We start from the raw sequence: 61,672 nt of genomic DNA, 5'->3' as shown, positions 1-61,672 counted from the left end.
CTTGCTGTACATTTCAGAGGAGAGCAGTGGAGTAATCACAGTAACAGGTGCAGAGTTAGTATGTCATAAAGTACATTGTCTTTCACTTATATTAGCTATTACCTTTTCTTATACGAGAAAAACCTGGAATAACATTTTTTACATCACATGTTACTTGTTAGACGCTTTTGTCCAAAGCGACTTGCATACTGTGGACAATCCCCACTGGAGCAATGTTGGGGTGAAGTGTCTCAGGGACACAACGACATGCTGACTGCAGTGGGGTTTGAACCTGTGCTCCCCTGATCCGAACACCAACACACTTGTCCACTGCGCCACACGCCTCCATACTTCCCTCTAGCTCTGTCAGAAAGAACACAACCTGAAATATCACACTACTCATTTAATGAATCAAAATATGTTGTCACTCCAACTTCCTGTTTCTTTGTTTCCGCCCTCTGGTTTGTTGAGCGGATAAACGTTTCTGAATTTCTTTTTCTCTCTAGATATGCAGAAGCAGCAGAATAAATAAGCGCCCTCATTAATGGCTTGTCCTAGATCTCCAAGAGTCTCCAACAAGACTCCTGCAATGCAAATATGAGACTAAGTTATCAGAGGAATAGCCTCATGTTTTACATACAGCGAGGCTGATTTAAGCTTTTAGCTCATTTCCATCGAGAGCAGGGACACACACAAGAATTAACAATCACTTAAAACACATCACACAATTATACAGACATATTAAAGTACAGATCTATACAAATACCGGCATATGTATCAATACATCTACAATATTACAATTGAAAGTAACCTTTAACATACATTCTGCACCAAAGTTCAAACTATGGGATGCAGATGCTTAGATGTCGAGGACAATCACCTTGTGGGCATGACAGGAAAGAGTGACAGACTGAGAGGAAGCAATGAAGGGAGGGCTTGTTTTCCGTGGTGGGTGGAGAGGTGGAGGTGGGGGAGCCGGGCGGTGTTACAGACCTAAGCAGGTGTGACAGTTCTGAAAGCTTTCATGGCCTTGTGGCGATGCTAAACTGAGCGTGACCCTCCGACTGAACCCACCCATCGCTCTGCTGCATGGTTTCCTGCCGCTATCCGCCCACGAGCAGGAAACCCTCCTCTGACAGCGGGACACTAAAGGATTTAAGCTTACACATTCCTATTCTCCTTTTATTTATCTCCCCACCACTTTCATGTGATATGTTGTCTCTATGTTAACTATTGCCGACTTAAGAAATACGGTAGAGTACGGAGAAAATGCTGGTCTGATCTGATATCATCCATTTCGATGGTTTCCCTGTAATCACTGAGTCTATATATAAAGGCAGCATGTGGCGTGGTGGGTTGTGCGTAGGTGTTTGGATGTAGGTGCTTGGATCAGGGTTCAATCCCCACTGCAGTCAGCATGTCGTTGTGTCCGTGGGCAAGACACTTCAACCCAAATTGCTACAGACTTCAATATCTCTGAAACTATACTCAATACATGACCATGATTTTGTTCCAGTACAGATATGGTTCCTAGAGGATCCACACTGACTTGATCTGCGGGATGTTCCTCTACACTACAATTAGGTTCACTCTTTTTTAATGAAATGTCTCAAAACAATTGTGTTCCCCTCAAGATGAATTGTAACCACTTAAAGGTGGGGTAGGTAAGTTTGAGAAACCGGCTCGAGATCGCTAGAATTTGAAAATACACAACCGGAGAAAATCTGCCACTTCCTTACAGAGCCCCGCCTCCAACACACACGAACGCGCACATGACCAATGAGGGCACGAGATAAATGTGTGCCCCGATGGAAGGCTGACAGGCAGGTAGGCCAACATTTGTTATGGATTTTTTGTCAAAGCACTTCAGATATTCATTGCTATCGGGATGTTAAGAGCATTCCATGGAATATAACAAAAAGTGTATCTCAAGCCGGGCTGAAGTCGAATAGTCCATTTAGCTTAGGAACCTTCCTAAAGGAGTGAAATGACCCGGAAGTCCCTCAGTGGCAGCCATGATAAGTGCCGTTCGAATTCTCTAGAATGATGAGAATGATAGGAAAGGAGGTTTCAAACTTCCTTTATAACCTCCTTTAGCTTAGGAACCACTGGACCTCCCTAACTGACAGGAGAAGCGAAAATGCTGCCCCACAATGCATTGCAGCCGCAGCATTTGCCGTCACTCAACAGTCGACCGTTCACGAAAACAACCGATTATGACCGAGAAATTATATCATGAAAGTTACGGTGCTTATTAAGCTTTTTAAAACATAGGTGGTAAGTTGCCAAAGTGCTTTGTTTTGAACGTTCATCAGTATTATACTCAAAGAGAGAAATATGAACGTTAGTTTTTACTGAAATGATCAAATAAAGTCAACATTTCAGTCTTCACTGAGCTGTGTGGGGTTTGTTCAACTTTTAAAAGATGTTTGAATGGTGATATACACAGTGATAGATGTTAAGGACTAACGTTTATAATAAATACATCTGTATTGATTTTAAGATCTTTAGTTCATACAATCATACGTATTGGGATCATTGGTATTAATGTGGACCGGAGGGAGAGGGTGACGAGCATAAGTTTCACTTTCCTTTTTTATTTCAATTCCAACTTTGGTCATGAAGAATATGTTTCTCTGTTGTCCACGTTCATAAAGCAAAGCAGCAGCACCAGAGCACGGTGCAGAGTCTCTAGATGAGTTTACAGTAGTCCCTCGTTCTTATTGAACATCCATGTTGTAGTCCGCTGTATAGAAAACTGTGGTTTCCATAGTTTCCCCACAGCAGCAGACGCACACAATGACGTCCGCTGGCGCATCATAAACACGTCGGATAGTGAAAGTGCATTCGGATTCTCAAAGCACCGCAGTCTCTTCTCCTAAATCCTTTTGAGTTCTCCTATCCACTATCCCTTAACCCGTGACCTTTCACTCAGAGGTCAAGGAATAGACGATAGGGTTAGAATTTAGGAGCTGATTTTTAAACTATCCGACTGCAGCCCCGGTTTCTGAAATGTACCTACCCCACCTTTAAGTGCCATCATCTGGTCAGTGTTTTTATAATCCGATCCTTTGGTTTATACCAGAAAAAATTACGTAATTATTTTATATAACTAATTTTAAACCGATGCATTTCGATCTTGCTGCCCTGCATATATTCAAATGACTTTTAACCCGATTCCTTATAAATGTGCCTAATTACCATGATCACTTTATATATATATACATACAACTAAATAGTACTAACGTATATTCAGATTAGACTAAAGTATGTCTCTCATACTTGACATGCATCAAATAAATCATTGAGCTAGTTTTTAGCTGATTTCCGTGCGCACCAATACGTCCTGTAAAATGACCCCCTTCCAAACGAATTGCAACGAGTTTAGAAAGCCCCCCCCCCCAGCTAGGAATCAGCATGAATGCATTGTCATTGGGAGCAGGGCATCACGCTGACAGCACCACCGTGCTAACGTGCAGCATCACGGACCTGCAAACTGCACGCATCATTCTTTTGTGACGCTGCAGTTCATAAAAAAAAATGCAGCGACACCCGCCATATGGAGCTGCTAAGTATTCTTTTAGTTTGACTTTTAGGGTAGTTATATTCCCATGATGATGCTCCAATTGCCGTTTCACAGTGTCCCCTGCCAGAGCAAGGATACCACTCAAGGAGAGCTCTGAGTCCTCGCCATATTTCGGGATCTTTAGGGCATGACAAATGTTCAGATGCAAAGATGTGCTTGAAATACGCCTAACCCGGTGTTTACCCTCTTCCATCTGCCCGTGTTTACCCCAGACTGTGGCTCTGTGTGCCAGGGGAACAAGGGAAGTCCACACGAGCAGAAGGCAAGTGTGCAGCGTTATCGGGTTGGAACCCCTCCACCTGCCAAGAGAAGTTACTCTTCCTTTTATGAGCCAATTGAAATGCAGCTCACGCGCTCTCCATTCTGTCAATGACACGAGGAGTCAGGACAACCTTGCAACCCGCAACACTAACACCGCTGTAACGGTCAGGAATAGATCAAGCCGCGCGCGGATAGTCAGAGCGGGTCCTCGGCCTCCCTCAACTGTTTATTGCTCACCATTTTTGCCTTCATTTGTTTTGAGCATTCCTGCGCGCGATCGTAATGGGTTTTCCTCTGATGAATGACCTTTTGTTTGTTCACAGAGCGTCTGCCTGCACATACTGCACGCTACTGTTTACGCTTTAAGACCCAATACACACGTGCTTTGTCTGCATTAGGCCAGCTGACCTCTGCCCTTGTGTGCTGCTACGCTTCACAGCTAGTGGCCTGACAGGTTCATTAGCAGCGTCCGAATCAGTGGAATCAATCCTTTAGATTTCATTATAGACATTCTCCTCACTGCGCCGTTCACCTGCACATACGTGTTTTTTTCAATCAATAAAAGTGGAGAGGGAAATAGGGGATTAGAAAACGAGAACAGGCTGCAGGTGATGGAGTCGGTTTCATGAGACGCTCGCGCTGTTATGATCCGCGCCGCCACTGAGGGGCAGTAGAGAGCCTGGAATGAAGGAGCCTCATCTCCAGGAAACACCGTCCCAGCTGAGATTATATTAACAAATTAAACACTGAAGATGATCTGTCGTAATCCAATTCACGCCAATTAATACAATACACTTGATACGAAGCTGTATTATACTGCAGGACACTACCATCAACACATATTACATTTGGAATATGATCCTAGACTAATTCAGTTTTATACAGAGAAGTTCCATTGTTGTCAGGTTTATATGGATTGCACTTAACTAATAGTTCATTTATCCATCCGTCTATCTCTCTATCCATCTATCTCTCTCTCTATCCATCTATCTCTCTATCCATCTATCTCTCTATCTCTCTATCTCTCTATCCATCTATCTATCTCTCTTTCTCTATCTATGTATCTCTCTCTCTCTATCCATCCATCCATCCATCTATCTATCTATCTATCCATCCACCCCCCCTCTCTCTCTCTCTCTCTCTCTCTCTATCCATCCATCCATCTCTCTCCCTCTCTCTATCTATCTACTGTATCCATCTATATATCTATCTCTCTATCCATCCATCTATCTCTCTATCCATCTATCTATCGATCTCTCTCTCTCTCTCTATCCATCCATCCATCCATCTATCTATCCATCCACCCCCCCCCCTCTCTCTCTCTCTCTATCCATCCATCCATCCATCTCTCTCCCTCTCTCTATCTATCTACTGTATCCATCTATATATCTATCTCTCTATCCATCCATCTATCTCTCTATCCATCTATCTATCTATCTATCTCTCTATCTCTATCTATGTATCTCTCTCTCTCTATCCATCCATCCATCCATCCATCTATCTATCTATCTATCCATCCACCCCCCCCCTCTCTCTCTCTCTCTATCCATCCATCCATCCATCCATCTCTCCCTCTCTCTATCTATCTACTGTATCTATCTATATATCTATCTCTCTCCATCCATCTCTCTCTCTCCATCCATCCATTCATCTCCCTCTCTATCTATCTACTATCTATCTATCTATCTATCTATCTATCTATCTATCTATCTATCTATCTATCTATCTATCTATCTATCTATCTATCTATCTATCTCTCTCTCTCTCTCTCTCTCTCTCTCTCTCTCTCTCTCTCTCTCTCTCTCTATCTGTCCATTACAACCTTTATACATAATTTGTATATGGATGTGTTTGTTCTGAATAAAATGTGTGAAATTGTCAAAGGAATGTGCAAAGATTCACAGTAGAGATACAAAATAATATGCAACATACACATGTATGTGTTAAAGTAACAAATATAGACAGATGTGCTGCCAGGAGTGTCTAAATTATATAATGTCTTAGTTTACCATGGAAGATAATCCATTTTATACGTCCAGAAAAAACCTGCAGACATCACAAAAGCCTTATTGACAGAATGAACATATTGATTAGTGATTTAGCTACTGCACAGTAACTAGCAGGGAGTTGAAAGGTACACGTAGAAAGTAGCATAACATAGATATAGGCTACTCAAGTAAAGTACAAATACCTCAAGAGTGACATTAGCACAGTAAATGTAGGAAATACTATAGCATTACAACGAAATACTTAGTAAAGCACAAGTAACCACAAATGCATACTTGAGTACAAAACGTCAGTAAATGTAAAATGAAGCATAATATAGAAATACTTAAGTAAAGTACCCTGTGAGTACTTCAAATGTGTACTTGAGTACAGGACTAGTACATGTAGAATGTAGCATAACATAGAAATATTTTGGAAAGTACAAGTTATTCAGATGTGTCCTTTAGTAGGCTACAGTTCTTTGAATGCAGGAAAAATAATGAAATAGACATATCAGTAAAGTAAAAGTACCTAAAACGTGTACCTGAGTACAGTACTAGTACATGTAGGAAATAACATGACATAGATATACTCAGTAAGGCAGCCAACAAGTACAAACATGTGTATTCTAGTAGCCATACAGTACTCGTAAAGAATAGCATACATTACTTAGTTAGTTACTTCAACCACAGAAGTGTCCATATAGCTACCCAGGATCAGGGCTCCTAAACACCTGGAAGTAGACCCGACCTGTGTGATACCAGCACCATGCCACCCTAATAATCTGATTCTGGGATTATAATCATGTAGGCGACGTCAATCCGGAGCACTACGTCGATTTGAGCTCACTTCCGCCGGCTTCAGCAGGATCACTATCCTCCTTGTGTATGCGCGCATTGTTCCCTCATTCCCATCCAGAGAGAGCAGCTGAACACACCGAGAGGACCAGCCGGTGCGGGGAACAGACAGAGAGTACCGGACCCTCCGTCGCAGAAACTCCCGGGAGCCACATGCAAAGCTCGGTCTGCACACAGGATACGCGGCACTCCGTAGTTACATAACTGGACTACTTTTTTTTCTATAATTGTTGTGGGTTTTTCACGCTTTTTTTTGTGTTGCACCATCCCCAGCTAAAATGGAGAACGACGAGAAATATCTCCCCGAGCTGCTGGCGGAGAAGGACAGCCTGGACTCGTCTTTTACGCACGCTATGAAACTTTTAAACGCAGGTAAAGTCCTGACATGTGCTGCTAGTTTTTGATTTATTTTTTCCACTATGGGGGGTTTATGCTTTTTTCCCACCACTCACCCAAATAGACGCACACGCGCACGCTGACACTGGACGTGGGTTTAACCGGAACAGTGTAATGAATACGCGCGTGGTGCCTGTAGGAGTTAATTGCATGATAGCTAAAGACTGGACAGTGGAAACAGCCCAAACCACATCACATTTCCGCTTCCTTTTGTGCACCTGCGTGGCTCTGTATTGGTGCTTGTGAGCCCAAACTTAACGCGTGTTGTTGTCGAGGCTCTGTCGTTGCATTATCTGGCAGGTGTGTTGCGCAGCAGCTGATACATGTGCACCAGATACCCTGACAGGGGGTGCTTTGAATCCGGGAGGCGGCGGTGGTGGTGGCCCGATACCGGAGACAGAGACCTTCAGGTGCCGCTGATGAAGTGTCCTTGAGCAGGAGTCTGCAGCCTTGGCAGCTCCGGGGCTGGAGAGGGATGCCCCCTATTCATATATTCTGCATACATTTTTAAAGGGACAGCACCGTGCATAATGTGACTCCTTAAGTGCATTAACGAAGTCACATGGTATGATTGATAAATCCGAAATGTATCGAAATCGCGATATCGACAAAAAGCCTTTTTCAAATTGGGCTAAAAATGTGTTAAAACTGAATTTGTATCTAATCATATTTTAAAAATTGAACAAAACCAGTTTGTTTGGCAATCAATCCCTCCAATATTGAGACATATCGCAATATCAGTCAAAAATAATGGCAATAAGTATTTTCTCCAGAGTACCACGAATGCAAGAAATGCACATACGGTCATTATTTGCTATTGAGTGCTGTAGATACACGGTTGAAGCATTGCTTATGATGGGGTCTTTGTGTGAGCTCTCCTACAGATTGAGTGATATTTTCCCTGCACACTGGTTCCGATACGCTGCTCCAGTCATGTGTCTGAGCCCCCTCTCGGGCAGTGGTTAAGGTGTCTTTGTCTAACAGCAGGATGTGCACACTAGTGCTGCATCTCTGAAAGTGAAAGTGAGAGCGATGCAGGAAGAAGTGTTTCTGCTGTGGGTGCCCACACTGTGACATCTTCTGAGGCTGGGCACATCTGCAGCTGGTGCTCTGAGATGGAGCGGACATGTTTGAACATCGCCGCTCAGGAGATGTCGCGGCCAGGAGTGAGGAGGAGGAGGATGAGATGAAGAGCTGTGAGGGTGCTGGGCGCCACAGGGAAGAGATGGTGGTGTTGGCTTACAGAGTTCAGAATTGGTGCTATCATTTGATTTGTTGAATTGCACTGGCGAGTCTTTTCTCGTCTATTCTTGTTGTATAAGTAATGGGAAATGGTGATGATGATTATAGGGTTGCGCAATAGGAGGAAACATGCAATTATTTGGTTATTTGGGATGTTTTGAAGATATATAACCAATCGATGCGGTTTAGTTCTGCCTTTTCGGCTGCTTGTTGTATTGTTTAAAAGAAAGAAGGACTTTATTTCCCTACATCCTATTGTGGAAAAATACATTTAATTAAACACACAAGGCAAACATGTAACATTTCAAAAGGCTGTATTCTAGCAGTAACTCAAATGTGCAATATCAGTCTTTCTGGAACAGTCCGATGTGCAGATACCACACCATTATGGATGTCTTTGAAGACCTTAACACAAGTCGACAGATCCAAAGGTGTGTTGTGTTTCCGATCAGCAGCAAAACACCCAAGATATTATTTTTTTAATGTTAGACGGTTTGTAGTTTTGCTTGAGCTCAAATGATTGATTGTCAAAGTAGTTCATCTCCATTTAGGGTGTTGACAAGTTCAGAAAAACGTGCTGAATGAAAAACAAACACACTTGTGTTTTATGGAAAGCACCGGGCTTTCTTTAAACTCTGACTGTCGGTCAACATCTGTCCAGCTTTCTCTGTTAAAACCAGGCAGATTAAAAATGATCATTTTTTGGATGTGAATGATACTCAAAACTGAAGTTGAAACATCTATTAAAAGTAACTTGTGTGTCGCAACATCTTTCCAAGTTAGAGTCTAGACACCAAGATGTTGTTTGACCGGCAAACCTCTCAGTCAATACTTACCGAATAACGAAAGTGTGCTCATACATCCTCCTTGTGCTTTGATCCTGTTCTATTGCCTGAACACTTTGTCTGAAACGATGCCTCTCCCATCCTTTCTAGAAATTGATAGGCTCCAGAAAGACGAGACTAAAAAGGAGGCGGACGACTACATGGACCTTTTCACAACAAAGAACATCAAACTTAAGGAACGAGTGCTCATACCTGTCAAACAGTACCCGAAGGTGAGCCTGTCTTTCTTCTTCTTCGTCTCTTTTCACCGTGAACCTTTTGATTTAATTTATCCTGACGTCAGGTTTCAATTACACAAAGCCACGGGGTTACTGTGGAGTCTGAAAGTACTCCTCCGAACCTTGATCTCTAAGCTGCAGAGAATAATTACCGCCGATTCTGGCGTGTTTTAAAATATCATCAAAAGGATCAAAATGTTATTATCGCTATGGATAGCGATTGTCTTGCCTGCTGTGTGCAGGAGATTGGAACCCGTGGACATGTTTTAATTCAGTGTGAAATCTTACTTCACTTCACCCTCGTGAGGTGTATTGATTCATATATCATTTTATCTATATCTCTCACTTCTGACTATAATGATTTGTGCGCGATGGTTTATGTTGTTGTTGAAGTCCAGCTGCAACTGACCATTATTTTCAATGTATTTATTAATCTGCTGATCGTTTTCTCAATTGATTATTGGTCAATACATGTCATAAATCAAAAGGGATGTCTTAAGGCAGGGGTGTCAAACGTAAGGCCCGGGGGCCAAATCCCGCCCGTGACTTCATTTTCTGCGGCCCCACAAGAGCTCTGAAAGAATATAATATCGTTTATTATACGGTTACATGCCGATTTACAGAAGCACGTTGCCCTATAAACTACATGTCCCACAATGCATCTCAAATATGATTTTTTCTTCAGAATGTTCCTTTTTTTTCTTCAGAATTTCACTTTTTTTTACATTTTCATTTTTCCCCCCAGAATTTGGCTTAAAAAATAATAGTTTTGTGACATTCTCACTGAAGAGACTTCCAATGATTTCCCCTAGACTTCTGCTTTCAGACGTAGTTAATTATGAAGTTATTACCCGATCTGATAATGTTCCAATGCAGAGGCAATAATGTCATATCATACATACGTTTATATTAAATATTTACATATGTATATATATATACGCTTAAAGTTACAACCGGCCCTTTGAGTGCAACCAAAATGCTGATGTGTCCCGTGATGAAATTGAGTTTGACACCCCTGTCTTAAGGCATTCCAAAATATTCAGTTTAATGTAATACAAAGCAGAAAAATTGGAGTTTTTCATATTTGAGAGGCTGATAACCGCATTCTCTGCACGAAAAACGACTTTAATGATGAACTAATTATCAAAATAGTTGGCTATTAATTTTCTGTAGATTAATTTGTTTTGTTTAATTTGATTGCTAGTTGCTTGATGCTTCTTCTGCATGTTGTAGAATGTATTTGCATGATTTTAAGTGACCTATATGTCGATATTGTGGCTGTCTAAATCCTGTTGTATACTTTTGACTATTCGTCGTACTTTTTGAAGTACAAAAGTTGACATTTCTACCCGACGTGAAGCACAATAGGAGGCATAGACGCTGCTTCGTCTCCAGCCTCAGATCAATACGCTGTCGGTGTCTGGTCTGTGCGCTAAGACAGCCTTCTGATCTCCCGAAGCCCGGCTTAGTTTGACGGGCTTAGTCTGAGTCGGAACATCAGTCCAGTGTCAGGAGAGACAAAGCTCATGAGTGGTTTCAGATTACTTTCACAACTCCAGGAGGAATCGCTTCCTTAAAGGCAGCTCTTTTGCTAATTGTGGCTCACATGTGCACACGTTAAAGAGTTTCTTTAAAGATGAAACCGGCAGGGTTTCAGTTCTTGGATGAATGTAGTGAATAGCGAGGGACAGTGCTGCAGCCTTCAGGGATCCGGTGACTCTTCGACTTCAAGCTGCAGCGGGAGCAACACGCCGCCCTGACACTTCACTCAGGCGTTGAACTCACCACTGCTTCGACTGTCAGGCTCATCTCTCCCTGCTTTGTTTTGCCATTAGTTCAACTTCGTGGGGAAGATTCTGGGACCTCAGGGCAACACGATCAAACGTCTGCAGGAAGAGACCGGGGCCAAGATCTCGGTGCTGGGCAAAGGATCCATGAGAGACAAATCCAAGGTAGTGCACTTTCCTAAACACACACACACACACACATCTGGTGCTACACACTTGTACCTGGAGCCATAACACATCTGGCCTGTAGTTCAGAGCGATGGCAGGCAGATGGTTTCAACTGGCAGAGCCAACATGAACGTAAAGCCAAGGGCATTCACACTCTGCACATCTGGGGTCTTCAGGAACTCCAGTTAAAACACTTTTCTTCCGCTTTGATGCAATTATTAATCCACACAAAGGAAGGGAACGCCACCTGTGCTCGATGCCCTCTGACGCCGCCGATGAGATGGGACTACTCCTTGCATAATTCATTTGACTTGGCTGCTCTGACTCTGATGTGATGTTGTCTGGTTTCAGGAGGAGGGGCTGAGGAAAGCCGGCGAGCCCAAATACTCCCACCTGTCCTTGGAGCTGCACGTGTTCGTCGAGGTGTTCGCCCCCGTGCCCGAGGCCTACCTGCGCATGGCCCACGCCATGGAGGAGGTCAAGAAGTTCCTGTTTCCGGTGAGTGCCTCTCTGCTGTGGTGCTGTGCTCGTGTCTTGCTTTCTGGTGACGTTCTGGTAGCTGCTGCATCGAACACATATTCCTTTCAATTCATTACACTGCCTATAATGTATTTAATTCATCATGTAGACCAGGGGTGTCAAACTCAATTTCATCACGGGCCACATCAGCATTTTGGTTGCACTCAAAGGGCCGGTTGTAACTTTAAGAGTATATATATATACATATGTAAATATTTAATATAAACGTATGTATGATATGACATTATTGCCTCTGCATTGGAACATTATCAGATCGGGTAATAACTTCATAATTAACTACGTCTGAAAGCAGAAGTCTAGGGGAAATCATTGGAAGTCTCTTCAGTGAGAATGTCACAAAACTATTATTTTGTAAGCCAAATTCTGGGGGAAAATTGAAAATGTAAAAAAAAGGAACATTCTAAAAAAAAGAAAGTCAGATTCTGAAAAAAAAAATCATATTTGAGATGCATTGTGGGACATGTAGTTTATGGGCAACGTGCTTCTGTAAATCGGCATGTAACCGTATAATAAACGATATTATATTCTTTCAGAGCTCTTGTGGGGCCGCAGAAAATGAAGTCGCGTGCCGGATTTGGCCCCGGGCCTTGCGTTTGACACCCCTGATGTAGACTGTACAATGTCAACAATATTGACTCACTCCCAACACAAGTTAATAAACGCTAATGTGCTGAAATTAGTCCGACAAAGCTTTAATATTCTAAAGATATAAATCAAAGCGTATCTTTGCCTTTATGAAAAGTGTACTGGCAAAAATGGCTAAAGATGTGGTTAATTCAATGCCAAATTATTCAATCAAGTAATTAGTGGGTTTTCCATTTAGCCCTACGATTAAACTTATTATAAATGTAACCTGCAGTGCCGATAGATTCATGATGAACTATTTGGTTTATCAAATATTAAATATTAATTATAAATGGAAAAGAATGCCTGAAAAATTGCAATTTAAGGCGCCCTATTGTGCTTTTTGCTCTCTTGTAGTGTGTCATCAGTTTTTGTGCCTGAAACGCCTCCATTGGACTCCTTTGTTTACTTCTGGAACAGAGTGACATCACTATGTAACACTTATGCTGCTATTGGTTACCCCTCCAACACATTGTCCATGATAGGCTAAGGGGCGGGATATCTCTAAGCGGTTGACCGATCACAACACCGCCGGCCAGCTAACCAATCAGAGCAGACTCTGGTTTCAGACGGAGGGGCTGCAGCACAGGCAGTATGAGAACAATTAAACCAAATTAGATTTGTGTTTGTTTGTGTTAACGACACTGTACCTCCAATAGAAGACCAGCTCAACAGGAGGCATCTTGTTGGCAGGGTTCCTCCTGTCCGTCCATCACTGAGTCTCATTCCTCCGGGAGCGAGGACACTCAGCGCGGAGATGTAAGTTTCCCAGACAGATCCGTGGTGTATTTCACCCGGCGCGGCCTACGCTTATTTTATCCGTTTTGTGCGGAGAGAGTCTTGATCCCGGGCCAACGAAGCCTGGCTGAAGCCCACCGTGCTCTGCCGACGGCTCCAGCCAAAGCAGGACAAGTTCTTTTTTAATTAGAGGGTGCTTTCGGAGGAATAGGCACTACAAAGCCGTCCCTGCAGAAGCTGTCGTGAACACTTAAAGCCATAATCTGTCAGGTTTGACGTCCTTCATTTGAAACCAGGCCATATGTGAATAAAACTGGCTGCCGATGTAAACGCTTGATGCTGTGTGAAGCACATTGACAGTTTCTTTTTATCTTGTCTACTTAATGCCATATATGAAGGAACTCGATGACTCTGAACACCTCGATGGGTAAAGTGTCACCTTGCAGTCTCACTGATGAATATCCGAGTCGCTGCTGTTTGCTTAGGCTGCAGATCAATGTAAAGTCCGCGCTTCGTATTCTCTTCCTTTTCGCTGTCGTTAGAGCTCGGTCACAATTTCAGGGACTGATTTCTGGGAAATTATAAATTCAATCCCGGTGCGATCGCTCTCCGAAGCAGTGTTGGATTGTGTTACTGGATCTGTGTCGCGCAGACGGACCGCTTCGTTAATTCCCCCCCAGTTATCGTTTTTTTGCAGATGATAATAAATTGATGCAATCTCACCAGGCCTGTCAAGAAGTGCAGGGAGAACATATTTACATTTTGTGCATGATGGAGTGGCTCAGGAGTGTGGATGGATGCTTTCCAAACCCCCACATCCACTAAAACCCCCCTGCCGCCCCCCTTCTCTTTCACACTGAGTCACTGGCACTGAGACTTTCTCCTCCACTCGCTCTGTTAGCCATTAGGGGGGGGGGGGGGGTTGTGTTTAGTTGTGTTGTGTTTCGCTCTTTTATTCATCGCTCGTTCTTCCACACTGCCTCCCTTTCGTGCTTTTTCATTCCACTTCTCCCATGTCATGTGGCCTTAGTTCCTAACCCTCTCTCTCTGTCTGCTTTCTTCGTGTGTGTGTGTGTGTGTGTGTGTGTGTGTGTGTGTGTGTGTGTGTGTGTGTGTGTGTGTTAATGTGTGTGCAGGATATGATGGATGATATCTGCCAAGAGCAGTTCCTGGAGATGGGCTACCTGAACGGAGGCCAGGATCACGGGGCCAGAGGCAGAGGGGGCCCTCCGGTCAGGGGCCGCGGACTCCCCCCTGGTGGAGCACACAGGTGAGACACACACACACACACACACACACACACACACACACACACACACACACACACACACACACACACACACACACACACACACACACACACAGAAACGCCGGTTTTCTCATATATCAAGGTTTTGCTTGATATGCTCCTTTAACACGTTCTTTTTCTGAAACGGTGACATCTTAGAGCGTGTTACGAGGATTTCATAAAGGTTTCATGAAGTCTGTCCAGGTCTACATGTTTCCTAAATTCTGTAGTATTCCTTCAAGTAGAGGAACATATTTTTACCATCATGTGATTAACATCCATTTGCATGTTCGTAAGGTAAATAATGGGGCTGGAGCTCAGAGGTTAGCTTAGCTTAGCATGAATAGTGAAAACGGAGGGAAAGGGTTGCCTGAGTCTTTCAAACATCAACTGGCAACACCTTTTTATGAAGGTCACCGATGAAAGGACCAGTTTGAGGAATTCAGAGGGATGAAATTGAACACAATGTTTATTAGTGTTTATTATTTGACTACTTTATATACCTGAAGTTAAGATTGCTATTTTTGTTAGCTTGAGCACTAAATGGCACCGTTCTGTACAGGTCTACATATTCCCTAGATCCTGAAGTATTCCTTAAAGGAGAGGAACATAGGGCGGTGGTGGCGAAGTCCATAGGGACTTGGCTCAGCAACTGGAAGGTCACCAGTTCAAGTCCCTGAAAGACCAAGTGCTACCGAGGTGTCCCTGAGCAAGGCCGTACATAATGGCAGCCCACTGCTCCCAACACTAGACCGTTTCGTACTACTTCTGTACTACGTAATGACAATAAGTTGAATCTTCATCTTCAAATCATTTACCTCGGTGTTCTGCTCTCCAGGGGTCGGGGGATGCCCCCTCGTGGAGCTCCTGCCAGGGGAGGAGTACCTCGAGGCGGCCCACCCAGAGGTGGAGCAGTGAGGGGGGTCCCATCGGGGCGAGGAGGACCCCCAGCAGCACCCTCCAGAGGAGCACCAGCACCCCGAGCCAGACCCCCAGCTGCAGGACCCCCCCACAGGATGGCACACCCACCCCCCCACCAGCACACCCCCACTGCAGCCTCTGAGGGCTACGAGGAATATGTAAGTAACTTTGTTTATTGGGTTTCAACAGCATACAGTTATTCTATCAGAGCATCAAAAGTAGGTAAACAAATCTTCACTTTATAGAAAAATAAAGTGTTTTGGATATATGTTAATGTCCTTACAGTAGCATGATTATAAGATGTATTATTATGGCCTGGTGATTTGTAAAAGAAATACAGATATCGAGAAATGTTTTTGGAAGTAATTGATTTGTTTTTAATCATATATCTCATTATAATTGAAGAATACATTACAATGATTATGGTGTGAGAGGATCTTTACAAGACAAAGATATTTTATTAAGTCCAAAAACCACCAAACTTATTTCAGAATAAGATGTACTCATATTTCGCCTGTAACAAACAGTGCCTTGAGATTTGAATGTTGTCAAAACTGGGATTTTGATTACATCTGAATTAATTGTGCTGCCTTAATTATCATACAGACAAGTTAAGATATCTTGTATTTATTTTTATTTAACCAGATAAAAAAAGCATTGAGATAAAATCTAATTTTCAATGCTGACCTGGCCAAGAAGGCAGCAACGTTATACATTATTACACATAACACAGACATGTTAAATACAGAGAACACAACTAAGAAAACAAAAGACGAAAGCAGTCACTACATTAGGACTGTAAGAAAGGCACTACTTATTACTGCAAGAGCAGCTGGTGGTAAGGACCTCAGACAACTTCAATTTAAAACATGCTATTGAGACAAGTGCCCTCAGTTTGAGGCGTGATTGAAGGTCATTCCAAGACCAAGGACCATCATAAAAAAGACCTTCCTCCAGCCTCAGTCCGCACGACAGGAACCTGGACCCGTATCCAGGCTCTGGATCTGAGGTTGTAAGAGTCACAAACTGGGGCAAATCTGGCACATATGTACAGTGGAAGCTTTCCTAAAATGGCTTTATGCATTCATAAAAACCAGTGCTGCATCCTACGCATACTAAGTGATCTGTTAACTTGAAGAAATAAAAGGACGCATGGGGGATAGAAAGTGCGACAGGCAGAAGGAGAGTTTCCTGTAGAGAAATATGTAATCCTCTCCATCACGGTGTCCTCTGAATAAGATTGTTCTTGGCTCTGAATTGCTCGTCCGTCAAAACAGAAATAAGTGATTTGGGATGCTCGAGACAGGAGGGGGGGCTTGTTTGTGTTGGTGTAGTTCTTTGGGGGCATCTTGACATCCGTGATTCATGAAGAAGCCTCTCCCTAAACCTCGCTCTTGTTTCCTCCCTCTCCAGGGCTACGATGAGAGCTACACAGACACGGCCTACGAGTCATACGACAGCTACTACAGTCAGCCGCAGGCGTGAGTGAATCACCGTCTCTTTGCTCCTCGCCTGCTTCCCACCGAGCGCACACACACATCGCCTGCTTCCCACCGAGCGCACACACACATCGCCTGCTTCCCACCGAGCGCACACACACATCGCCTGCTTCCCACCGAGCGCACACACACATCGCCTGCTTCCCACCGAGCGCACACACACATCGCCTGCTTCCCACCGAGCGCACACACACATCGCCTGCTTCCCACCGAGCGCACACACACATCGCCTGCTTCTCACCGAGCGCACACACACATTGCCTGCTTCCCGCCGAGCGCACACACACATCGCCTGCTTCTCACGGAGCGCACACACACATCGCCTGCTCGGCACAAATTCGGCGCTGCTTCTTGTTTCATGGTTTCGGATAGCGAGGTTATTTAGGAGAAGCTGCTCCACGCCACAGAGCCGAGCTTTGATGTTATTCGTGGAAGCCAATTATCATCCCCCTAGACATTTCACTCAGCAGATACTTCATGTTGTTCAAGATTAAAAGTGATGTTTTCCCTTCTCATCTCTGCCTGTTTTTGACCATCAGAGAGCCAGAGTATTATGACTACGGACACGGAGAGACCACAGAGTCGTACGAGTCGTATGGTGAGGAAAACCCTTATTCTCTGTCAACAAAGATGACCCAATTTATACTGTGAATATAAAAATGTGCATACAAATAAAACAAAAACATTTTTAACTAGATGTTTTATTTCTATTTTATTCGTACTTTCACATATAGTATTTGATTGATTTTCAGATTTCCTTGATTTAGGTGTACATTTAATTCGTACCTTATCTGACATATTTCAGCAGGACTTAACATTTTATTGATACATAATAATCCAAAATCATGTCAGATTTCAAAGTAAGAGCCATTTACCGTACTTTTCGGACTATAAACCGCGATTTTTCCCCCCCATTTTTTGTGTACAGCTAACGGCCACTAGGGAACCTCCTACATCTATGGATTTTACAGGTGAAATTAACCACCTTTAACTCTATGGGCTCTAGGACCGGTCCGCGCCCGCCACCTTTAAGGGGCGGGCTCCAGCAGGAAAAGCTGGAGGCCGGAAAAGAGTGAGACAGGTAGCGCGCCAAAGTAAAAGTGGAACCGAGAGACAGAACGAGAGCAAGACAGACGGACAATTTAGCTGCTGCGGCTTATATGCAGGTGCGCTTTATAGTCCGAAAAGTACGGTACTCATCAAAGGTACCTTTTATAACACAAGCAATATTTCTTGGTGAGAAACACTGTCTTTAAACAAATCCTGAAGCGGTTTGTCCATATTGATTTGGATTATGACGATTGGTGCAATAATGACAGCTGGTAGATGTGACGCTAATTTGAATGTACATACCGCTGCTGGATCACTTAACCTATAGCAATGCGTTTGTTTGTTTGTTTGGTTATAGTTTTTATGATGGAAAATCTGAATCTAAAGAACCAGTAAGCTAAAAGAAGCATTCTGCATCCAAACATCTGTGTGTTTTGGGAGTAATGAAAAGTAGAAATATTGAAATGAGGGTATTCAAATGTTCACTCACTCAGTAATGAAACTATTATACCAAAACAAAGCCACGTATCAAATCACATTTGTCCCAGCGTGCTTTACAGATCAACAAACATGCAATACATTGTACTTTTATATTTTATTCCATTCTATTTCAATGTAAATACTGCTTTATTTAATTTTTTATTTTCCTATATTTATCTATTATAATTTTTTTAATGTTAAAATATTTCGCTATCTGTGTTTTTTTGTTGTTGTTTAACTTTTATGTATGCACCACGACACCAAGTCAAATTCCTCGTACGAGTCAACCTACCTGGTAATAAACCTGTTTCTGGTTCTAAAAGATTCAATAAAACAACTTAATACAAACTGGAGTGAATGTGCTGCGTGTCATCCCCCTAAGGTAGATTAGATATCCTCCATCTTGTCTTGTTGTAAACGTCTTTTTTTCTTCGTCCTCTCCAGGCCAGGATGACTGGAACGGGACCCAGCGAGCACCCACAGGGAAGGCCCCCCCCCCCCTCCAGAGGTGCCAAGACGCCTTACCGGGAGCACCCGTACCGACAGTACTGAAGCGGACGCGCCGACCTTAACGCGTCGCCATGACTACCGCCTGTCTCCCACGGCAGCTCTCGCTTTAAGCAGCCCGACAAAAGTAATTGTTCGTTTTGTCTTTGGTTTGGTCTTTCTCCCCGCACTGGACTTTATACGAGAGCGCACATTTGGGAACTGAAAATCGGAACTGGTTTTTTGAGATTTGACCTTCCTCCCCCCTCCCTATTTCGTCGCACAAACCCAACACTTAACCCCCAACCCACCCCCACCCTACCTTTCGCCACCGATCCCTCCAACAAACCAATCTTGCAGACGGTCAGAGGGGAGAAGTTGGCGTCCTCTTTTTTATTTACTTCTTTTTAATTTTGCTGTGTTTTTTTTTCTTCCTCTGACCCTTTTTAACCCCCCCCCCCCTTCTGGCTTTGTTTGCACTGTTGATATTTAATTTTTCTTAACTGTTTGGGAGTAAGTAGTAATTTCTAGTGGAATAAATGGCTCATTATCAACTTGTAAAAGAAATACATTTTAATTGTTTTAAATACAAATAATCTGTTGAGGGTCAGTTGCAGATTCCCATTTAGGCTACATTTCAAAATTCTGTTAATATAGCCGAATAAAAGACCTTTTAAACTCTGAATGATGTAATATAGACGCAACAAATAAATCCTAAATTAAGTGAAGGTTAAAGAATCGATGTTAATGGAATTCATTCTTGATGATGGTTTGTTTTTAAATAGTCCTAAAACGTTGTCCATTTAGACTTTAGGCAGCAATATTTGTCATTGTACGTAGAGTTTTGAAATATAGCCCTAATAGACACTGTTGAGATGGACTGTCCTCATATCCTCAATTTGTTAATACATGTTACAAATTAATTTTAAGACTCTGAAGACAAAATGTGTTCAATAAAAAACGGTTCAGGTCTTCATTTTGTGATCGGGTCCTCTATAAACTGCATGCACAAAGTAAACAAGGAAGGATTGGGACACAAATCTCCACATGGGTCTTCTCTTCCTAAAGAGAAGGGATCCTGCAGCTCAATCCGAACTCTTGTACATATTTTAAAACATCCTAACTGTACTTATTCTGCCACTAGTATCTGTACCCTCTCCATAAAATGCATTATGCTACATGTGTAAGCTTGCCTAAATAGGTTACTAAATCTGTCCAAAAGATGTTTTGCAGCAGTTTGTCAATAAAGCTTAGTTTGTTTTTTATGAAACTTAACTTGCCTTATTTGTTTCCTGTCCTAGTAAAATTCTGAAATGGCCTTTTTTTAAACAACCTCCAGCCGACAGATGTAGGTGTTTTCATTTGTTTCTCCTTCAAAAGCGCATTTTAAATCTAAATGAATGTATTGACGTCTGAAGACTTTAACCCTACTAAATGATGTCTTGATTGATTATCAAAAGAGCACAACTTATTCTTTCTCTCTCTTTCTATACTTTTTAAAAAGGACCCAGAGGTAAGACCTCTAAAATAACCTGGATAGCTTCCTAATGTGTATAGAGTTCTAAAGCATTGAATGCCTGGGTATGTATAAGACTTTTTCAATCCTCTTACCTGTGGTCGTAACCGTTAATGAGAATTGCTTTTATAGCATCTGAAAATTAACTGAATTCAAACCACCATTCAGGTCTAGGCTTCATGTCATGAAAGACGCTGGCGCGATGGCTACTTTAGTACAGAGTAATGGCAGTGCAATGGAGAGGATGGGTATAACCTAGAGAACTCCACTGTAAAGGTAACCTAACCCTAAATGTTTAATTTCGTAGTGTGTTTATCCATTGACATAAACTTGCTGGTAAATGCGTAGTTTCTTAAAATATCATTTCAGTCATGGCAACAAAAAAGACTCGCCTCACAAAAAGTAAGAAAACCGTAAATTCCAATATCATTACAGTAGTGGATTTTATGTACCAAAATAACTATTCTGTGTACTAACAAAATACATTAGTGTAAATGCAACTCTTGCTAAAATGAACAAAGCCAAATCTATGTCAATCTCTTCTGTACAGTTGAGCTGCTGTTACTTTTTTAATTTGCTGTGTAAAAGTTGCTTGCTGTAATATTTAAAAGGTTTCTGCCTGTATCTAAAAGAGAGAAAGCTTGAGTTGCATGAGCATATCTTCTCCTGTAGACATTGCATGATCTGTCTCTAGTTTCTCCCACTGTTTTTAGACGGGGTATTGACTTTGGGTTTGTCCTTCCTTCAGGCACAGCTATCGGACACTGAGCGCCCGGAGACTGACAGTCTGCTGAAGTGAGAACCAAAAGAGCCTCAGGTTGGTCCGCCGCCGCCGCATTGTTTCCACTTTTAAAGAACCACACTCCTGCTTTTCGCACACTTTACTCCTTTCCAGTTCCCGTGCAGCGAGTCTTAAAGATTGATTTGTCTACCTTCCGGGCAGCGTTAGTGTCCGTTCAAGTTTGTACAATATGAAGCCACTCGCATGACGTGTAATCCATCACAGTGCACGAGTGGATGGTTATTTTTGCAAAACTTAATTGCCTTTGTAGAAAGCAGAACTTGTTTTGGGTTCTCTCCTGGTCAAAACAGTCATGGACTCTCAGTCAGGAGGTTTTTTGAAGACATAGTTTCACATTTAAGGAACTACGCTACTAGTACTTTTGCATTCATGTGGAAAAAGTAAGCCTGGCTCTATTCAGGTGTATATCAGTATGTAGTGTCTCTACTTTAAAGAGTCCTCTACTGCTGATGTTCAGGTGTATATCAGTATGTAGCGTCTCTACTTTAAAGAGTCCTCTCCTGCTGATGTTCAGGTGTATATCAGTATGTAGTGTCTCTACTTTAAAGAGTCCTCTCCTGCTGATGTTCAGGTGTATATCAGTATGTAGCGTCTCTACTTTAAAGAGTCCTCTCCTGCTGATGTTCAGGTGTATATCAGTATGTAGTGTCTCTACTTTAAAGAGTCCTCTCCTGCTGATGTTCAGGTGTATATCAGTATGTAGTGTCTCTACTTTAAAGAGTCCTCTCCTGCTGATGTTCAGGTGTATATCAGTATGTAGTGTCTCTACTTTAAAGAGTCCTCTCCTGCTGATGTTCAGGTGTATATCAGTATGTAGTGTCTCTACTTTAAAGAGTCCTCTCCTGCTGATGTTCAGGTGTATATCAGTATGTAGTGTCTCTACTTTAAAGAGTCCTCTCCTGCTGATGTTCAGGTGTATATCAGTATGTAGTGTCTCTACTTTAAAGAGTCCTCTTCTGCTGATGTTCCGGTGTATATCAGTATGTAGTGTCTCTACTTTAAAGAGTTCTCTCCTGCTGATGTTCAGGTGTATATCAGTATGTAGTGTCTTTACTTTAAAGAGTCCTCTCCTGCTGATGTTCAGGTGTATATCAGTATGTAGTGTCTCTACTTTAAAGAGTCCTCTCCTGCTGATGTTCAGGTGTATATCAGTATGTGGTGTCTCTACTTTAAAGAGTCCTCTCCTGCTGATGTTCAGGTGTATATCAGTATGTAGTGTCTCTACTTTAAAGAGTCCTCTCCTGCTGATGTTCAGGTGTATATCAGTATGTAGTGTCTCTACTTTAAAGAGTCCTCTCCTGCTGATGTTCAGGTGTATATAAGTATGTATTGTCTCTACTTTAAAGAGTGCTCTCCTGCTGATGTTCAGGTGTATATCAGTATGTAGTGTCTCTACTTTAAAGAGTCCTCTCCTGCTGATGTTCAGGTGTATATCAGTATGTATTGTCTCTACTTTAAAGAGTCCTCTCCTGCTGATGTTCAGGTGTATATCAGTATGTAGCGTCTCTACTTTAAAGAGTCCTCTACTGCTGATGTTCAGGTGTATATCAGTGTGTAGTGTCTCTACTTTAAAGAGTCCTCTCCTGCTGATGTTCAGGTGTATATCAGTATGTAGTGTCTCTACTTTAAAGAGTCCTCTCCTGCTGATGTTCAGGTGTATATCAGTATGTAGTGTCTCTACTTTAAAGAGTCCTCTCCTGCTGATGTTCAGGTGTATATAAGTATGTATTGTCTCTACTTTAAAGAGTGCTCTCCTGCTGATGTTCAGGTGTATATCAGTATGTAGTGTCTCTACTTTAAAGAGTCCTCTCCTGCTGATGTTCAGGTGTATATCAGTATGTATTGTCTCTACTTTAAAGAGTCCTCTCCTGCTGATGTTCAGGTGTATATCAGTATGTAGCGTCTCTACTTTAAAGAGTCCTCTACTGCTGATGTTCAGGTGTATATCAGTGTGTAGTGTCTCTACTTTAAAGAGTCCTCTCCTGCTGATGTTCAGGTGTATATCAGTGTGTAGTGTCTCTACTTTAAAGAGTCCTCTCCTGCTGATGTTCAGGTGTATATCAGTATGTAGTGTCTCTACTTTAAAGAGTCCTCTCCTGCTGATGTTCAGGTGTATATCAGTATGTAGTGTCTCTACTTTAAAGAGTCCTCTCCTGCTGATGTTCAGGTGTATATCAGTATGTAGTGTCTCTACTTTAAAGAGTCCTCTCCTGCTGATGTTCAGGTGTATATCAGTATGTAGCGTCTCTACTTTAAAGAGTCCTCTCCTGCTGATGTTCAGGTGTATATCAGTATGTAGTGTCTCTACTTTAAAGAGTCCTCTCCTGCTGATGTTCAGGTGTATATCAGTATGTAGTGTCTCTACTTTAAAGAGTCCTCTCCTGCTGATGTTCAGGTGTATATCAGTATGTAGTGTCTCTACTTTAAAGAGTCCTCTTCTGCTGATGTTCCGGTGTATATCAGTATGTAGTGTCTCTACTTTAAAGAGTTCTCTCCTGCTGATGTTCAGGTGTATATCAGTATGTAGTGTCTTTACTTTAAAGAGTCCTCTCCTGCTGATGTTCAGGTGTATATCAGTATGTAGTGTCTCTACTTTAAAGAGTCCTCTCCTGCTGATGTTCAGGTGTATATCAGTATGTGGTGTCTCTACTTTAAAGAGTCCTCTCCTGCTGATGTTCAGGTGTATATCAGTATGTAGTGTCTCTACTTTAAAGAGTCCTCTCCTGCTGATGTTCAGGTGTATATCAGTATGTAGTGTCTCTACTTTAAAGAGTCCTCTCCTGCTGATGTTCAGGTGTATATAAGTATGTATTGTCTCTACTTTAAAGAGTGCTCTCCTGCTGATGTTCAGGTGTATATCAGTATGTAGTGTCTCTACTTTAAAGAGTCCTCTCCTGCTGATGTTCAGGTGTATATCAGTATGTATTGTCTCTACTTTAAAGAGTCCTCTCCTGCTGATGTTCAGGTGTATATCAGTATGTAGCGTCTCTACTTTAAAGAGTCCTCTACTGCTGATGTTCAGGTGTATATCAGTGTGTAGTGTCTCTACTTTAAAGAGTCCTCTCCTGCTGATGTTCAGGTGTATATCAGTATGTAGTGTCTCTACTTTAAAGAGTCCTCTCCTGCTGATGTTCAGGTGTATATCAGTATGTAGTGTCTCTACTTTAAAGAGTCCTCTCCTGCTGATGTTCAGGTGTATATCAGTATGTAGTGTCTCTACTTTAAAGAGTCCTCTCCTGCTGATGTTCAGGTGTATATCAGTATGTAGTGTCTCAACCATAGGCGGCGCGTGAGGCTCAGGTTTGAGAAGGCTAAATAACTTTTTTTACCTGACGCTGCCCGCCTCCGGCGTCTATAGAGAAGAGATCAACTCAGTGAAAGCACCGCCTGCTGACCAATCAGAGCTCAGTGTGCGGGGTTTAAATCTATCAAGTCATATTACAGGATAAAGGAAATACAGTTTAAACTGCAGTAGCCTGCAGAGAAGACGCCGACGTGTCGCACTTATCATTCATATCACATCATCAATCAGATCATCGATCATATAATATCATAATATAGCATATATTTCCTTATCTGAGTCAGCTTCTCCAGCCGTATCTGGCCGTGCAACACTTAGGCTACATTGTCACACATACTGTACGCAGAAGTATTATTTTAAGCAACACATTAAGTTGACGAAACACTCACATGTAATTAAAGTCAGATCCACTCGTGTCTTAGACGGGCAGTGATATCATAAACCTGCTGTGCGCATTGATTCAAACACTGTAGTTTATTTATTTTCTAACCAGTTGTTCTGTGTTCTCCTCGCAGCAGCTCTGTGGCTTGTATCCTGGATTATATGTTTAAGTCATGGATGTTTAAAGTTCATATTTGTCTAATATTAGTTTACTTTTCATTAATGAAGTATGACGCTTGTCCCTGTTTGTGATTGGTCAAATGTAGCTAACCCCGCCCCTTTCACGTGAACGCGCTCTCAGCTGGAGAGAGAAACCCTGGCTTGATTTACCGAGTTGATACCAGCGTCGTAGGACCCCTTAGCGCAGGGGTCTCCAACCTTTCTTCATCCGAGAGCTACTTGCATCACATCGCTTACATTTATTCACAGAGCCCTCATCAGTTGAATTAAGCTATTCTTTTGTACACGTGTGAAATTGCAATACCTAAAGCTTATCACAAATCTTAACTTCACATCAAGGTCCAAGAAAACGAACATGTCTCACATATTATCATGGCCCACATAGTGAGTACATCACTGAGAATTCACATAAATGTCCTTAATCACCACCTGACAAGCTACGGCACTTATGGTCAAATAAGTGCATTCCCTCTTTGTTACAGTCAGTGAGATGAATGGCGCTGCATGGAGTCCACCAGAGGTGTGCTGGAGTGTACCCACTTAGGTTCACTCTAATAGTCGTTTAATTGTTCAGTCAGTCTTGTTCTGTATTTAGATTTCATTCATGTCAGAAAAAGCTGCTTCAAAAAGGTCTGTAGAACAGAACCAAATACAGCAGACGTGTTCAGTGCTGCTCGGTGAATGTTCTTATAGTTTTCTGGGTCGACAAGGCTCCAGAAATGTTCTGAGTTTTGCTGAGACTTCAGCTGAACATGATTTTGGAGATTTATAACCTCCACCTCCACAGGATTGACACTGAACAGTTCAGCCATCTTTTTATTCTTCTTCTTCGTCTTGCCATTAAATTATAAACCATAATAAATCAATTGTATATGTCTAGCCTCCCTATATCTGTGTGTGAATTTGCTCCATCCTCAAAAACAAAAAACTAATACTTCTGCAGTCGAGCTGCAGCTTCTCGCAACGGTCTTCTGTTAAAAAAGGGAGTAAATACAACAGCATTATAAAAACAAAAATAGTGCATGTGGGTGCACACTTATTCTCTGTCTTACTGTTACATGAATCCCATGAATGTATGGGATTAAGTTAGCTTCATCATATCGCAATCAGTGATTAAGTGAATAATAAAGTAGGCTTGTTTGAGACACATTGCGGCTCGCCTCGAAAGTAGACGAGAGTAGCCGATCGCAGCCGGGGGAGGTGTCAAAAAGCTCGTCTTAAGTCGGACAGCTCGGACTCGGAGTCGGCTTGACTGGCTGGGTTTGCAATGGCGGAAATTGCGTTGGCGTTTTTCGTTGCAGATGAAGTGGATGCAATAGAAATGCTCCTCCCTCTTAATGTTTGCAAACTGATAGGTGGACAGGCTACAAATAATCAGTCCCTTCAGATCCGCACACATGAAGCTTCATGAGCATGAATTGAACAGACCTGCTGCTGTGTTAATTCTTTAGCTGCCGCTTTAAGCTTTATGATGTGTACAACATGGATGTAATTTGATTTAATCTTGCCATTTTAAATGATGTATTCAATAAATAAGGTTAACCCAAATCATTACATTACAATAGATGTTATTTTAATGATTTGGTTTAACTTAAAGAGAAACTTTATTGTTATTGCACATATTACAGGTACTGAGACAACGAAATGCAGTTTAGCTTCTAACCAGGTGCAACAAGCAGTGAAGTGGAAAGTAATGTACACAATCTACAGAATAACATATAGAATGAATTGAATGATGAATAAACAGTGGGGTATGAATACACTAGATATCAGCCTGTGAGCAGTATGAACAGTGTGTATGAATACACTAGATATCAGCCTGTGAGCAGTATGAACAGTGTGTATGAATACACTGGATATCAGCCTGAGAGCAGTATGAACAGTGTGTATGAATACACTAGATATCAGCCTGTGAGCAGTATGAACAGTGTGTATGAATACACTAGATATCAGCCTGAGAGCAGTATGAACAGTGTGTATGAATACACTAGATATCAGCCTGAGAGCAGTATGAACAGTGTGTATGAATACACTAGATATCAGCCTGAGAGCAGTATGAACAGTGTGTATGAATATGCTAAGATATATAAAGTATGAAAACGGTAAGCAGTATAGTATAAAATATATAGATATTAATTTCATGATGATAAACATTGTGGAACAATGATGAAAAATGGGAATGGATGTGGCGACGTAAAACTGACACAAAACAACAACAAACTTTTGCCAGCCAATGGGAGAGCTTCATCAGCAGCACGTGGTAAAACCCACCAATGAGCGCTCAGCTCGAGATACCAGCGAGCCGTTTCCCATCAAGCATTTCGCTTCCGCAGCTCGTGGTGAGCAACTGCGCCAACTCGCCTCGCCTCGCTCTCAAGGCTGCGGGCGTCTTTGTCCCGCGAGATTTCAAAGTCTCATGTGGGCGAGCCTCCAGAGCAAGTCGGACAAAATGACTAACCATCATGCAACGCGCGAGCAAGACGTTGATCGCAACTGCGCAGGTTTTGCTTGTCTCAAACAAGCCTAGTTTCTTTCGGGTCACGATCAGCCTGTCACTCATTATTTTCATGGAGGGGGCGGGGCTTGGTGGAACGGAGAGGAGACGGTGATCGCGGAAGCTTTCCTCCTGCCTTCACAAACTTTACACACGTATTTATCAACTGAAAATAGCAAGAGGACATTCATACTCTGCAATCCAAGACTTGATTGAATCCACCAAAAACCTGACATGATGATAACGAGTGTTTTTCAAAAAACCTATCCCTCCCTGTGTGTCTGGGCCGCAGCGACAGGGCCTGATTCAGAGCGGGTCATTCTGCTGTTGGTTCTGGTCTGGTGTTGGTGGAGAAGGCAGACTGCTCCGTGTGTGGTGTCGCTGTGCCGCTGTCACGTCTGTTCCTGCCCTGACCTGTTGATCTCTGCGTCACCGGCCAATTTGATATTCGTGTAATTCTAAAATCAAAAAACGTTATTGTCCAGCCGCGGTGGGAAAATCAAGAAGCAACCTTACAACACTATAATCGATAATTGAGTGGCGAGCTACTAAAAAGCTGATCGACGTGTTGGAGAGCCCTGCCTTAGCGAGATCTCGTTTTTTAGGGTTAGTTAAGATAACTCAAACATATCCAGGGTCTGTTGAACTGGCTAAGTGCTAATGTCAAAGACACAAACATTATATTTTTTATTTTACCAGGATGCAGTGACACAAATATTTGGGAAGGCTTAGCCTTCCCTAGCCGACAGTACCCGCCGCCCCTGGTCTCTACTTTAAAGAGTCCTCTCCTGCTGATGTTCAGGTGTACATCAGTATGTAGTGTCTCTACTTTAAAGAGTCCTCTCCTGCTGATGTTCAGGTGTATATCAGTATGTAGTGTCTCTACTTTAAAGAGTCCTCTCCTGCTGATGTTCAGGTTGTACATCAGTATGTAGTGTCTCTACTTTAAAGAGTCCTCTCCTGCTGATATTCAGGTGTACATCAGTATGTAGTGTCTCTACTTTAAAGAGTCCTCTCCTGCTGATGTTCAGGTGTATATCAGTATGTAGTGTCTCTACTTTAAAGAGTCCTCTCCTGCTGATGTTCAGGTGTACATCAGTATGTAGTGTCTCTACTTTAAAGAGTCCTCTCCTGCTGATGTTCAGGTGTATATCAGTATGTAGTGTCTCTACTTTAAAGAGTCCTCTCCTGCTGATGTTCAGGTGTATATCAGTATGTAGTGTCTCTACTTTAAAGAGTCCTCTCCTGCTGATGTTCAGGTGTATATCAGTATGTAGTGTCTCTACTTTAAAGAGTCCTCTCCTGCTGATGTTCAGGTGTATATCAGTATTGTAGTGTCTCTACTTTAAAGAGTCCTCTCCTGCTGATGTTCGGGTGTATATCAGTATGTAGTGTCTCTACTTTAAAGAGTCCTCTCCTGCTGATGTTCGGGTGTATATCAGTATGTAGTGTCTCTACTTTAAAGAGTCCTCTCCTGCTGATGTTCAGGTGTATATCAGTATGTAGTGTCTCTACTTTAAGAGTCCTCTCCTGTTGATGTTCAGGTGTATATCAGTATGTAGTGTCCTCTACTTTAAAGAGTCCTCTCCTGCTGATGTTCAGGTGTATATCAGTATGTAGTGTCTCTACTTTAAAGAGTCCTCTCCTGCTGATGTTCAGGTGTATATCAGTAGTAGTGCCTCTACTTTAAAGAGTCCTCTCCTGCTGATGTTCAGGTGTATATCAGTATGTAGTGTCTCTACTTTAAAGAGTCCTCTCCTGCTGATGTTCAGGTGTATATCAGTATGTAGTGTCTCTACTTTAAAGAGTCCTCTCCTGCTGATGTTGAGGTGTCTATCAGTATGTAGTGCCTCTACTTTAAAGAGTCCTCTCCTGCTGATGTTCAGGTGTATATCAGTATGTAGTGTCTCTACTTTAAAGAGTCCTCTCCTGCTGATGTTCAGGTGTATATCAGTATGTAGTGTCTCTACTTTAAAGAGTCCTCTCCTGCTGATGTTCGGGTGTATATCAGTATGTAGTGTCTCTACTTTAAAGAGTCCTCTCCTGATGATGTTCAGGTGTATATCAGTATGTAGTGTCTCTACTTTAAAGAGTCCTCTCCTGCTGATGTTCAGGTGTATATCAGTATGTAGTGTCTCTACTTTAAAGAGTCCTCTCCTGCTGATGTTGAGGTGTCTATCAGTATGTAGTGCCTCTACTTTAAAGAGTCCTCTCCTGCTGATGTTCAGGTGTATATCAGTATGTAGTGTCTCTACTTTAAAGAGTCCTCTCTGCTGATGTTCAGGTGTATATCAGTATGTAGTGTCTCTACTTTAAAGAGTCCTCTCCTGCTGATGTTCAGGTGTATATCAGTATGTAGTGTCTCTACTTTAAAGAGTCCTCTCCTGCTGATGTTCAGGTGTATATCAGTATGTAGTGTCTCTACATGTCTCCATGCTTTAATGTTCAACAAGCTCTTTATTTTTCTCATACTGCCTGTGCTGCAGCATCTCTTTTCACCCTCTGTCTGAAACCAGAGCCCAGTCTGCTCTGATTGGTTAGCTGGCCATCTCTGTTGTGATTGGTCAACCACTTAGAGATGTCCCGCCCTTCGCCTATCACGTACAATGTATTGGAACTTTAGCCAATAGGAGCGCGAGTGTTCCCATCGCACATCTTTGTCAAAATATCTATCCAATACACCTTCTGTCTATTTAGTCAGTGTTCACACGTGAGTTTGGCACTTTATAGTCAACAACCGGAGGTCAATTGTTACTAAAAAGTGTACATTTTAATTTAAATGCCTGTTCGAGCCCAGATATTAGTTGTCAAATCATAATTGAGTTTCTTTTTATGAGTTGATGTAAAATGTTGGTTTAAATTGGCATCTCATCTTGATCAAAGTTCCCTGAATTGTTGTACATATAATGAATATGATATCGTCTCGTGATTCAACTTGTGATTCACACCCCTGCCTGGCAACTGGTCCGAATCACAAAATAGTCTTGTCACTATTCTCCCTGTTAAACTGTACTTTGTTACCCCTCGCTTTCTGACCATTATGCTAGCTGTTCCTCGTCGTTAAGCTAAGCTAAGCTAACGAGCTACTGGCTGTAGCTTCCTGTTTGCTATACACACATATTTGGGTTCTCAAAAAAATGCCTTTTCAGCTGAAATCACCACTAAAGACGCTTTTAGTCCCGTTTTGCAGCTGACAAAACCCCCCGCTGTGATGGATTAGCCCTCCTGCTGAAATGTGAATTCTACACAATTTGTAGGTAATGGTCTAAAACCTTCAAAACCACTGGTATGGTTCTCTAACTTTTCCCATTTCCCCAAAAGACCATTGAAAGAAAGTTTGCAAGCGTTATGCAGCCGCAGCACGTTGGTGATATTCACAGCGTTTCAGAGGTTGGTTGATTCTGATGATTGCCCGGCTCCTGTCAGTCGCCTCTTGACAGTGCGTCGCTGTGTGGCCTCGCCAGCCTTCAGCGAGTCTGAAGGCTCAGGGAAAGTGACTAATGAGGATCCGTAGCTCAGAGCGCGCTGACAGAAGGAAAACAGGAACGAGAGGACTCGGCTGAAATGGAACGAGCAGCAGCGGAGAGGTGTCGCAGGGATTCTTCTGATGTCGTGCGTGTGCCTTGAAGGCAGGGAGGGAAGTTAAATGAAGCATCCAAAAGTAATGCTCGGAGGTCAACTCTGAGAAACAGAACTGTCGCTGGGATTTCAGTCGAGGGAAGCTGGATAACGAGCTTTTAAAGAACATTCTGAGATGGAAAGGTCACTGACTTGTTTGATGAATGTTTTTCAGCTCGACTGCTGCCAGTTTTCAGACATATCAGAAATAAATGCTTGTTGCTTTGGACATCTTTTCACTTAAGTGCCTTGGTGGAGAATTTGACTATTTAGTAATGAAACGATGTAGAGATTCAAGTCCGGACTTCATGGACATCTTGATTTATGAAAGAAATATGTCCGCTCTTTGGTTTCTCATTGGCTTTCGTGAGTGCTGCCAAATACTCAAAACCACGACCTGTGAGCACACTAGCTGCTGATTGAATCATTAATGCACTTAATCCAAAAGCCTTGCCAGTAATTATGTGTTACTTAACAAAATGCTTTGCTGCTCTCTCTCAAAGAGCTGGCAGGAAAATGACCTTTGAATGATTACAGCCACTGCTCACAAATGGAAAAGAAAACACGACCTCCTATCTGCCGTTAAATGACTTTAAAGTAGACGACGAGTTGTGACCTAAAGGTTAGAAATAAGACGAGTGTAAGGAAAAATGACTGTCCAGACAATTGCCCTTTAGTTTCTAAAACATGAAATGGATGATTTCTAGAAATGAATTAATAGTAGTAGGACCATTATACATTACGATTTCGGCTAGTCTTTTTTAAATACATTGCAGCGCTAACAAAATGTTGTTTATTTAACTTGCTGTCATTTGATTTGTAAGATTGACCTTCCGGCAATTATTTGGCGACATAATAACACACACATGTTAACAGTTGGATTTTACATTTCTTTACATCATAAACATTGAACTGACGTACTCAGACTCTTTACTTAACGAAAGATATAATACTGTGGCCTTGAAATACTCAATTACAATGAAAAGTCCTGAATTTAAATAATAGGTAGCAAAGTACTCAGTTTTCAAATTGGCTTTCAAGCTAGTAACTAAGAGTGTTTTGAAATTGAAGACGTGTAGGAACTTCGCTTAGCCCTCAATGTTTAACGTATCAAAAAAATGGTTCACATAATTTTTTTTCTTAGTATTTCATGACTTTTCTTAATTTAGTGAATTAACACGAAGACCTTTTTTAAATGTCCTGTACGCACTTTGTACCATCGGTGTTCCTTGGGGTCAATTTGACTTTGTTGATTGTGTCGGATGATATTGACGGGACTATTACATCATTGTAAAACAAAACGACCCTCTGCTTTAGTTATTGGTGCTTTAACAACATCAAAAAGATCTTACTTTAACATTTTATTTCAATCAGTGAGATTTTATGGTGATTTATATATTTTTTGATACATAATAGGAATTCTGGATGCATAAAGGGGTCTGTAGGGGGAAGGTTGGGGCGCCAGAGACATACATTTAGGTTAAAATGCGGAATATTATCATTGTCTTGAGTCTTAAACTACTGGGGTTAGATTGACCCCAGTAGTTTAAAGGGTGTAAAGTCAACCTGAGGATAACAGGAGGCTGAAAGCAGCATATCACGTGTTTTATATATGTCAGAAGAAGCTACTAAATATGGGTGATAAATACGTGTTTAGGGGGCGGTGGTGGTGAAGTCGATAGGGACTTGGCTCGGCAACTGGAAGGTCACCAGTTCAAGTCCCGGCAAGTGCTACCGAGGTGTCCCTGAGCAAGGCACCGTTCCCCACACTGCTCCCCGGGCGCCGTTCAAAATGGCAGCACACTGCCTCCTAACACAGGATGGGTCAAATGCAGAGAAACCGTTTCCCCACGGGGATTAATGAAGTATATCTATCATGTTGTAAAAAGTACAATATTTGCCACTGGAATATAGGAACGTAGCATATAATGGAAATACTAAGGAAAAATACATGCGTCTATTCTATCAGGCATATTTTGAAATTGAAACGGTGTAGGAGCTTTACTGAAAGAATAGATATTGTGTGTTTGACTATAGTCTCTCAGATTTATTTTTTTATTACTGATTTTTATTCATTTAATTTCTATGTAAATACTGTTATATTTTACTATACGTTTGTATTATTTGTAATATATTTCAAGTTTACTTTAATGTATTCAAATTCCTCGTATACGTGTCAACCTACCTGGTATTAAACCTGTTTCTGATTCTTCTGATTCTCTCCTGTGACTTCTCTCCTCTGCAGGGAAGAAGTACGGAGCAGCTCAGCATTAAGGAGGTGGTCGGACGAGAGGAGGGGGGGGGGGGGGGTTCTGGTGCCAAATAGTGTCCGAGGAGGAGAGGTGGCTCAGCTGGGAACCCAGAATACCCAGAGACATTTCAAGTGGACTATTTTCTACATTTCCTCTAAGCTGAATGATGTTATATTCTGACAGTGAAGACGCACACTGACGCCAAGCTGCTTCTCCAGACCCCCCTCTCTTCAACAGATGTAATTGTTCCAGTCTAATTCACCATAAAATGAGCACTGCTGTTATAGTACGCTGTGAAATCGTCTTTAATTTCTATTAACTCTTGGATTAGACGTGATGATATTTTCTGCAAGGCAAGCAGAATCGTGTACATTTAATTAGAATTGTTTTACATTCTTGTTGCGTGTTATTTGGTACCCATGCCTTATTGCCGATGCCTGGAGAGAGTGGATCGCTATCTCGCACTCTCACACACACCACCACCTTGGCATAGCACGGCCTGTCCAAGCCCTGAGGATATGAAATGCTAATGTACTCACATGTAGCCTCTCCGCAAATGTGCAACACTTTCAAAATCATCGCTGGCCTGCTCTCAGCGTCAGCATCTATTTATGATAATAGAGCGAGATTCGGAGAGCTGCGTGTGAGAAAGGGCGGAGGGTGAACACAGACATTACTAACCACCCTCCATCCATCCATCATGTTCTGTTGATTTGATTCCCTCTATGCCATTTTCTGCCATCATCACTGATGGTATTATGGCTGCCTGTGGTGCACAGCTACATTTAGAGGTCAAAACTATACTTTCCTTTATTAAAAACCAATGTATCTGCCCCGATTCGCCGGTCAGAGGCTCCATTTAGCTTATTGAAAACGCTAGCCGCTCAGAGGATGCAACACTGGATATTAGAATAGAAACCATCATCTGGAATGAAACGTCAACAGGCCATATCCAAAACAGATCATTTTTCAGTCTTTATGTGCTATTATGTCTAAAATAATGATTTCAGTGTCTCCTATAATCTAATGAAAGATAAGTGATGGCGGTGGAAGCCATCTGCTTTGTTGGAATCGATGAACTGTCAAGAGCGGGAGGGTGGAAGAGAAAGTAAATGTTGCTGTGCCGTGATCAATAAAAGTAGAGTTGAAAATGAGCAAGCCAGTATCAGTCTGTGTTGTTTCCCTCTCGGCTGGAGCGGCTGTGTGTCCCCACCTCCGTGCAGGCGGCTGGTGGGTGAAGAGATGGAGGTGAGAGACAGGAGGCCTTCTGGTGCTAAAGGGGGGGGGGACAGAGTATGGAGGAGGACGTGTTAAAGTGTGTGTGAGAGGTGGAAATACTGTGGGAAGATATGGTGGACAGCTGGATTGCACATTCACACCATGAGAGGAACATCGCATGCTGATTCCTGTGACAATCAGCCTCCACAGACACATCAGCTGCCGCTCATCAGAGCCAATCATCTCGCTGACATCAAGTGGGCTCCTCAGAAGCTTTGAAGAGGCATAAGGACGGTTACTGTAATAAGCAGTTCTTTCTTATATTCACACTGTAGAGATCTAAACTCAGCTAATTCAAAAAGTACAAGGAAATCTGGCCCACAAATAAAACTTCTGCTTGTCTTATATTATACTCCTTAAATATATATGTTCAAATGTATTACACAGTATTCATGTACATAAGCCACATTTTCAAATACATTCAGTCAATTAAAGTTGGAAACATTTTCTAACAAATCTAAGCTGATGAGAAAAAGATATAACCCCAATAACTTATTTCCTTAACAACCTTGAAATACACCCCATTTCCTCTTATTATAATCAATCTGAAGCTTCTGTTTAAGGAATGAGCTGCGAACAGAATAACTGAAGCCTTCTGGAGAGCTGGGGTGGAGGCCGTTTTTTTCTTAAAGCATTTTCAAGTAACAAGTATAATTCATTGGATTGATTTTTCCAACTTATAACTTCACTTATGAGGCAATATAACCAACACAGTCTCACGGCATTTCGTGTTATAGTCACACAATTAATCTGTTGATTACACGAATCAATAGATTAATTTTGTGGCTATAACACGATTTTTGCATTTTTTTCGTGTCACACAGAACGATTTTAAAAGCAATGTAAATAATAACAAATTAGAAGGAAAAAGAGATACAAAAAAAATACAGATTTCAGTATTCTGACGATTTTAGAAGTATTGTATTTCTATTGGTAGTGTGTTTCGTGCCTGCACCAAATAATAACAGATTAGAAAGAAAAAAAGATTTAAAAAAATGCAGATTTCAGTATTCTGCGGCTCTGAGCCATTTCTTTTCCTCGCGGACGTAAAAAAAACTCCGACATTATACTATTTAAAATAAAAGGGTTAGGCTTAAAGGTGGGGTAGGTAAGTTTCAGAAACCCGCTCGAGATCGCTAGAATTTGAAAATACACAACCGGAGAAAATCTGCCACTTCCTCACAGAGCCCCTCCTCCAACACACACGAACGCGCACATGACCAATGAGGGCACGAGATAAGTGTGTGCCCCGATGGAAGGCTGACAAGCAGGGAGGCCATCCAATCCGTTTAGCCGGCACTTTTTACAGTATTACGGCTTCTACAGATCACATTTTTTTATGGATTTGTTGTTAAAGCACTTCAGATATTCATTGCTATCGGGATGTTAAGAGCATTCCATGGAATATAACAAAAAGTGTATCTCAAGCCGGTTTCTGAAACTTACCTACCCCACCTTTAATATATTGAGCAAGAAAATGTTTTTATGAACCCCACAGCTTCTGGTCTTCCAAGACCCGACCGGACAAAAAGACGTGGTGCAGGCACGGAACATACTACCTATAGAAATACATTGCTTTTAAAATCGTTCTGTGTGACACGAGAAAAATGCGAAAATCGTGTTGGTGAACACGAATCAAGAGATGAAATGAATTCCGTGACTATAACACCAAATGCCGTGAGACTGCATTGATATAACTCCCCTCTAGTCAGCGGCCCAGCCCTTCGTATGTGTTTCTGTATGTGGCCCTCTGTGATAAAGGTTTGGACACCCCTGGTATAGATCCTTTTTTAAAGCCCATAAGAAGGGCCAATGGTGCACAATCGGGATAACATGTTTCCAGAAGTCCATAAGCATCAAGGTACTTGTGGACAATGCTGCGAATGGATCTGGCCCTTCCTACATCCAGGACATGGTGAAACCGTACACCCCAGCACGTGCACTCCGCTCTGCATCAGCCAAACGGCTCGCTGCACCCGCACTGCGAAGGGGACCCAAGTTCCCATCAGCAAAAACACGTGGGTTTGCTATCCTGGCTCCAAAATGGTGGAATGAGCTCCCCATTGTCATCAGGACAGCAGAAAGCTTACACACCTTCCGGCGCAGACTGAAAACTCATCTCTTTCGACTCCACCTCGAGCGATAGAATTACTAACAAAGAACTGCTAACAGAGCACTTATATACTAATAAAGGACTGGCTTATCTATAGCCAGTTGAGTAGCACTTGAAATGTGTGGCTCTATGAAACCTGATGTACTTTATGATTCTGTTTTCTTCAAGGTTGTATCTTCTTGGTCGAACGCACTTATTGTGCGTCGCTTTGGATAAAAGCATCAGCTAAATGCAATGTAATAATGTAATGGATTTGGCGACATCTCAACATGTCAGCAGCCAGTAAGTATGACAACAAGTTACGGGTGTACCATGAAGAGAGCATATTGAGATGTTGCTGTTGCAGAGGTTCTTCCTCATGAATCTTGTCATCAGTCTTTGAACAACGATGGGGAATGATGTATGTGTACAAAGAAGGTATGTTTTTTAGGCAAACCTCACATTGCTAACACTGGTCAGGTGGTCTTTGGTCACAGGTGTGAGGGGGCGTGGCCTGGGGAACAAGGAAGAGAATTGTTTGTGGTGTGGATGGAGGACATGTTTGTGGAGGAGTAATAAAGGAGCCTTCAGTGCAGAGGAGAAAACACGTTTAACTAACTGTGTGATTTGAGGATTTTAAATACTGAGCGGAGGACTGGAAGTCAAGCCAAGACCAGATTCCCAACAACTGCATCTGGTAAGTCGTTCTGTGTTTTATTGAAAAGCATTGTTTTGGGGTTATATATTATTCCCTTTGGAAAGGAGCGCATACAGATTTTTGTTTTGAGGATGTTTGGATTGGATAATGCGAACTGTTTTGAATTGGACACACTTTTGAACGGTTATTTCCACCACAGCACTCGTACATATGCTCATATTAAATGCTCTCGAACTTTTATTTAGGTCCTCTCAAGGCTTTATTAAGTAGAACACCGACTTTCCAAAGTGATTGTTGATGTCTGCGAAGGCATTGTGTCTCTTTGGTGGTGTTTTCTGCACAGGCCCGGTCTCATCGTGGAAGGCTCAGAGGGGACCAGAGTACAAGAATTAGGCCAGCTATAAAAAGTGGATGAATCTCACTTTTGAAATGATTGCCATGAAAGACTTACGAGATGCTGCAGTGCAAAGTGGGGCAGCGTGAAGCATCCTGTGTGTGTGTGTGTGTGTGTGTGTGTGTGTGTGTGTGTGTGTGTGTGCCTGCAAGACAGAGACTGGAAGCACATCTCGCTTTGTTTATTAATGAAGGGGAACAGTGAGTGCTTCTGTGTGTGTGTCGGTTTCTGCCGAGAGGCTGATGGAAAGAGAGAGAGAATGAGAAGTGTCTTTACATCTGTGCGTGGGAGGATATTGCTAGAAAATGTCATACCTGTCATGTTTCCTCAATAACATTTATCAAATTGTGAGGTAAAATTTAAAGAGCAACACGCCTCATTTTAAGTGCAGTTTCGAATCTGAAAGCTCTCGACAGGAAGACCTTTCTCTAATCCCATTGATATTCAAAACCTGGCGCCTGTGCGTTCGAGCTCACACCGGTGTGTTCACAAGTTGAATTCTTACGATCCCTTGTGGCAAGAAGAGATCAATCAGAATCAGAATGCCTTTATTAGACCCACAGAGGGGGCATTGCATCCTTCCAGCAGGACAGAGCCACAGGCAGCTCGATGCTACATATGTTGAGAAAAAAGTACTAAGTTATGATATAATAAAAATGTAATATAAAAAAAAAAAAAAAAAATACTTTCCAAAATACAAATCCTGTATCCAGTTTGTATATTACAGTTATTAATGGCATATGTATATAATGTATATATTGCACATAGTTTGATGGTATTTAACTGCAGCAAGTTACACAATTTACAAGATACAAAATGCAAAAAAAAAACACCTTGTAACGGTTCTAAGGATTTAGCAGCCAGATATAAATTACAGTTATTAACGTTATATATATATATTGCACATATTGCACATAGTTGTTTGGTCAACGGACTTGAGCTTTACTGAAGTTAGCCTTTTCTTTAATGTCCAGACTGCTCAAATCAAATCAAAGTTTATTTATAAAGCACATTTAAAAGCGATCTCTGGTCGGGCCAAAGTGCTGTACATGTAATAAATACTACAATTACTTAAAAACACATTACTACATTCATAATAAGAGACAATAAATTACAACAGATATATAGAGAACACAGGGAAAAGTCCTGACTAAAAGGCCAGGGAGAAGAAGTGTGTTTTAAGTGTAGATTTAAAAGCCCCTAGGGTCTGGGCCGACCTCACATGAAGGGGCAGACTGTTCCAGAGCCAGGGGCCAGCTGCTGCGAAGGCTCGGTGACCTCGTCTTGGGCACTACCAGCAGCAGCTGATCAGCCGACCTTAAGGCTCTGGCTGGGGTGTAGCCAGAGGCGGCGCTAGGGGGTGGCTACTTGGGCTCAAGCCCCGGATGTTTTCTGAAAAGCCCCGGATATTTCACTTAAAAAAAAAAAAAACATTTAAAAAAAAAAAAACGTCTCGGGAGTAATGTGCAGTACCGGAGTCCACCAGAGAGGCAGCCACTGCGGGACATTAGCCTGCCTACTGCGTAGCCTGCCCTGAAGAAGAAGTGATCCTTCCTAGTGCCTGACGAGTTTTAAGCTAATAGCCTATAAAGTTATGGATATTAGAAAGTTATTGTCATCGAAACAGGCGCCACAAGCTGCAGCAGCAGCAGTATCAGCAGCAGACAACAATGTCATCACCAGCAGTGAATAAATGGATGATGTTTCAGGTTTGTTAATCTAATAGTGATATCTGCACTCTGGCTGACTGAATAAGAAGTGAAAAAGTATACATAACAAGAGAACTGACAGGCAACCCTCTGAATCAGACTCCGATTGGCTGTGACTGCATCCACTCAGAGTGTCCGATTCAGAAACGTGACTCTGACACTCTTTACGTCACAAACAAAGATGGTGGATGAGAATAGATAAAACGATAAGCAATGCGCCAGAATCAAGGTGAGACTATCCGCATCCTTTAAAACTCTACGCACATTGGTTTCACCTTAATAAGTAAACGACTATTTGAGTGCGTTAAGGCATTAGTTTGCTTCATTAAAGGGTGTTAATGAGTGTTCTCCAGTGCCTTTTGTCCGCTTTAAGGTGTTATTAAGGGCTAATGTTGCTCTCAAAGTGCACCAGATTGATGCTCTCAACTTCAATATTTAAAAAATAAATCTTCCCGGGGGAGCATGCCCCCGGACCCCCCAAGAGGAGGCGACGACCCCCCCTAAAGGATGTTCGGTCCACCCCCCACTTATAAAAAATAGCACTGTACCCCTGCACCCCCCCCCCCCCCCAACCCAACGACTCCTGGGCTAAGCCCCGGATCTCCTACAATCCTAAATCCGCCACTGGGTGTAGCGCTGGAGGAGTTCGGCTATATAGGCCGGAGCCAGCCCATTTAGGGCTTTAAAAACAAATAAAAGGAGTTTAAAATCAATTCGTGCAGCTGCTTTCTGCACTAGCTGCAGAACGCAGCTGCACGTCGACTATGACGCCTAGTCCATACCCACGTACAGAGCGTTGCAGTAGTCCAACCTCGAGGTAACAAAGGCGTTATTAACCCTTTCCAGGTCTTTAAAAGATAAAAACGACTTGGTCTTGGCCAATAGTCATATTTAAAAAAAAAAAAAAAAAGCAGGTTTTGTCTACGCTGCTGACCTGCTTATCGAATTTAAAAGCGCTCAGGTACAGACTGGGAGAAACAATGAATGCTGCTCCAACTTGGCCAACTTCCTTCAGACATCATTAAACTTCTCCTCGTCTCAGAGGCAGAGTTCAGTTGAAAGAAGGTGTTTGGACCTGTGAATCAAAACCGTATTCTGAACACATTCCTGTTTGAGAGGGGTCTGCCTGCAGACCTCCACTCTCAGGACACCTCCACTGTCAGACTCAGTACAGGAAGTGCACGCTAAGAATTCCAAAATAAAATCACCACTATCAGTACAGTGCCACTTTCCAAACAGGAAATGCACGCAAATACAAAATAAAATCGGATCGTGACACTTATTATATACATATATATATATCTATATATATATATATATACGGACACCTTGTATTGTAGTTACTATCAGTACAGCTGCAGCGCCACTTTCCGAACAGGAAATGCACGCTAATACAACATAAAATAGTGGAGGTCTGCACTGGAACTGTCCTGAGAGTGGAGGTCTCTAGGCAGGATCCCATGGCCAATTTAGGGGATTTACAAATAGACAGGAGAAGTAACTGAAGCGGGGCCCAGGCAGGAAATAGTGTCTAATGAAAGATGAACGATGTTGCCAAAGCTATAGCTATCAGCTTTGGTGACACACTGAAGTAGCAGTATATTTATTTCCTCGCCAAATATTATTGAAGGTCAACAATGCCAGTGAGCGTCTTTTATCAAAGCTTTCTTTTGCAATTAAAGCTGAATGGGTGTAACTGGAATATTACTCAGCTGGAGCTGGAAATGTGGCCAAGTACAGTCGCCATTTGTGTTCGCTCTTCCCATCACGTCGTAATAATTTTGAAAGGCTTTAAAGGTCCCGTGTCACGGCCATTTCTACTGATCAAAATTCCATTGTTGAGGTCTACGAGAATAGATTTACATTGTTCAATGTTCCAAACTCACATTGGATTCTCAAACATCTCTGTATCTTCCAATCTTTATACTCAAGGTCCATACCACATACAAAAAGACAAAACACACCAATAAATAAGATGAAAACAAACAGATTTTATAGTATGTGTATTCACTCTCTGTCCGTGTGAAGCTGACAATTGAGCGGCCCAGACCAAGCAAGGAGGCAGAACGTCCGAAATACAACCCGGTGGGGGCATTTATTACAGCATGAGTAGTAATACAAATGCCACTTCAATCTCATTAGTATGCAGAAAAAGTGACAGGTCGCCCCGCCCCTTTTCGACCGGAAGTCCCGCCTTATTTGACCGGAAGTCCCGCCGGTTTATTTTATTTTGAAACCGGAAGTCCCGCCTCGTTCGACCGGAAGTCCCGCCTCGTTCGACCGGATGTCCCGCCCCCGCTTCCGGCGGATGTCCCGCCCCCGCTTCCGGTTTTCAAAATAAAAATAAAAAATAAATTAAAATTAAAAAAATGAGAAAAATAAAATGCCGTTGTTTTCAATCAATTAATATGCCTAGGATATATGTCCCGCCTCCTTACCACTTCCTGTGTGGTTAATCCTGTATACAGTATCGAATGTAACTTACAAATACTTGCAAATAACATGAAATTAATCAAAAGTAAGGCATCTTAAAAACATATATTTAAACCTCTCTGTTTTTGCAAACAGGACATGACAGGACATGAGGGGAGAGAACATATGGTGGAGGAGGGGGAACACACACACACACACACACACACACACACACACACACACACACACACACACACTTTCCCCGCCCCTCACCCTCTCCCTCTGTCTAAATAAAAAGCCATCGTCTTTAGTCACTCTTAAATATTTTTCAAGTCGAGAGAAAATGGCCAAGAGACGTCTTGATATGAATTTAATCAGCGAGACACCGGTGACAACTTACAGCCATCCGTTGGGTGCTCCAATCAAGAAACGAATGCAGTTTGTATGCCGGGTTCAGACGCCTACAGCCGAAGAACTTCACGAAGAATGGATTCTAAAAAATGGCGATGTTTGGGGTTATATATTCAACTATATGGCTAATGAACTGCATTTCTACAATCTGAAGAATGGAGAAACGTATGGACCCCGTAGTGTTAAAGCGACACTGACCTCAACAGATTGGGCTGTGTTAACTCTGGTGTCTTCCCGAGATCTACAAGCAACCATTGTATCGGAAGAAGTAGTGCATCAAGAAACCATCGTGGAACCAGAGGTGTACAAGATATTTGCAAAGAAAAACAAAGAAACACAAACAGCATGCGAGATTAAAGAAGAGCCTGCATCCTTACCCCTCAATGTGGAGGAAGAAGAAGGAGATATTCCCACACAACCAGAGGGGAGAAGAGTCCTGACAGGCACCGTCTGGGAAACTAAAAGCGGACCCTCTGGGCGTTGGTATTACCGCTCAAGCCGTTTGGTGACGTTGGGTAAGGACTCCTCTGATGATTTTGTTTTGGAGTATTTTAATTCTACCTGCGGGGTATTTCAAACGTCCTTGAGGGTGCCTCTGACTGCATGGATGAAAAGGCATTTGCGAGGATAAACTGAGGATAGGACGCGCTTCGGAAGCCTTTCTGCACAAGCTTGTAAAATGCAGATGCCTCAAGGAGAGACTTGAAATATCCATACAGAGTTGGATGGAGAAGAAGAAGAAGACTAACAAACAGCAGTCGGATGGAGAAGAAGCCAGGGACTTGTTCAATGCAGTGACTTTTTTCTTTAAGTAAAATAAAAATGGGAAACTACTATGCAAAACGCTCTGTATATATTGATCATAATGTAGTCCTTACCCGTTTAATAAGTGTGATGATGGGGACGATTGAAAACAGAATGAGTAGTGACCCCCGTGTAAGCAGAATGGCTGAAGTTTGTAAACTAGAAGACATTTTGGATATCGTTCGTTCTGGCAGTACTATTCCGGGTCAATGGGAAATGATTGTAAACGAAACATTTAAAGTGGTCCTGGAATCTTCATTTTCCGAAACATTCTGTAACATTATCTCAGAAATGAAACAAACATCAACAGTGTATCATGTGCTCTCATTGTATGCTCTGTTTGTAGATGTAATGCATCTTTGCGTCGAAAACAGCATAGACGTGAATATTTTGACTGAAGTGAAAAAACTCCATCACGATATCTCCAGTAATATGGGGAATTCTAAGCTGGAGACTGTCCTGGGGATGCTACAATCAGTATAACTATTGATTTTGCGTGTGAAAAAAATAAAAAAGTGGTTTTTTACATCTAAAAACTGTTGTCATCATTTTAGCAAGGGGAGCGTGTCTGATACATGTGTATTACAGTCCTTCTTGTTGTGTTTTTCAGTGTTTTCTGTGTGTCTGTACACACAAAGCACGCGTCATTATCTACTTTTCAGCTTTTATATACAAAGTGTATATTTCAGTAACTTTACCAGAGAATTTAAGCATAAATCTGTCAAATGTTCAAAACAGCCTTGTTTCACTGAAATACCCTCAAAATGACAAACTGCCATTATTACGAAATCTCCTCAAACAGAGTACTTTCTACAGATGAAGCCTTCCCACTCAACGCAATATGTCCCACCCACTCAGCAAATCATATAAAACTAAGGACGACCGTTAAAAACTAGCCATGGATCTGAGAAAAACCAAGTCTGATGTAGCCTGCCCTTATTATCACCAGGATAATGGATATGGGCTTAATGACTGGATGTTACAAAGTAGGGGAGAGGATGTCCCCGAAGAAGAGCTCTCATCTATATCATATCCATGTAAGGTTTTTAGGACAAAAGAGGACCATGATAACATGACATATGAAGAATATCTTTCTTTAAAAGATGGTATTATAGATAACCTTTATAGAAACAGTATATCTCATACCACTCGCCAAGATCGCAAACGACAATTAGCAGAAAAGAATAGAAAAAGTAAAGAAAAACGAAGAAAAAGCAACATGAAAAGGAGAAGAAAAATTAAAAGCAAACGCAGAATGCGAATGAAAAGAAAAGGGACCATAGGACGGAAAACTAAAAAGACAAAAAGAAGGAAGGTGAAAAGAAAAAGAAACAAAGTGAAGAAATTTAAACTAGAGGATGGTGTTGTAGAGCCATTACCGGATCATAATAATCTTATAGATCATCTCCCGCTAACCGACTGCTGCGAATGTGTTGAACAAATACCAAAAGCAATGGCAGAACTTTGCTTCAGTATAATGAGAGAAAAAGCGCGATACTGTGGAATTGCCCAAATTGGCGACAGTGCCAGAATATGTATTAAAAGACTGTTGGAGGATCTCTATTCTAGTGTCGGTTGTCATTACAGCGAAGGATACGCCAAAACGTGTGACGACATAGACAAAGCTTTTGAAGACAATTATATGGTACCTGTCCTGGAGTTTTTTCACTTCAGTCAAAATATTCACGTCTATGCTGTTTTCGACGCAAAGATGCATTACATCTACAAACAGAGCATACAATGAGAGCACATGATACACTGTTGATGTTTGTTTCATTTCTGAGATAATGTTACAGAATGTTTCGGAAAATGAAGATTCCAGGACCACTTTAAATGTTTCGTTTACAATCATTTCCCATTGACCCGGAATAGTAATGCCAGAACGAACGATATCCAAAATGTCTTCTAGTTTACAAACTTCAGCCATTCTGCTTACACGGGGGTCACTACTCATTCTGTTTTCAATCGTCCCCATCATCACACTTATTAAACGGGTAAGGACTACATTATGATCAATATATACAGAGCGTTTTGCATAGTAGTTTCCCATTTTTATTTTACTTAAAGAAAAAAGTCACTGCATTGAACAAGTCCCTGGCTTCTTCTCCATCCGACTGCTGTTTGTTAGTCTTCTTCTTCTTCTCCATCCAACTCTGTATGGATATTTCAAGTCTCTCCTTGAGGCATCTGCATTTTACAAGCTTGTGCAGAAAGGCTTCCGAAGCGCGTCCTATCCTCAGTTTATCCTCGCAAATGCCTTTTCATCCATGCAGTCAGAGGCACCCTCAAGGACGTTTGAAATACCCCGCAGGTAGAATTAAAATACTCCAAAACAAAATCATCAGAGGAGTCCTTACCCAACGTCACCAAACGGCTTGAGCGGTAATACCAACGCCCAGAGGGTCCGCTTTTAGTTTCCCAGACGGTGCCTGTCAGGACTCTTCTCCCCTCTGGTTGTGTGGGAATATCTCCTTCTTCTTCCTCCACATTGAGGGGTAAGGATGCAGGCTCTTCTTTAATCTCGCATGCTGTTTGTGTTTCTTTGTTTTTCTTTGCAAATATCTTGTACACCTCTGGTTCCACGATGGTTTCTTGATGCACTACTTCTTCCGATACAATGGTTGCTTGTAGATCTCGGGAAGACACCAGAGTTAACACAGCCCAATCTGTTGAGGTCAGTGTCGCTTTAACACTACGGGGTCCATACGTTTCTCCATTCTTCAGATTGTAGAAATGCAGTTCATTAGCCATATAGTTGAATATATAACCCCAAACATCGCCATTTTTTAGAATCCATTCTTCGTGAAGTTCTTCCCCCTCCTCCACCATATGTTCTCTCCCCTCATGTCCTGTCATGTCCTGTTTGCAAAAACAGAGAGGTTTAAATATATGTTTTTAAGATGCCTTACTTTTGATTAATTTCATGTTATTTGCAAGTATTTGTAAGTTACATTCGATACTGTATACAGGATTAACCACACAGGAAGTGGTAAGGAGGCGGGACATATATCCTAGGCATATTAATTGATTGAAAACAACGGCATTTTATTTTTCTCATTTTTTTAATTTTAATTTATTTTTTATTTTATTTTGAAAACCGGAAGCGGGGGCGGGACATCCGCCGGAAGCGGGGGCGGGACATCCGGTCGAACGAGGCGGGACTTCCGGTCGAACGAGGCGGGACTTCCGGTTTCAAAATAAAATAAAAAGGCGGGACTTCCGGTCAAATAAGGCGGGACTTCCGGTCGAAAAGGGGCGGGGCGACCTGTCACTTTTTCTGCATACTAATGAGATTGAAGTGGCATTTGTATTACTACTAGCATGAACATGAAGCAGCATCAATCTGCTGCCCACGTGAACACAGCCACCAGGATCTCACACACACTACCAGCCTCTCTAACAGCAAAACCCCAGAGCCCAAATGCCCAACCCAACAGGACACACAAAAACCTAAACAACCCGTAATGGAGGCCGAGATCTATGAGCCCAGAGATCACCTCCGCGACAGTCCTAAACGGCTTGTTGGAGCTCCTGCCCCCCCCCCCCTGTGAGCCCAGTGTGCTCTGGCAGTGTGAGCTGGCTTACTGGTGTGGTTTCCTGCTTGCTGCGAGACATCGCGAATGGACGCAGGAAGGGGGGTGCATCATCTTCGAGGCTCCACTAGCACCCCACTATACCCAGGAAGGAAACAATGGAAAAAGATAAATCTCCAACGAGGCGTTCTGGGGCAGCACAGACGGGTCTTTTCTGTGATACAGGGTGTACTTTGAGGGTTTGTGACTCTGCAGACCGTTTACATGCAGAACAAGCTTCATAACTCACAAGGGGACGGGTAACAACCGGTAAAGCATGACATGGGACCTTTAAGTGAAGTTCTCTGACTGACCAATCAGATCTCTCGAGACTGCTTTAACTATATATTCAGATTGCAAACATTGTGGTGGTTCAACACAAGGTTCCACAGGATGTAAGGTTTTATTAGCCTTTAATCGGCTAGTTTGACTTACTTTCATGGTCAAAATTCAATTTCATGGTTCCTTGACTTTAGTTACCGAAGAACTTGGTGACATAGTTGTAAACGGACTGTACTTATGGAGCTTTATCAGATATTTTCGACCCCTCAAAGCGCTTTACATAATGAGTCATTCCCCCATTCACACCTCATTCATACAGAGCAGTAGCACTTGCTCAAGCTAACACACACTCACACACTCACACACACACACACACACACACACTCACTCACTCACTCACTCACTCACTCACTCACTCACTCACTCACTCACTCACTCACTCTCACTCACACACCGTTGGCCATCTGGAGCAACTCGGGGTTCAGTATGTTGACTGCTCGGGCTGAAAGGCGATTGCAGTCCCTCGCAGCCTTTTGGTTTATTTTTTCCAGTCATTTTGTGATGTGCCATTAGTTCTTCAAGTGTTGATTTGCTGGGAATTAATTGTGTAAATTCATTCAGGAGAGTCCAGGTGGAGTCTGTTCTGACTAAATCGACTGTAAGCCTGTCTTTATATCGCCTCCTTGTTCTTTTTGAACATCAGCTGAAAAGATTCCCGACCTAGTGTCCTTCTAAATGTAAGTGTCTTTAATGTTAATATTCTCTTTTTAACTTCTACTTAAGCTAAGGTTAATAATAATAATAATAATATATTTAATTTATATAGCGCTTCTCATCTTCCAAGACAAATCTCGAAGTGCTTCACAACAAGGGATACTGATACGCTTTGAGATAATAAAAGACAAATAATTGTAATAATAATTAGAAATCAAAAAATAAAATAGAAAATAGAGTACAAAAATAAAAGTCGGAGATAGCGATAAAAATGGCAGTACTCCAGGTGTACCGTGCTCAAAGTTTATTCGAAGGCCTGCCGAAAGAAGAGGGTCTTAAGGCCGGTTTTGAAGACCTCGGTGGAAGGGGCAGATCTCAGCTGATCTGGGAGGGAGTTCCAGAGGCGCGGGGCGAATGAGCAGAACTCAGGTTAAACTCAGGGTCTAATCTTTGTACACGTTACTATTTTCTCCACACAATATACTGTATTACGTTAGCTTAGTCTAGCTAGTTCCTCGGTCTTGCTAGCTAGCGGTCGAGTTTAGATGATATCCCCCAAAAATATAATTTTGAGACTCGCTGTGTTGACTTATTCTAACCTTAATCATAATGGGAGAGTTTCTCTAATCGAGGGTTACCATTTAGGCACAACCCTAACATAGTAGCATAAGTGCCACATCCTTTTTGCATCTATAGGCTACATGAAAAAGCTAATATGCAACGCCTGGTTTAACCTCTATTTTCCATAAGCTACTAACTGCTATTTAATTGTACTGAACAGTTTAATACCGTATACTTTCCTTCCATATGGGTACAACTTCAACTTCTGCCTGATCAGAATGTATCATTACCCACACATAGCAACACACACACACTTTCCTCACTAATTTATTTATCTATTTCTCGTCTCTGTCGGCCGGGAGCTTCGAGGTTAGATATTATAACATTTCGACTTCTCCTTTCTCTCCAATTCCACTTAAATTTCTTCCCCACTCCTCTAATTTCTGCCTCTCCTCTGCCATCTCATTGTGCTCTCCGTTTCCTTGTTAGCTCGGCTCGGGTCTCTCACCTCTCATTAGCTTCCCCTCTGCTGACTGGAAGCACCTGTCCTCCGGTCCCACTGCGGATATCTCGGCTTCTGTTTAAATCAATTTCCATGTTAAATAGCTGCTGGAGGGTGAGAGCGGGAGGCGAGAGGGCCGTATTCGGGCATGGAGGAGTGTTGGGGGGGAAGGAAGAGGTTGAGACATTACATGACCCACAACTCTTTCACACTGCGCTGACCCTGCAGGCTGATCCACGGCTCCTGTCTTGTTCTGTCTCCCCGACCCTTTCCCTTCTCTGGTTCGGCCCTTTATCACTTCGTGTTTTCCCCCTTTGGCTTTTCTCTTTTTTATTTCCCTCTCTGTGCTTCTGTCTTTTTCCCTTTCTCTTTCTGGCTTTTGCTTCCATTCTCCCAGCGCGGCCCAGGGCATGTTCTCATTTCAGATGAGAACTAAAAAGAGTTGTGACAAGGCTGTGTGTGTGTGTGTGTACTTTCTGCAACACAGGATTCGCTTCACTTATTAATCTCCCCTTCACAAAACCTTTTTGGCTAAACAGAATATGCCTTTATGTTAGTCCACATGTCATAACCCATTATCATTTACAAGCATACAGCCAGGCCCGGTTCCAGAACAAAATGACTCAGGGTGCATCTGAGATTAGAGAGGGTGCAGTGGTTTTTTAAATATTGAAGTTAAAAGCATCAATCTGGTGCACTTTGAGAGCAACATTAAGAGATCTATGGATGTGCTCTGTGCTTGATTCATGCCTTCCCAGTCCCTTATCACGTAGCCTATAAGAGCATGGTAGAGTTGTTGTAGCCAGTTGTGGTGAAGGCATCTGACTTACTTGAACCGAAATGTCTCCATGCATAGCAGAAGATGGCATCTTTTTTACATGACTATTCCAGCCAATCTCTGTTTTGAAACCATGAGCTGCAAAATTAGCTGTTCAGGCGAGTTGGGTACTTTTTTAAATACCTGGGCAGGCTCTGTTTTGCCGAGGTCCTCTGGCACTTGCGGGCCGCTGAGGGGTGGCGGTGTTTGGGGCAACGAAGACTGCTGCGGCTGCGGGCAAAGCCGGCGAGTTGGGCGCTAGTGGCCGCGGGTAACGTAATGTCCCCATGATCTGAACTGTTATTACCTGCAGTAGATGCAGTGTTGCTGCTGGCGATAAGGGCTGGTTGTTTTAACCATTTTATGATGTCCATCACTGACTGCTGTGTCAGCACCTTGCAGATGACGAACGTGCAGCGGCACAGCTCACGCACAACTGACATAATAACGTTACTTACCGTTTAAATTGACCAAATAAAAGCAGCAGACAATGTTATTTAACCACAATTACAATTTATTTTATTTCAACTAAATTCTTATTATTATTATTATTACTACTGTTATTATTATATATGTAATATTTTTCACTTTTTTTTTTCACTTTTCATTTTTCAAATGAGGGTGCATAACGACTCAACTGAGGGTGCAATGCCACCTTATGCACCCCCGTAGAACCGGGCCTGCTTACAGCCGAGATGCAGTCAAGCATCATTATAGTATTTTTCTGCTAATAAAATCAACCGTGAGAACCTGAAATGACCTGTTACTGTAGAGTCTGTCTGACAATCAGTCAAAAAGGTCAAAGTATCCAAGTCTCTTTCAGAAAGTGTGCTGCATCTCAGATTAAAAGTCCTATTTCAGACTGTAAAAGCAAGGTGAAGACCATTCCTAAATATGGTCATGATGAGCACTGTATACATGTTCATCAATACTTCTGATATATTTAAATGCGATGACTCTATTTCTAGCGTTTACACTCCCCTAGAGAAATGTTTGACGATTGGCTAAAGCGGTATCTCACTGTTGGGATAGTTTGGCTTTATTTGCAAGATTTACTTTTGATAACTGCTCTGAGCTTGTTGCCCAATAAAATCTACACCAACTATTCTCAACGTAACCTCCACATATTTGAGTCTCTTTCTTCCTACTGCTTCTTTACACCCGGCATCACTGTCTTTTGGTTTGGCACCTTCAACACCTCCACATCACACATTCAACACATCCATGCACCCTTTAATTGCCCATTTACCCGCTCCATCTTGGTTTTGCTTTAACCTCTTCTTATGAAATTCTGTTGGTTTTAAAAAGGATATATTATGCCAAACGTCCAGGTTCATATTGGTATTTTGTGGCACACACACACACACACACACACACACACACACACACACACACACACACACACACACACACACACACACACACACACACACACACACACACACCACACACACACACACACACACACACACACACACACACACACACTCCTGCAACACCATACAAGCTACCCGTGTTTTCTACGTTAGCAAAACAATCTAGTTAATGGAAGCACTGCTGCAAACTGGATGTTGCCCCGCTGCATGTTAAATATACGCAGTGATTATCCCGGATTACACGCGTGTAAAGCTGCATTAAACTACCGGGCTATCGGCTGTATTTCTGTCGGTGTGTGTGGATGATACTGACAGCTCACTGACTCATGTAATAAGTAGTCCAACAACCATTCTGTGCCATTGTCACTATGTATAATTATCGCCCAGATTAGTGCACATACAATGCAAATGATTTGTTAATCACTCAACTGTGTGTGTGTGTGTGTGTGTGCGCGTGTGTGTGTGCAAACTCCGCTGAGCACCCTATTTGAGGAGATTCCAAATAGATTACTCGCTCTTAATCCCCATATAAAAAAGAAATGAGCCTGATTGCTGATAATCCCTTCACTTTAAGATTCATGATATGGTGAGTAAACTAATAGACTAGTACACATGTATATGCATATCACGTACACACACTGAATATGATGAATAATGTCAACGTGTAAAAAATATCCCCTGGGAAAGTTTATCATTCTGATTTTTTGCGTGCACAGTGTTTATTCGGCTTCTTGCCCCACGGGAGGAATTCATTATGAAATCACTCCAGATAAAATAATAAAGTCAGGCCCTCACACCGCCGCTTCCATCGAGTATTGGATTTGGATCATGCCTGGCGGGGCAGCGCTTAGTGTTCACAAAGCTGAGGAGGCATAAATGGCAGCATCTTTATTATAAATCACGTTTTCTATCTATCGGTTCAAAGCCTCACGGGTCAAGCTGGTGTGTGGGTTTGGTATAAATCATATTTTTTTGAATGATTGGATGGTGCTTTTTTTATTATCTGGAAGCTGTGTAAGCCCTCTCGGTGGAAAGGGAATGAGTTTAATATAATCCAGACAAAGGATCATTATGATTAAAAAATAAATAAATGTTTATCTCTATTTTCAGTGTACTGGTAAACCGCAGTGCTTAAATCGAACAACGAATGTCATCAAATCTGCCTTATTATTAATACTAAGGTGGGGTGGAAGATAGTCATCATGCATTTTGTAAGATGATGGTGAGATAGTAAGACTACATAGGAAATCTTAAATTAACAAAGATATCTGGATGCTAGAAAAGTCACAAATGATTTGAGAAAGGATTGGGATTTAACCATTTGATTTCAAATTATTGCAGAAAATAACCTCTGTGGCAAACACACATTTATATTACTTATACATATTAACACCACTTTACGATTTTTAAGCTTCAATGCCATCGCAAAGCTAACGTTCGGCTACAAAACTACGACTTCAAAATCACAACTCTGCGCATCGCCACCGCTAAGCTAAAGACGGCTAATGTTCATGATGATGTTTAGTCGTCTCATTTAGTCACTCGTTGGCAACCGCTGTTTTTATTATGCATAGAAGCTTCAGATATTTAAGAGTGGGGTATTCGTTGACATATTTTATACCGTAGAACAAAACCTGAGAATCTTGTGTTAAACTAAGACCTTATTTCAGGCATCTAACCAAATACACATACAAAAAAAAGTAATTTCTGGGTTTTGGACTAGTTCCTGCATCACTCTTGCTTTGGGAAGATATGTTGTAGTTTCCAGTGGCGAACCGTGTCTATCTCAACTGGACCTTCTGTAGACACACACACCCCCCCCCGCGGCATTATAATGTCCGTCTTTTCACTGAATTGTCGTCTTGAAAAGGGTACTCACAACAATTCCGCTACAACTTCATCTCCAACTGTTGCACTTTTCATTTCAACGTTAAAAACAATAAAACGGCATGAATTGCTTCGTCGCATTCATCTATCCTCTGTCTCGAGCCAGTTAACTAGCGGGCCTTCTAGAACACCCTGGAACCGATTGGTTGCTTTCTTTTCTAACACAAAACCACTGAAATGCGAAGAGCATGGTCCGAGAAGGACAAACAAATCAACGTAACACTGTGATATTACAGATCAACAACACGGATACCATTCTCATTTATTCATTTTATTTATATAATTAAATCGATTTTTTGTTTGTTTTATCCGAGTGTTCCAGGGTATTCTCTGAATACCTTGAAGGCCCTGACGGTTTGCCACTGGTAGTTTCCCATCACCATTGATTTGAAATAGATACAGTTTAACAATAGTTACTGGTCAGTCTTCAAACGCTGCTCAAAGCTGGCTTCGCTAAGTCAAAGATTCTTTAAAGACGCTTCATCATCTCACACAAACAGCTCATGCATAGTAAGTAATTCTCAAAGAAAGTTTAGTAAGCATTTCTGGCTACCCTAAACGCACTGCAAAGCATTTAGCCAGCAATGCTAATGGAATAAGCTCGGTCTTTGCTCAGTCGGTTCTGCATGGAATAATTATATGCCAAACAACGCCCAGACAAATCTGTTCCAAACAGTAAAGGGTGGAGACTTCTCTTGTATCTCCTTCCCCCCACACTGTCTGCTGCCTTTTGTCTTCTCCTCTCAGACCTGTCAGGCAGAGTAGAGTCACATCTGCTCCCGTATCTCCTTCAAGTCAGGGGGACTCGGTTGGCAAAGCTGCCAGCTGCTGGCCAGAAAGTGTGAGTGTGTGCAGTGTGTGTGTGTGGCAGCGGCGTGCATGCATTGGTGTGTGTGTGAGCGTTGATGGCTAGTCGCTAACCAGCACTTGACACAAGGGACATCATTAGGCTTTGCTCGGCAGAAACGGGGATAAAGATGGAGGAAATGAAAGAGAAGTCCACTGCTGTCTTATTCCAAAGATTTTGTGACTCCGGTTTAACTTTCCTTCCTTGCTCTGTTCTGCTCTCACTCCTACACAACTATTTCTTTAGCAACAGACTGCAAGCTCCCTTACGTGTTCTTCCACCGTCTTCCTTTACTCTTGTCGCCCCTCACAGGCATTCTCAAGAAAGACAGTGGATCAGATGCTGATCAAGAGAAGTAATGGCCAGGCTAGAAATCAAACTGAACCAGGATTTATTTGCAAGGAAATAATGATGTGCATCTCCTTCTTTACGTTTTCCAGAAAATATATATACAACAGCTTTTGAACGTTTGTGGAAATAGGCTCTAAGTTCAAAGCTTTTAAATTGAAGTACCGCTTCAGCTTGTTCTTTCTGAGGCAAGGCAAGGCAAGTTTATTTATATAGCACTTTTCAACACAAGGCAATTCAAAGTGCTTTACAAAAAACGAAAGACATTAAGAAATGGCATTTAAAATCAGTCATTAAAAAGAAAAGCGAATAAAATAAACATTAAAATAAAAAATACATGGATAAAAGTTAGAGTGCACTCTAAAATATGAATAGTTCAATTAAAAGCAGCGACAAAAAGAAAAGTCTTCAGCCTGGATTTAAAAGTAGTCAGAGTTGCAGCGGACCTGCAGGTTTCTGGGAGTCTGTTCCAGATATTTGGAGCATAATAACTGAACGCTGCTTCTCCATGTTTAGTTCTGACTCTGGGGACAGAAAGCTGACCAGTCCCTGAAGACCTGAGAGATCTGGATGGTTCATAATTTAGCAGGAGGTCAGAAATGTATTTTGGGCCTAAACCATTCAGTGCTTTATAAACCAGCAGCAGTATTTTGAAATCTATTCTTTGACACACAGGAAGCCAGTGGAAAGACTTGAGAACAGGAGTGATGTGATCCACTTTCTTAGTGTCAGTGAGGACTCGAGCAGCGGCGTTCTGAATCAGCTGCAGCTTTCTAATAGATTTTTTTAGTGAGACCTGTGAAGACACCATTACAGTAGTCGAGTCTACTGAAGATAAAAGCATGGACACGTGTTTTCCAGGTTAGTATTCCCAAGGTGTTGAACAAAGCGGTACAAAATCAACTTTGTTCTTGCAGCCATTGGTCCGATGAACAAGTTTTAGCTTCATCGCACAGATGCTGTATTAGTAATGTCTATTTATTTATTTGATTGTTCATGTTTGTTCTATCGGTTTTTAAAATGCTGTTGCTTGGGGTACTTCCGTAAAGATTGGCCTGTTACCTGTGTTGGTTGAAACATATGTCACGTTCTCTTTACTGCAAACCAAATCTACGGTTACAAGAATAACAATAACCTGAACCTGGGCGTTGGAGTAAAGAATCGTGCCATCATCTTTCCTACTGTTTGGAGAACATCACAGCCCTGTATAGCCTTTGAATGTTCATACAGTACATGTTTTTCTTCTCTAAACAACCCAGCATAGGGTTGGCTATGTTTGCAATTAACGACATCGGAAACCAGATCTCTCTGAAGAAAGTGAGATGACCGTGACCTCATAACCGCATAATCCTGCTTTATCCGACCATTTCTTAGTAACTTTTGAAGTACTATTACGAGACTATAAAGCATTAGTCAAAAGCTCCTGCAGCAGAAACCTATCTGTTAGTGCTATAGCCACCTTTAAGGAAGAGATTCCACCAATACTTAACTCGATAGCATGTCTGCATGTAGGGAGGAAACTTATACAAAATGTACACCACCCCAAATTGATCATGTTGTTGATAGTGCTACAGATGCGCTGCGAATAAAATTAGACTCTGTTGCTCCTTTGAAAAAGAAGAAAATAAAACAACATTGATTAGCTCCATGGCATAATGCCGAAACCCGCAAAATAAAGCAAAAGTCTAGACAACTTGAAAGGATATGGATATGGATTAAAGCGAGAGCAGCCTACTACTCTTCATTAATAGATGAGAATAAGAATAATGCAAGATTTCTTTTCAGCACTGTAGCCAGGCTGACAGAGAGCCACAGCTCCATTGAGCCTTATATTCCCATAGCACTCAGTAGCAATGATTTTATGTGCTTTTTTAACGATAAAATTGTTACTCTTAGAAACAAAATTAATGACCTCTTGCCTTTGACCAGTATAGTGTTATCAACAGCTCCCGGAAACGTAAGTTCTAATATTACACTAGATGGTAAACTAGAATGCTTTTCAGCCATAAACCTTGAACAATTACATTCAATGTTTCTCTCTTCTAAACCATCAACGTGCATGTTAGACCCAATTCCAACTAAGCTGTTGAAGGAAGTTTTTCCATTAATTAGCACTTCTTTATTAAATATTATGAATATGTCTTTATTATCAGGCTATGTTCCACAATCATTCAAAGTAGCAGTGATAAAACCGCTTCTTAAAAAGCACAACCTCGATCCAGAGGTTTTAGCCAACTATAGACCTATTTCTAATCTTCCGTTCCTCTCAAAAATTCTTGAGAAAGCGGTTGCAAAACAGCTGTGTGATTACTTAAAAAACGATGATTTATTTGAAGATTTTCAGTCTGGCTTTAGAACACATCATAGCACAGAGACAGCTCTGGTTAAAGTCACAAATGACATTCTAATAGCCTCAGACAAGGGACTTGTCTCTATTCTTGTTTTGCTCGATCTCAGTGCTGCATTTGATGCTATCGACCATGATATCCTATTGCAAAGACTAGAGCACTTAGTTGGCATACAGGGAACTGCTTTAGGCTGGTTTAGGTCCTATCTATCTGAACGCTCTCAGTTTGTACGTGTTAACGATGAATCTTCCACACAAACCAAAGTTAGCCATGGAGTGCCACAGGGCTCAGTGCTCGGACCTATTTTGTTCACATTATATATGCTTCCGTTAGGCAATATTATAAGGAATCATTCTGTAATTTTCCATTGTTATGCGGATGATACTCAACTATTTGTATCAATCAAGCCTCATTTCCACCACAAAATCACTCAAATTTCTTGGCACTCACATAAGCAATAACCTCAAATAGAAGACCAACACAGACCACATCTACAAAAAGGCCAACCAAAGGCTATTGTTTCTGCGGCAGCTCAAGAAATACAGAGTGAGGAAACATCTCCTAATCCAGTTCTACACAGCCATCATCCAAAGCATCCTCACATCATCCATCACCGTCTGGTACAGCAGTTCAGACAACCTCTCCCGGAATAAACTTCAACGTATCATCAATAAAGCATCACAAATCACCGGCAGTCCCCTTCCATCACTCGAATCACTTCACCACCAACGAACTGTCACAAGGGCAAAGAAAATCATTTCTGACCCCTCCCACCCAGGTCACCATGTCTTCCAACTTCTGCCCTCAGGGAGGCGCTACAGGTCACTGTCCGCCAAAACCGCTCGCTTCAAAAACAGCTTCTTCCCCTTTGCAATACGGACACTAAATGGACTCTAAATAACCCCAATGAACAATAACAATCCACCACACCTTGAACTTTATGTTATATGTCTTTGCCCTGTGCTGTGTGTTGTACTTTTTATTGTCTGTTTATTGTACGTTGAATTGTATGGAACAAGCTGTAATACTCTGCACTGAACACGAATTCCACCAGCCTGGCTGTGTGGTCATTAAAGATTCTAATCTAATCTAATGAAATTAATCATCTAAATAAAATTCAAGACTGCCTTAAGGACTTAAAAACGTGGATGACCTTAAACTTTTTGATGTTAAACACGACCAAAACTGAAGTTATTGTACTTGGCCCGAAGAATCTACGAAACAAATTATCTAAAGATATACTAACTATGGATGGCATTAATTTGGCCTCCAGTGAGACTGTAAGGAATCTTGGTGTTATATTTGATCAGGATTTATCCTTTAACGCCTACATAAAATCAATTTCAAGGACCGCCTACTTCCATCTACGTAACATTGCAAAAATCAGGCATATCTTGCCTCAACACGATGCAGAGAAACTAGTCCATGCATTTGTTACTTCTAGGCTGGATTATTGTAACTCTTTATTATCAGGGTGTACCAAGAAGTCAGTCAAGGCTGATTCAAAATGCTGCAGCTCGTGTACTAACCAGAGTTAGGAAAAGGGACCACATTACTCCTGTTCTGGCTGCCTTACACTGGCTCCCTATAGAACACAGGATAGAATTTAAAATTCTTATTCTCGCCTACAAAGCCCTTAATGGGCAGGCGCCATCTTACCTTAAATAACTCATTATACCCTACTGTCCTACTAGGGCATTGCGTTCCAAGAATGCAGGGTTGTTGGTTGTTCCTAGAGTCTCTAAAAGTACAATGTGAGCCAGAGCCTTTTCTTATCAAGCTCCACATTTGTGGAATCAGCTTCCAGTTTGTGTTCGGGCGGCAGACACCCTATCCGTTTTTAAGAGTGCGCTTAAGACCTTCCTTTTTGATAAAGCTTATAGTTAGGGCTGATTAGATTCAGCCCCTAGTTTTGCTGATATAGGCTTAGTTTGTCGGGGGACATCTTACTTCTTCCTTCTCTCTGTCTGTACCTGTGTACACTCATGTTCCGATTAACCCAGCTTCCCCAAATGTCTTTCTTTTTGGTGTCTATATACGCCGAGATCCGGAGTCATGGATGATCCTGCGGTCCTGTGTCCTGGATCGCGAGCCCTGGATCGCGAGTCGTGGCTGTGGTCCTGGATCATCGGTCCTGGATGGATATCCTCGTGGATTCATCTTCCTATTATACACACATGCATTTCCAAACATCTGGACTACCTATGTTGCAAATGTATTATCTTTTCAATTTACACACGGCATCTATTGCACGTCTGTCCGTCCTGGGAGAGGGATCCCTCCTCTGTTGCTCTCCCTGAGGTTTCTCCCATGTTACCCTTAAACTGTGGGTTTTCTCCGGAAGTGTTTCCTTGTACGATGTGAGGGTCTAAGGACAGAGGGTCTAAGGACAGAGGGTGTCGTATTGTCATACTGATATTCTGTACAAACTGTGAAGACCACAGAGACAAATGTAACATTTGTGATATTGGGCTATATAAATAAACATTGATTGATTGATAACATCGCATTTCCTGAAAGGCACGTAAACAATCTCAACGGAAAGTCAAATAGGATCTTTTGTTGTGTACACAGTTTACAAATTCCCAGGTTCAACAGAAATATGTTGTAATCAAAGTCAAAGTAGACACGGTTCTTTCACCCAGGAGGCCCTTTTGTGTCCTGAGTGAAACCAGAAATCAATGTTGACTTAGTTATATAGTTGAAGTTCATAACAAAGCACGATTTTTCTTGAACCTAACCATGTGGTTTTGTTGCCTAAACCCATGGTTTGGCTTAAATATTAGCACATTTCTAGTAGATGCACAAGACATGTGGAGAAAGGTCCTGGTGTATATCAATAAAAGTAAAATGCGACGAGGTGTAATGAAGACAGACTTGGCGAATAAATCATCACGTAAATCAAGCATGTAGTCGCAACATCAACGTATGTTTACATTATACCAAAGAGAGACAGTTATATTATTCTTATTACAGAATGAACAGAAAATGCATGCGTTTAACGTCTGCAAATCTTTTAGAAAATGGGGTATAAATTGCCCGACAGTTAGATGGGAAGTTAAATAAGTAACTGAAATCACCGTGGACAATAACACCAACAATTGCAGCCCTGCAGCACACGAGCAGTCTGTGGCAGTGAAGCGATATTATGAATGCTTTTTGGGGCTCAGACTGAAACTGCACCAATGTCCAGGACAAACTGTGTCTGCTGGAGATCACAAGAGCAAGGAGCACAGCAGTCCCAGGAAAAATAACAACCAACGTAACTGCTGTTTGTTCATGTATAACCAAATAAACCCAGGGTTCTAAGCGAACGTTAATGTTCATTTCCGTTTAAAACTTTAAATATCCCACCCTCAGCTCTTAAAAAAAGGATAGAGTGGATACACCATGCAGTTCTTGGCTGTGCAAATTCCCCAGATACATGTTGAAAGTCATGTGACAAGCCATTAAAGCCCTCTCTGGGACAGATGGAGCACACCAGTTACATTTAATGGGGAAATGTGCTTTTTACAGTAGAATACAGCACTTCTGCTTCACTGCACGTCCACAGCAGTGACCTCCCCTGCAGCTCTGGACCAGAGTGAGGAAAATAAGCAGGCATGAGCAAAAAGAAAAAGCAAATTGTTAAAGAGGGATGTAAAAGAGACATAAAAGGAGTAGAGGCAGTTTGTCCGTAACAAAGCACGCCAAGCTCTTCAAAGCCCCCCCCCCCCCCACATTTCTTCCACTTTGAGTTTGGAGCATTTAGACTCGGGCATCGTAGCAGTGCTCGTGTTTCATCCCTTGAAAATGAGAAGGAATGAGGCTTTGTATTATAGTGGCACAGCTCAGATGAGTTTTACTTAAGCCCACGCACGCAGACAATGCATGACCATAAATAAATGATCTGGCTGTGATACTCTGCAGCAAGAAGTACAGCAGAAGTAAGAGGAGAGGAGATGTAAGGGCACTAAAAAGGAAGGAATGGGGGACGGGAGAAAGGGAGCAAGGGAGGGAGGGGAAACGTTGGCAGATGCTGGAGAGACATAGCATCGCATTAAAGGCCGAGGCCAAAGACTCCTCACCCGTTAATGAGATTCTGTCTCTATCTTTCTCCGTAAATTCTGTCTCTCTCAATCCTCTTTGCTTTGGGTGCTGTTGCTAATTAGGTAATTGATTATTTAATTACGTTAGCTTGGTGGGTTCACACTGAATAACAAACTGTCATGAATGTGATCTAAATCCTCTGAAGGCATGTGGAGGAAATGTTAAGTTAAGATCCTACAGTAGGATTTAATCCATCCAAAGTAGCTTGTTATCTTCAGCGTCGTGCCGTTACTTTGAAGGCCGAATAGTCTGAAAAACGTCCCATTTGACTTTTCAAACCGAATGCTTATTTGTCCAAAACCTTGCAGTATCTGTTCCTCTCTGGATTTTCTTATTTTGCTGTGTTTTGAGGACATAGGCTTCCATCTCTAAAATCAAGTGCCAGATCGTAAGCATGCACCAAAGAGGAAGTTAAGGAAAAGGTGAACACTGGAAGGGGAAATCCAATTTTCCTTCAGGGATAAATTAAAGGTCCCATGTGATGCTTATCTGGTTATTACCCGTCCCCTTGTTGTTATGAAGCTTCTGCATGTAAACGGTCTGCAGAGTCACAAACCCTCAAAGTGCACCCTGTAGCGAGTAAAACTAACACAGAGAAGACCTGTCTGTGCTGCCCCAGAACGCCTCGTTGGAGATTTCTCTTGTTCCATTGTTTGCTTCCTGGGTTCTGTGACGTGTGAACACCCACATCAACAACGAATGACCGGATTGGCCCGAATGGACCAATCGGCGGAGCCCCTCACTCACCAGGATCCCTTGGCTAACTAACAGGGAGTCCCATTGACTTGCATAGAGCTCCCTGAACGCTGGTCGAGTTGGGATGGCGGAGAAATGCTCTCCGCAGATCCATTCTATAAACCTTCTTTTTACTCAATATCAAGCCACACTTATTGTTTTTACTTCGGCTGTGAGTGTGTGTGTGCTCAGGATGAGTTTCACTCTGTCTCTCTGTATCGCCGATCCGGAAACCACACCAGTAAGCCAGCTCACTGAGCAGCGAGCCTCGCAACGTCCCGACCAATCAGAGCACACTAGGCTCACAGGGAGGGGGGGCAGGAGCTCCAACAAGCCGTTTA

The 61,672-nt window shown here is 42.1% G+C and overlaps 1 protein-coding gene across 1 annotated transcript; it reads left to right on the top strand.

Moving 5' to 3' along the window:
* The first annotated feature begins 6,719 nt into the window (after nt 1–6,719).
* Nucleotides 6,720–33,555, top strand: khdrbs1b (KH domain containing, RNA binding, signal transduction associated 1b). Its single transcript, XM_034093925.2, is given in 12 exon segments — nt 6,720–7,041; nt 9,243–9,364; nt 11,206–11,322; nt 11,677–11,823; nt 14,364–14,497; nt 15,354–15,594; nt 16,850–16,917; nt 17,475–17,533; nt 18,910–18,956; nt 18,958–19,099; nt 21,216–21,284; nt 33,489–33,555. Coding segments are annotated over 10 exon segments (1,089 nt in total). The 5' UTR covers nt 6,720–6,947; the 3' UTR covers nt 19,018–19,099; nt 21,216–21,284; nt 33,489–33,555.
* The last annotated feature ends 28,117 nt before the right edge of the window (nt 33,556–61,672 follow it).

The sequence above is a fragment of the Pseudochaenichthys georgianus genome, chromosome 11 (genome assembly GCF_902827115.2).
Source record: "Pseudochaenichthys georgianus chromosome 11, fPseGeo1.2, whole genome shotgun sequence".
In the NCBI taxonomy this organism is placed as follows: Eukaryota; Metazoa; Chordata; class Actinopteri; order Perciformes; family Channichthyidae; genus Pseudochaenichthys; species Pseudochaenichthys georgianus.
This window is presented reverse-complemented; position numbering and strand designations above follow the sequence as displayed.